Source organism: Dreissena polymorpha, chromosome 10 (genome assembly GCF_020536995.1).
Source record: "Dreissena polymorpha isolate Duluth1 chromosome 10, UMN_Dpol_1.0, whole genome shotgun sequence".
NCBI lineage: Eukaryota > Metazoa > Mollusca > Bivalvia > Myida > Dreissenidae > Dreissena > Dreissena polymorpha.
Window position 1 is genome coordinate 84,432,568 of NC_068364.1, and position 52,500 is coordinate 84,485,067.

Here is a 52,500-nt window from a genome sequence, read left to right on the forward strand (position 1 = left end):
TACTACTGCACTACTACTACACTACTACGACGGAATACTCATACTTCCCACTACTACTACTTCATACTTCTACTACTTCTACTACTACTACTACTACTACTACTACTACTACTACTACTACTACTACTACTACTACTACTACTACTACTTCTACTACTACTACTACTACTACTACTACTACTACTACAACTACTACTTCTACTTCTACTACTACTACTACTACTACTTCTTCTACTACTACTACTACTACTACTTCTACAACTACTACCAGAACTACTACGAATACGACAACAACAACAACAACTTCTACTACTACTAGCATTAGTAGTTATTGTACAACAACAACAAAAGTTTAATATGCTTCTATTGCCTTTATTCCTTCTGCTTTGTATTACTTACTTTTTCCAGCTTTTTCAGCTGGTCTGTAGCAGATACACTTTTGACAAGTATTGGTAACTGTAGAGCACGTCTTATATCGTCAATCAAATCTTGGAGATCTTGTTCGCATAAATTCATTTCTCCAGAATGAAATACCTTATTGCGAACTATTCGTATCTACAAGCGAGAGCATATAAGATCAAAACAATTACAATTGTCTTAGCAACACCAGTACGCAAAAATGCCATTTGCGTGTGTAGGCTGACATTCTTGTACTGAAAGAACTTTTCATAACCCATGAATAATCTTCAACGAAAGCTCCTGCGGTGAATCCCACTGATGTTAACACCTTTGTCTTCCGAAGGTTACCTTGTATAAAGGCGTGGGACGAAATGTATAAAATAACTCTCTACAACAAACATCAATGGACAGGAACGAAATGTAAACGTGATCTGTACACTCACACACTTAAGTCAGGTAAATATCAAAAAGCGTTTACGAAAAAAAACTCCGAAAACTACATTTTTGGCTTATAATTTTAAAGCTTTAAGATTAGAGTTATTAAAATTGTATTATTATAGCATAAAACTGTCTTGTCTGGGGATTTTACGATAACTTGTTATAAACTAAACACGTTTATACGCATTATCATGTATTATACAATTAAGCGCATACCTTATCAAGGTGAACACAATCTGTGTTGAAGACATTTTTCAATTTAGTATTGTTTTCACATATTTGTATAAGCGCTGTAATATCCGATAGGTCAATACTTTTCGTTTCCTTGTACCCATTTGTGAAAATGAAGCATTTCATCACTTCCCATGCACCAACTTGTTTGTCGGACCACAATTCGCATTTAGTGTTCGACCAGTTAGGGTTTTCATTAACATGCTCGTCTTTAATAAGATCATAAATCACTCCGCATGCTCCATTGTTTTTACAGCAAATCTGATAAGTGCTTTTGTTATTGCATTTGCATTTTACATGACTGCATTTATTGTTTTTCGCTACATGTTGTGGTTCCAATTTGTTGATGTCACAGCTGGTACATTGATAGGGAAAAGAGCATTCTGTCTCAACCACACTAATCTTATGATCGTTAAATTCATCACATTTCTTTGATACAAACGGAAGGATACCATCTTTAAAACATTTAAGAGCAAGACACGCTTTCACCAAATTTCTAAGTTCCGTATCTTCAACTTCGTTATCCATGTTTATGATACCTTTATATTAAGTACCATGCTTATAGATATATGATCAAACTTCTAGTGACTATTAATGGATAACAATCCTAACTAAGTTTGAACTATTCACTTACTTTGCTGTCCACATAAACGTCAGTATATTTGAATTTAAAATTTTAACGTCGTCAGGGATTTTAAAACGCGTAACAAATTTTAAACCAAAAGTCGTCGTGATTAACATGAATCTAAATTCGCCCTATACGCCTTTTATTCAATCAATACATATTCAAACTACCTGCTTTTGAATAAATTGTGGATAATTTATTGATAAATTATAGATTCAAACCGAACAAAAGACACGTTGAACCACACAAAGCCTACCCAAGGTTTTGGCTCGATAAAGCTACAGGTAAAGCTTGAATGTTACTTAGGAATCATCAAATTACACAAACATGAATGGTCTATAAGAACATTTATGAACAATTATTGCCGTTAACCGACAAGTATGATTATTCAAATTACAAAATAATATAATGTGAAGTCTATTTTCAATAGAGCCGATTGTTCGATAATATCGGAAATTATATGGCCTTAAAAACAACTACGTCTATCCCATTCACTAGACATTATGTAAAGTTAGTATTTAAACCAATGGCCTATACAATACAAGCCAATACACACATAACGACAATAGCCAACATGGTTAAAACTTTAGTCACTGCCTTTGAAGTACTATTAATATGCCCATGGTAGGCATATAGCAGTCGCTCTGTTCGTCCGTATGTCCGTCGATACGTCAAACATTCAGTTTCCGGAGTTTTATCCTAAACGACTCCATATATTTACCTGACTTAAGTGTGCGAGTGTACATATCACGCTCAATTATCGTTCCGGTCCATTGATTTTTGACGAAGTTACGGGCCACGGACTAGATATTTTATCTAGGTTAAATCTTTTCCGGAGATTTTTCCATAACGCTTGCAGATATATTGACCTGATTGTAAGTGCTAGTCTACCTTCATGACTTACAGATCAACACCGAAGTTCGTTCCGGTTGATTGACTTTTTTTTAAATCTACGGACCTTGGACTTTAAAGTAACTGCTTTCAGATACTTGCCTTATGTTTGGTGTGTGAGTCTGCCTGAATGATTTACATATCAAGTGCGAGTTTCGTTCAGGTCCATTTATATATAACTAAGTTACGGGCCTTGGAGTTTACATATTTCTATAAACTAATACTTTTACTGATTTTTTATAAGTTTCTTTTTACTTTGACTGTACATATACATATAAAATTAATTCACAATCGTTATATTGTTATTTCATTCAAATAGTGTTATCTTGAATGAAATTTAAAGCAAAGAAGTTTACGCCGATACCGACACGTTTACTCCTTGTTTTTGTTTTGTTTTTTTGGAATCCCAAAGTAATGTCTATGTGTCGTATGAATGAATTTGAACGGCCGAATGGGGATATCTGTACAGTGCAATGCCTCAGTCACGAATAATCCGGTCGCCGGCCGATGTGTCCGATCATCAGGCATCGGGAAGACTGGAAACGTCGGAGCCAGTCGCCGTCCGATGAGTGACACAAACTCGGTCCTTTGAGGGCGCCGGACGAGCATCGGCCGATGATCGATCGGCAATTGGACTGTTTAAGTAAAGCTGTTGGGTGGAGCGTCGGAATGTCAATCGAACGACAAGCCGAAAAGTTTTAATGAATCGAATGTTGTCCGGACGTCAATCTGGCGGGCAACGGCCGGGCTCTTTGCGCAACTCGGACCTACTCCGCAGGATAAGCGAGTCACGAGACTGAGGGAGAGGCAAGCAATAGCCAGACAACCACAACATTGTAGCTGCTGCTATGGTAATAGATGTGGATTTCGAAGAACCACAGCGACGTAAAAGACGATGGTGGGTCAAGCCTTGGACTTCGATTAAGAGATGATCCCTCTACGGGCAATACGAGACCCTTTTGCATGAACTGCGTCTCGAGAATCCTGCCGATTTTAGGGTTATTTGCGTCCAAAGACAGAGTTGCTTCAAGAACTATGTACAAGAGTCGCGCCTCGCATTAAAATCAATCAAGAGTGAGTATAAGTTGTTTAACACACTTATTGATGTATTTATATACTAATACCCTAGTCACACTAGAGACCGAATGATCGCGAATGTCATTCGAATTTAAATTCGAAGTGCATTCGGGATGATGTGAAATGCATTCGTAGTATTTCGAATCATTCGTATCAATTTCGTGCTTTTATCAATATCTGTTATTTTTGTCAAACTAAGGTAATCTATTTAGGCCCTACCGCATTAGGTTTGTTTGTTTACAAATACAGCGCCAAGTACCTAAACTGAAAAATTGTAATGTCGTGAGAATTCGGAATCACAAAGCGCGGATTTTAAGAGTGACTTTGACAATAATATTTAGACAGACTATTTCAAACGCCTTATACATTTTTGAGTTTGCGGTAGACGGCCTCCTCTGAGAACTGGCATAAAGCTGGCCATCACCTTGCGCTTCTTGGCCACTGGCAACTCTTACCATTCACTGGCGTTTGACTTTCGAGTTGCCCACAACGTGATATCCCGGTTTGTGCCTTCTGTGTGTTGTGCAATCATAGAAGAATTCAAGCACGAAGTCTTCAGAACACGGTCAACCCCTGACTAATGGCGCGAAGTGGAAGCGGTGTTCAGAGAACGGTGGAACTATCCACACTGCTGTGAAGCATGTGGCCATCAAGAAGCCGAAATACAATTATAAGGGGTTCTTTTCGATCGTGTTGTTGGCAGTGACAGACGCTCAGTACAAGTTCTTTTGTAACGAAGGTTGGTTCACCTGGCTCCAACTCAAACTGAGGTATTTTCAACGATTTTTGGCTGCCACAGGCCCTTCAACGCAATACAGTAGGTTTTCCAGAGCCGCATTCTTTGCCTCATGGCGACCGGAACATGCCCTACGTCTTTGTGGGTGACGACGCGTTTCCTCTTCGCACATACATGATGACACCCTATGCCAATCGGTATCTCAAAGTGGACGAACGTATATATAACTACAGGACATCAAGAGCGCGCAGGATCGACGAAAACGCATTTGGCATACTCGTCGTAATGAGGTTTGGCTGACTTTGGTACATTTTGCGTTGTTCCGGACACTGCCTTCTTGATCGCGCAAACCTGTCTGGTGCTCCACAGCCTTATGAGGATGAGGTATCCAAAACCTTCAAAACGTTGATGCTGATCAAGAGGATGATGACCATTAACTGATTCCGGGGGCTTGGATAAACAATGCCGTCATGCAAGAAGTAGAGGAAGAGGGCCGAGGTCCGAGGGAAAGAGCACTGGCAAAGGAGCAGCGGGCATATATCAAGCACTACTTTGCGAGCGATGCAGAAAGTGTGCCATGGCAGATGCATGCCATCGACAGATAGACTGGTTTTAGAATGTTGAACTTGTGCTTGAATTGTCGAACAATGTGTGTTTACAGGTGTATATTAAATGATGATGAAGTCGCTGTGGTGTACTGGATATGGTGTCCGCCTAGCGACCGGGAGGTCATGGGTTCGATCCCCACTGAGGGAGCGTTTTTTAGATCTCCCCCAAAGACACCAAGTACTGGTCCTAGGCCCAGGAAACGGACTCGAGAGCGTTTCAATAAGCATGAGGCTTTCGATGCAATCGAGCTAAAATAAATAGGTATAAACTAAATGATGATGAGTTAGAATAATGGTTTGTTATTAATTCGAAAACACTGTTTAATAATCAGGATAAACATCCGTTCAATTCCGCGTATTTTAGACGTTATGTTCTAGACGTTATGGCAAGCGAAGACATTCATGATAATTTTCAGCTAGATACGATACAGCAAAAAAAACAACAGAAACTTACTATTTTACAGTTTTATATTATAATATAATAGTGCACAAGTTGTTTCTGATCGAATATTTAGAATCGTACTTGTATGCTGAAAACATTCAATAGTATTCAATGACGAAAACCTTAAAATGCGAGTTTATCATTAGAAACATTCCAAAAAAATACTGAAACGGATATTATAATAATTACTTAACCAATTTTAAATCATGTCGGTTATTAACCTATCCTTATAAATACACTCTTACATTTTTTATGTTACGATTTTATCAAATCAATAAATCGATCTAATACATTTTCAATATTATTTATTAGCAGCAAAGTAATAAACAACAATCAAAGAAAATAAACTCTCTGGTCAGTCTTATTCCTTGTGGCAAGTAGAATTTCACGCCGTGCTGCGACCTTTTCGTTGGCATCTGGACTTGAAAATTGAGTTGTTTGGCGCTGAATCTACCAACGGGATCTGTCCGCGTGCATTAAATATAATCCTTCGGTCTCATTGCGAGCTCCGTCCGGTGTCCGTCAGTGAACGTGCGGAGGCCCTCCGACAATATGACGGTCGCCGGCCGATGTATATGTCCCTGAGAATTACCTTGATTTTTGCCGATACACGTACGATGAATCCGATGTCGTGCGTTGATCGTCTGATCTTTTTACGATCTCAATTCGATTCCTCCCTGGGCCCGACGTCGGGTAAAATTTTAAGAGTGACTTAAAATTAATCCGGACGCCGCCCGATGCTACAAGTTGACCCAATGTCCGTGCGATCATACGTCGTTCGCTGATCGAACGGCGATCGGTCTCTATTAGTGACTGAGGTATAAATATCTAGTGTGTGTACAGGAGTTTACACTGTAAACCTACATTTATTTGCAGTTGAATAAAAATCTACTTTAGCATGTGTGTCCTTATTATATATTTTAGGTCCTTTTTAGTGTGCAATAAAACGAGCTTTACTTAAACGATCTTTTAGGTGGATAAAATATTTTAAGGGGCAATGTGTTGCTTTCATGGTATGGTTTTCTGCACTATCATGCTGCAGTATTTCCTCATACGGTTGACGTATACCTAATTTCGTCCGTTAATCCTCCACTTATCTGTTTGGTCATGTGCGTACATACGGAAGCGTTTAGTGTCGCTAATACCATTGATACGGATGTATGTTCCAATAGAGCACGCACTTGAAAACGCACTCGTCATGATGCTTATTAGCTGTATTTAAATTTAGGGGAAGTAAAACACAAAACACAAATGGACCACCTTTTCCTGGAAGCTATGTATGAACAAATTATACCCCGTTTACACGATCGTAACCTTTTATTATCAACGTCATCCAATTTAGCAAATTTTTGCAAAATTTTCAAAAACTATACCTAGCAATGATGAAAATAAAATCCCATTAACCAACAACGCCTTTAGCAAAACATTTCAGCGTTAAATCAATGCATCTATCACTATCGCTCTTAAACCGGTGAATGAATACGAAATCAATCCCATCGTAGACATCATTGTTTGCATTGCTTTCACACTATATCACCTATCAGTAACGTATGTATTGCCTTTTTTCCAAATATTAACATATTGATTTGTTTTAACATGACTTTAAATTAAATTGAAGAAATAAAATTTCCAGAACAGTCGTCTGAACAACGCAAAGCTTGTAACCTGTACGAAGAGCACGTTTTGTTTACAGTATTGGTTGTGTTATTTACAGAATTAAATTACTGTTGAATATACTTTTTTGATAATGCGATATACTTTTTGATAAATATACACATAAACTCCCAACACATTTAACAAAGCAGTAAATCAATACATTTATTGATTTGAATAGTTTATTAAATCAAACGATCATACATGCTTAAATCCTAAATATTGGAATTTACGTACCATCTCTACATACATGTACTCTTAAATCCCAAATTATTGAAGAGTATAAATACTGTTAAAAAACATAATACATTTTTAATAGCACATGGTATTTATGTACACAGAAAAACATTAAATTATTATCATTATCAACTTGACGGAATAATACAATGACATCACAATTTTATACAATTTAATACAATATGCAATCACAATATTTTAACCATCTTCATAATATTAATTAGAGCTAAGTGTCACACTACTTCACATATCAAACATTTAAAGTTACAGTAAAAAAGATTAATTCAAAATATTGTCTATTCAAGAAATGCATATTACAGACAAATAAAACAATGATAGAAGAAAAAACTACCTTTATATTAAGATATACATCCCTCGAAATTATAGTTCGACTTCAGTGTCTATTTCTACAAGTGGAATCAATACAGAAAACCATAACATACCATCCTTTCATAAAGCGGAATTTTAGTTAAAGGGGCCTTTTCACGTTTTGGTAAATTGACAAAATTAAAAAAAGTTGTTTCAGATTCGCAAAGTTTCGTTTAAGATATGATATTTGTGACGAAACAGTAATACTGAACATTTACCATGCTCTAAAATAGCCAATTTTGCATCTTTTAATGATTTAAAAACCTGAAAATTATAAAGTGTTGCAACGCGAAACGATTGAATAATTTGAATTGTTCTGTTGATGTTATATTTTGTGAAACTACGAGGATTGCTTATATAAAGTATAAAATACATTCTTCATTGTATGAGCACGGATGGCCGAGTGGTCTAAGTGGTAGACTTTTACTTCAGGACTCTAGGGGTCAGTGGTTCGAGCCCTGTTGAGGTTTACTTTTTTTCTTATTTTTAGTTTTATTCTTGATTTTTTACTGGAGGTTTTTAGATCCAATGTTTGCATTTATCAATATAAAGCATTTAATGACAAACTTCAATACATGCCAAAATCTGTGAAAAATGTCCCTTTAAAACTAGCCCATTTTATATATACAAAGATTGTTTACACACAACAGATACGTCATTTTTATTTGAAAGAATCTGATTTTTTTAATTAATGTGTGTTAATCAAATAACATTTGGAAATATATATTTCTACTAGATACGCCAATCGGGAATACGCCTAATGCCCTGTTTGCCATATTTTGGTTTTGCAAAGTGTCCAACGTTTCGGAACTGACCTTACCCTTCCCTCTTTTGATAATAATCACTATGACAGCCGTAGCCAACATCGACGCAGCAGCAATAACCGTTTAGATAGACGCGACTGTCAATGTACAGTATGTACCTGGATCATAAAAACTCATTACGCGAAAATCATTTGAAACAACATCAAAGAGAATGTCTTCAATACATTATATAAAGTGTTTAAATTTAATTTAATGAAATTGAAGTGCACAAATTTATTTATTTTTTCCGAGAGTTTTATACAAATATTTCTACTTTACGAGCTAAGGTATAAAGTGTTAAAATACGGGGATTGTTATGGTAAATACACCTATGAATCATTTCACCACATTTCCTTCCTAAACTATACTTCATTTATGGTACAAACCTGTATGTGTATTCCTAGAAACCGTGCATGGTTACAACATCAACCTAACATTACATTAAAAACTACTAAAAAGTTTTGTTTTTAAAAATTACAATATCACATTGTATTCAAAGGTATAAGGTAACTATATCACACTTACATGTTGTGTATGGTCCTTTTTCATAGAAACTGATCCAAAAGTACAGGTGTTATTATCTCCAGCCTTTGATTTGATTTCCATTCGGTTTGAATAATTGTTTGTTGAATTATCCAAACCAGTCGTCGTATGAAATCCAGATGGAGAAGATATTAGCGAATTTCTAGAGGTTTCAAGAAATGTAACACCAATTCTAGTCGTTGAAACGATCTGACGTTAAGGCATATTATTGGTTTGAACTCCCTTTGCGCTTGAAATTATGTTCGCGGCTTTTGTTGATATCATTCCTGAAGGCCACGCTGTCAAATCGATGGTCGTAATCCGTGTGATCCATGCATGCGAACTGTCGAGAGACTGTTGTTGCGTTAAGATCGAGGCTGTTGATCGTACCGTCGCGTTTGTAGTAGCTTTTGTCGGACAGACATCTACACAATTACCGACCTCGTGATCCGTGCCGTTCAGTTGATGACATTCTTCGAGGCACGATGAAAACGTAGCCATGTTTACGACTGAGCAGCATAAGGCTCTTTTGCGCACGGTGGTCACGTGGTTACCATGGTTACCTTGGAGATTGTCGCCGCAATGGCCGCACCATGGCAACCAGCTGCTAAACTGGCAAAATGGAACATCTTCGTTAAGAACGGCCACGTTACATGATGGTAGGGCCCCATGGACTGACAAGGACAAAACAAGCATCGCCAAAACAGTCAGCTTAATAATGGTCATCATACTGATTGTTTTTTACGTTTTGTTTACCATGATTTATGCAATGTTTGAACGTTAATCAAATGTGGCGTTGATTTATATGGAAATCTCTTTTATATAGTATAAAGGTTTCATACAATTAGGCACGGTTTGTTATATATATCGTACTTTAATCCTCACGCTGATAACATGGTCAAAATATTTTTAAAAAGGAAGAGATCAACAATTGCTTAATCAAATCACACCCACGTTAGGGTCAGTTATGAAGAAACACGATCAGTACACAGTTCATGCTGAGTTGTTCGTGAAAGACATGCGTAGATATAGATTTTCGAGAAAGTAATGTGTAGGAATCATTCAATTTAATTGAATATTCATACAGTTAGGATAGTGTAGGACAGTAAAATGGTAAATCGAACAGTTGTTTCCTTAGAAAATAATTATGTTATCATTTTCTTAACTGTTATGCATACTAACAGATTGCAATTTGTATGGGTTTTATTCCTTAAACAGCAAAGTAAAATCAATAACTCTGGGTAGTGATACATTTTGAAGAAATATTATAGATCAATATGCAAAATAAGCATACTGTTTTTTTAAATAAACAAAAAAGGTTAATTGAATAAACGTACAGAACACTTGATTACAAGTTGAAATTGTGCAATTAAGGTTTGGGTTAATAAATTGTGAGTTTATGATAAATTTATAAAAAGAGTGAGTTTTCCTTATCAATTTCCTTGAAATAATAAATAACATTGACAACTGAAAGTCTGACACATTATACAATCGTTATTTAAATAATGTTCTGGAGCAGTTATACATTTAATTTGTTTTGTAAACACAGATTTGTAAACAAAAACTGTTTTTGGAAGTTACTGGATGCCTTATCAGTAGATTAATTGTACATGATTATCAACATTTAATAAAAAACCTATTGTAATACAAATATTTTTTCTCCTTAACATAAAAAGATCATATATGTGACTACTTTTACTTTTGACTGTTTCCATAGCAACTGTGAAAAAGGATTTCTTTATAAGGCTGTTGAAACAATAATCGCACCAGATAAAGAATCCCAAATTTAGAATCTTCACAGACTACTTCTGTAAGCTTTAAGACGTTACTATGCAAAGTTGTTATTGTTACAGAATAACGATGTTTCCTTACTACAAACGGATACAGCGTTCTTTAGCCAAGTTGCATTTACAATACTATTTTTTATCAAATAAAAAACCAAACACTGGTGACAGTAAAAAAGAACATTTTTAATAGCGTGTGAATGTAACATTACAAGAAAGGATGTGCGCGTGGTTTGTAAAAGCTTACCGGGTTCTTTTCTTGCAATATGATAACTGCCCTACTGAGGCAGCTTGAATTTTTCCGTTTAATGTCCAATCAATATGAAAATTGTAAACGTTTATTGAACTTTGAATAACGAAAACTTAATGGTAGTAAAGCAACAACTTAAATGGGTTGTACCATGATTTTCAAACAAGTTGAGTGTCGATTCGCCCATAAAAACATTAAACACTTGACTTTGATAAAAAAAATAGGCCCTTACTGTTCAATCACAAATTAAACATGCTTAACAGACATATGGGTAGATATAAGATTACAGTCGTCGATGATTATTCAGGCTTTCCGATTCTTGGAATGGTATGCTCTACATCAACATAAATAATGTATTCCCAATGGTTGACTCAATCTTTTAAATATGTGTGTTTTCAGATGGGCTTTGAACGTAATCACGTCCGCCACTAAAAGTTGTGCTTTTTTAGACTTCTCTGCAAATGGTGGTTTAAAGAAAATAGCACCATTTGGAAATATTCCACAAAAACCACAACTCATTTCTGAAAATACTGAACACGTAAATACTCAAGGAATATGGTTTCAAATAGGGATGTCAACGAATATCCGAATATTCGGTCCCGCTACGAATATTCGAATACTATTTTCCGAATCGAATATTCGGAAGAAAAAAAAAGCAATTTCAAAGACTTTTTATTCGTGAAATTTGCTTCAAACATAGTTAAAAAAAGTTGTTCCTCGTGTCATAGTGTTTATTCCGGTAGGCGCCATAATGCGTTGCTATGGTGATGACAGTATACCTGTCATAATTCCCGCTAATTGCCTACCTTTAGGAAACTTTAATTGAGCAAAGACATTCACTTTGTGTCAAAATTATGATAGGTGCAAATCGTGTCGGCAATAAAAACACCGACCCGCACTTGATATAATGACTCGAATTACATTTAAAATGATCAAAGATTAAATGAGTAAAGGAAAATCCGAATTGGTGTAAAAACAAATAAGAACTTATGCAAAAGATTTTTGATTGACGTAAATCGCGTTCTCCAATCGAAAATGTTTATTTTTTGTCTCTTATTAAATTGAGTAAATGCGTATCGGATGTTTACAATCACGTTATCCAATCAAAAAAGGATTTTAGATAATAATTTACTCAACCTCTAATGAGTATTTGCGTATCGTTTTGTCCAAACTTTAATTAATTACTCAATATTCAATCATGTACTTTACTAAAAGAAATGTTTTTGGTATTTCGCCCTCGTTTAATTGAAAAAATTATCATTACTACACGAATAAAGTAAATCTCTGTCAAATCAAAACGCTACCTACATTTCCGATGCTTGAAAATATTTCACGAGATCATCCGATAAGAAGTCGGCAACGTGTAACTTGTGTGGAGCTAATCTTACGTACATGGGCGGTACGTCTTATCTTCTCAATCATGTGAACAAACATCCATCTTCTGCATCTTCGAATGAGGCTGGGGACTTTAAGAAACAGTCGTAAATGTAATCGTTTGTGAGTACGCCTATGAAAGTGTCGGCTTCCGAAAATGAACGGATTACATGTGCCATTTCGGACATGATAGTGAAGGATTATGTGCCATTAATTATTGTTGAAGGTAAAGGTTTCCGTAACCTGATGCAAATTGTTGCACCGGATTATAAAGTGCCTTGTAGGAATACTGTGCACTCGCGTACGTGCAGTCAGCCTCAATCACAACTGACACTTGGACTTCCAACTCCACGGAAAGTTATATTACTGTACTGAACACCACATCTACAGTGATCGGGATATGAAATCAAATGTGCTGCTCACTAGGGCAATGCCAGAGCGTCAAACTGGTGAGAACCTCGCGAATAGTTTAACTGACTGTGTTTCCGAGTTCGGTCTAAGCGGGAAGGATTACGAGCGGGGAGTTGTTTCTGAACTTTCGGAGTGTCTAAGTGTGTTATCTGACGCGACCGCGTACATGTGCAGTGAAAGTGATGTGTCATGTTCTGTGATCTATCCTATGGTGAGTGGATTAATTATCGCGTGCTTAGTGGTTGAGGACACTGACAGTTCTCTGATCTCGCGCGTTAAGGAGACAATAAGTGCTGAACTTGATAAACGCTATCAGCCGACTTCAACGGAAACCGCGAAATAAATACCTGTGCTCGCATCTCTTCTAGATCCACGTTACAAGGGTCTCCCGTTCTTGTCACGTGATCAACCTTAGACCTTAGAGAGTCGTATGGACGAGGTACCGTTGAGATTGCCGTCTCATTCTCGCGATTCTGAGAGAGACTGTGCTGAAATGCCGCGCAAACGTAAGAAGTTAGACTTTCTAGTGTATAGTTCAACCGAGCAAGAGGATTCTGACTTCGGAGATATTTGCTAGCGAAAATGGAACCGAACGCTAAACCTCTTAACTGGTGAAAAAGTCACGTGAGCGAATTTCCAAAAGTCGCTCAAGTTGGTAGGAGTGTTTTTCTGTGCCTGCAACTTCTGTGCAATCTGAGCGCATATTCTCCAACACTGGATTGCTTTTCAATAAACTTAGAAATAGATTCGCCAGTGGTCTTGTAGACGCAATCGTGTTTCTGAATAAGAACAATGTTCATGCGCCCAGTGACGCCGATCCGAGTGACTTTTAAATGTGACAACGGTAAAAGACTGACTTTTAAACAGGTTCAAAGTATGTTGAGGCATCTTGGTTCAGTATATATCGTTGGTGTTTTGTCCGTATATAATACATTTGTTTTTGTTTGAATGTGTTCGCTATGTAAATAATACGTTTAAGTTCAGCTTTAATTATTTTTAGATCTAACTGTTTTGTAATGTAATTTTTTTGTCGTCATGTAAATATTATGTTTCTCGTTCTATTGTTGATGTACAATATTAAAAGTTTAAAAACAGTTTTTGTCATTCAATTTTAACAATTACATCTAGCTATAAACAGTCTCAATATCAAAATAAAAAGTCCGACTCCTTTGTTTGATCAAGCTTTTAAATAAATATTCACGAATATTTGATTACCATCTAATAAAAAATAATCAACAAAATCAACTTCGAATTAGCGACGGCAACGCTGTGTCAATATTTAGTCACTTCCGGTAAACTTCCGGTAAAAACGAAAGTAGAATTCATGGAGTAATGGAACGGTAAACAAAGTTGATTTTGTTGATTTTTTTCCAACAGATGTTGACCAAATATCCGAATATTTGTTCGAAAGGATAACCGAATATTCGAATACCAAAATCGGTATTCGTTGCCATCCATAGTTTCAACATCTTTTGCGAAAAACCACAATGTGCAATTATCTGTGCGCCTTGCGGTTTTCGAGGAATATTTATTTGTCAGCTGATTTGCTATGTAAAACCACCAGTTCGTGGATTTTTTTTCATGGCCAGTTATAACCCAATGGAAATTATCCAATCAAATTATGTGAATGCACAACACAGTATGTTACATATTAAATAGTTTTTGGTAATAGTGGTTTCAAATAAATAATATGTTTGGGTTATTGTGCTATAAAAGTCTGAAATATCATTATTATTAAAAGGGCACGGCCAGCATTTACCCCAGGTGCATAATTTGTGAAAACTGTGGAGAGTACTTATATATATGCTGCTGTATGCAAAATCGTACACATGTGGACATGATTTGTATTTTTAACGTTGGATGATAAAAAAAAACACATGAAATGAAATGGAATGATGGCAAGATGGACAGACAGACCTATGGATGGATCACCATTGCAGTACAGACAATCACCATGATAGTTGTATCGTCGAATTCATAAAGTAAAAACATTCACACGGCATAAACTAGCCGATGAAACAAAATAAATCACTTAAATGCACACTTTTTCAAAACAATTCCTAATAATTCTGTTCAAATTCAAAGACACAAACAGAAGAATTGTTCTTACAAACTGTCGTTTGTCGTGGTTTTGTTATAGTTTCTCTATTAAACCAGATAAACACAAACTATATTTATGATACATCTTAACAAACCAGTTACGTTTAAATTAGCAATGACAAGATAATAAAAATCAAGAAATCTATAATAACAAACCGATACTCAATGATAGGCTGCAAATTCCGACTAATACAACAAGGCTAACATAATCGTAATATTGTCATTGAAAGGCTTATAATTAAAAATGTATATATGTATTTGTTAATCTGTTTATAATACAGGTAGAGTTATAAACACGAAAACGATGCATCCATGCTTGGTTGTAAAATTGTCATTAACAGACTTCAAAAATAATAATATAAAATGGTCATATCAGCACATTATATCTATACACTTTATTGATCAATTGAAATTTACAGTGTTGAACGATTTATATTCGTTTTTCAGATTTTGACAATGCTGTCAGGCAAGTAAAATCGAGAATAATACAGATAGTGAAATCAGTTTACAAATACTTAGATCGACACAACAATTGACATGCCAGTTGTCTTATATAAACACCTATGCATAACGTGTATTTTTATATAAGTAATTATTTTTAGAAAATAGATGGGTTTTCTTACAACAACTAGAGAAACACTATTAGATAGAGTCTGTAAAATGGACTTTATTTAGAGTTAATGCTTAGGAATAATATATACTATTAGATGATGTATTTGTTAATTCGCATCAACAATATTAAACACGATATATTGTTAGGCTTTGAATGTGATTTAAAAATTTAACTTTTATTTATTTCATAAGAAACTTCCACTTTTTAAATTATCAAGTACTTTGAGTTGAGAAAAAAATATGTTTACGTACACCCGAGTACCTGCCGAAATATCATTCGCAAACCATAACAGTCGTTTTGTTGATTTATGTTTTAACCATGACAACATTTTTAATCTAACTGATCATATACAATCACTTCCCAAAGTAGAGCTTATCACATAGTTAAAACAACCTCCCCTATCCGACGCCTATTATCGAATTGTTAAGCAAGTTAATCTAAAAATGGATGTATTAATGTTGGTTGGGGCGAGTTTTGAACCTAGGAGTATGGTTTTAAAACACTTCGTGTAAGATAACTATACTGTGTTATGTAAAAATTGTACACAATGATTTAAGACATTTGTTTTATTTGGTTTGATAAATAGGTGTAAATAAATCATTAGACCAGAATAGCGGGGCAAGTAAAGTAAAGGGGTATGCTCTCAACACATTTTGTGGAGGACCACAATGAAGTGGTACATGTACGTCTAGTGGTTACCGAGAAAAAATACAGAATTCGGCTGTTTTGCTATATAAGACCCCATTGCATGGAACGTTTATATCACGGCAAGTTTCGACTTTTGAGGACCACAATTCAATGTAACATAACTATTAAATTTCACGTGGTTTCCGAGAAAAAATAATGTTTTAGATTTATTTATATTAGTCTTTACTTAGATTGTGTTACAGGGCGCGGCCAGTTTTCACCCCAGGGGCATTATTTGAGAAACCTGTGGAGAAGACTTATATATGTTGTCGCATGCAAAATTGTACACCTGTTGCCATGGTGGTGTCCGAAATTAATTTAGCTTATGGGGCATGCAAATACTCATGATGCTATAGATTGGCTCATTTGAAAAAGGTCATATCTTTTGTATGTTTAACAAAGGATGATAAAAAATCACACATGCATATCTTTATTTCATGAGCAACTATTTGCACATTTGAGGGTTGGACGTCAAAAAGTGTCGGGAACGCGTTTGGATCTACGGATACGCGGCAATATTGCCGTGCAGACGACTATCTTAATAGTTTCAATGTCTTCCTTGTAAAGTAAAGACGTCCACAAGGCACAAATAGTCAATAACAAAAAGATACAACAAATACATACCTAATCTCAATACAAAATTAACAATTCTAAGTATTTTGGGGGAATTTTAATACATAATGAGAAGCATTTCTGTTACAAATTAGACATACACTTGGTCGTGTTTTTTGTGTGCAAATAGTCTATCTAGTAAACCATATAAACACAAACTATATTGATGAGACATCTATACAAATCAGCTTAGTTAAATTATTATGCAGAGGCAATGTTATACAAAACACACTAGACATATTACAAATAAAGCGTTACAAATAATTAATAGTATGATGCAAAATCCAACTGATAGTACGAGGCTTATATAATCGTATAGTTGTCATTTAAAAGCTTTCTGAAAAATACATATACAGGTATTCATTTATCAAAAGGAACATTTGGGGAGTATCAAATCAAAGTACTGTACGCGTGTATATAAATGCAAACTTATATTGAAACGAGATATGAAATGGAGCTTGTAAGGACTTTTTATGCATACAATAAATAGTCATGAAAAATATATATTTACAACAAAACTGAAACACAAAAATAAAAACAACAAAAACTTGAATATGTAAAAATATTGCGAAATTAAATGTTCCAAATGTTCCCTGAATGCACACCTTTTTAAATATGTTTAAAAATGCACAATCCACAATACGTACTTTATCAACCAGATGGATATTTTCGAATCGAAATTCCCATGTAATGTTTGATGAATTGAACTTGTCATTGATGATTGAATTAAACAGACATGTGTCTTTGAATAATGAAAAATCAGCTGGACCGCTGTCTACCTAAATATTCTCTAGTTAAATCATGCTAGGTTTATCATTGTATTAAATAGTATTATACTTATGTCAAGAATTACCATACAGAACCGTTATGATCTTGACACAATGTATCAGTATATATTATGTACTCATGTGTTTACTCATAGTCATTTTTGCCCCGAAGTTTATGATAACACACTGTCTAAAACTGTATTCAAATACAAATATTGCAATTTATCACATGCCATACCCTTTTTCCAATGTAATAAAACCATTACATATTTTTTTTTTATTACACATGTGTTATACAACATTTCTAAGCGTTTTCATTGGCTTAGTTTTCGTTTATTGACCAATCGCATTTTGTTATTTTGCTGAAATGACGTTGCAACGTCATATGACGTCACGAAATGTAAACAATATTCGGGATTTATCATTATGTTCGCGTAAATATTTATTTAATTTGTTCATTTAAAAGCATGCGATAAAAAAGATCTGGCACGAGTTGTCATATCATACAATATTTTATTAAACTCGTCCAGGAAATTCGTTAGTAAGCTCGCCAAAGGCTCGCTTACTAACAACATTCCTGAACTCGTTTAATAAAATATGGTATGATATGACAACTCTTAGTGAACAAAAAAAGTTAAAAAGGCCACTTGTTAGATTAAGTAAAACAAACATGTTTATACCATTGAAGTCACTTTCATTGTGTAGTCTACATGAACATCGGTAAAAAACATTTTTTCTAACGATACCTCAGCCGAGTTAAAAAATAACCATGGGTCAAGAAATTAAATATTTATGTTTCATAAAGTACTTTGTTATTTTGGTCTATTTCTTGTGATACTAGTTTAGTTTCATAGGAGTTTAGGTAAGCGTGTTAGGGCCAATGGCCCTCTTAATGGGATACTAACAGTTAAACAAAAACATGGGATATTTTTAGATTTGAATACAGGTACTTTACACGTCTTAAACTTCAACTGTAATGTATCGCTGATTCAGAGATGTCTGTTTTGTTTCAAAGGTCATGTGAAAAATTAACTTACGGGATGTTTTTATATTATAATACCATATTAATATTGTCTAATTCTATATGTTGATAGGTTTAAAATTGCTAATTTTCCTCTTACATGCCCTTGTGTTTCCAGATAGAATACTTTCCTTCCCAGAGGAAAGAGGTCTGTGTTTGAATCCCAGTGGGGGCTTCATAGGATGATTTAGTTTTAGAAAAAATGATGATATTTGCTCAACTTTGTCCCTAACTTAACCAAATAACTCTGAAAATTTCTTTAAAAGAACGAGGTTTCTGAAAATTCTATTACGCAAGAAGCATGTATAATTTTAGGCTAGACTAAGACAGCAAACTGAGAATGGACATCTTAAATCGTAAATGATTACTTAAAATAATAGTTTTAGCACTGTTTGTTTCTGAGAGATTGGGGGATATGCCGTTTTGTACGAAATTGGGAATTCTTCTCATGGAACTAATTCAGTATGTGCTTTGGAACTGGAATCACATAGTGTTGGAAAGCTGGTGTTTCATGTCCAAACGGTCCTTGCTTCCGGAAAGCTGAAAAGTGTATATTAATTATCTCCCCACTCATTCCATCCCGCGAAACCCTTAAGGTGTCGCAACTCTAGTATATTATATAAACGCTAAAGTTTAAATACAATCACCATGATTGTTATCCTTTCTGGGAAATATCATTCAACTATGGGGCAGAAATTATAAGTAAATGCTACATGGTTTGTTCAATGTTAAAACGCATGGGCCTACACATGGGGATATCAAATCAGAACTTTTTTCCAGTTTTATCCATATTCTAACAATTATGTTTGATGTTGTCAATAGAAAAACGTTAAGATTTTTTTCACGCAATTACCAACATGCCGTATTTTGTTCTAAATAATTAACGGAAATGAAGACATAACAGCTTGGCAAAGGAAGTGCTTCCCAAAATATAAAACTGTCAATAGAAATAACAACGGGATTTTCTAGACCAAAATTCAATGTGATAGAGATATTATAATTACGTTGCGATTGAAATGTCAGTCTGTGTGTGACGTAAAGCTGATATATTCTGAAACAAATATTTGTGATGGGTCATTCGATATAATTACTTAAAATATCACATGTTGCATTAGCTTAAGCCTACGCAAAAGTAATTGTTTCATAAACATTCCCAACCAAGTGTACATTCACTTGTTACTTATTGAACTGCTGAAAAAAGCATTATTCTAACAGTTGTAATGATTTAATATATGTATCTATCAGTTAGATGCAGCTGGTAATGAATTCCAATATTTTGCTTATAATGATATTTAGTAACGTTTTATTGACCATTTGGTACATTTAGAATTGTGTTTAATAATAACGTATATATTTTTAAAACACATGCTGTTTTCAGATAAATTTTTTTAAAGATTTAATTTTAATTTCGTTTTCAAATTTTCCCTAAATTTTCTTATTCAGACTTAAGTTTCAGGAAGCATAAGTTTAATCCATATCGAAGCAAACGATTTCAAAAACCGAGATTTTTACTAGTTTCAACACAATTGAATGTTGTGTATTTAGAGCACGTTCACTGAGTAAAACAATATAAGTACCAACAGATGAGCTTTATAACAACATATAAATGCTACGACCTAGATTTCCACATTGTACATGTATCCAAGGTTGTGATAGTAACATATATTTTTTGGTGTTAATACAGGGTAAAAAAGATATTTTGTTTCTGGTTAGTCTTAATTTACGAATTTCAATAAAAACATTCCTGTACAATATAGGACAATACATACCGAACAGCATTTACTTTTTCAATAACTAAAGCTGGTTTCACATAATTTAGAGGAAAAACGGATCATTAACAATTATATTGGGATATGAGCATGTGTACGCGTACAATTTAATTTATACAAACTAAATGAAGTTTTCACAAAACTTGGTTAACTATATAGTATACAGTAATAGTTCGTTGCGGATTCACAGTCCACTGTAATTTCACAATATTATAAAATACATTAAAACATATATATGTCGATCTCTATAAGATATCATTTTCTGAACTGAATTAAACAATATCACATGCGCAAAACTTCCAATTGTCGATAGTGAAACTACTCCCTTGGAATGTCTGCGACCGGAACAAGACTCAAATGGACGAATGTGAAGTTATTTGGCAGGTCAAAGAACGATATTTCCAAACGATTTCCTTGTAACTGAAACAATTGCCATATATTGTGTATACGTTTCAAGTGTCAAATACAATCAGGAACATGATATCACCCGATAAAATACTAGTTTTTAGTGTGTGGTTTTCAATTTGAAATATTCCGAAACATGAGATGAGATTTATAGATGTTCTCAAAACACTGGTCGTGTTATTCTGAATTTATTGTATTCTTTAAACTTTAGATAATGCTCTGTTTTCAACGAATATCTTCCCAAATGCATTACTGGATGAAACACAAAAAAATGACTCAGGCCCTTTAACGCTCACCTGAGAAACTGGATACGTTTATAGTATAACAATTAAGAGCTCTGACTTTTGCTAATTTTGAAAACAGTGACAGAATTGGGACATATCTTACATATCTATATTTGGACATATCTTGCATATCCATATAAATCTATATTAAAAGGTTAAAATCATCACGCGGATGTGGCTAGTTTCGAATCGAGATGCATAATTTTTACAAACGTATCGTATAACCACTATCTGATTTACATACTAAATATTACACCCACGGGCCTTTCCTATTTAAGAAGAAAAATGTTAATGTCATTTTGCAAAAAAGGCTATATTAAAATTGTGACACCTGGGGCGTGGCAAGGTTTGAATCCAGGAATATAATGTGTTTTTTTAACTTTAATGAGGACCACTTACTGATGCTCCATACTCAATAACAAAGATATTAACTGTCTTGTCCCATAAATTTTACTAATATTGTTTAACCCTAGGGGCAGGGCCAGTGTCAACCTCATGGAAATTATTTGAACAAATTGTGTTGATTACCTCTTTATGATTCGTTATAAAAATAAGACTTTGGTTTTCAGCCTTCGGACAAGACAATTTGTAAAGGTATTCCCTACATAAGTAAATATACAACTGATGACCTCTTTGGCTGAGCCGGTTAAATGTGTTATCCCTTTGGCGGCACCCGTTTTGACCCCATTGGAACATTTTTACCAAATGTATAAGAGGACCACAATGCAATGCTTAATACCAAATATTAAACGTCTCGGCCTTTTGGTTTAAAAGGAACATACTTGTTTTTAATTTATTGGTTCAACCCATTTTTGGGCGCGGTGAACTAATTAATAAACGGACAGGAACACTTTAAGCAGTAATCATTAATGGCTAACTTTACATCTTGTATGTGTATTTCTCTTTTTAATGCTACGGAACTGAGTAATTAATCAACGCATAATGTATACGTACCTGTGTCGTATATATGATCATTTCTAGAATAAATACATATTCAGCATTTGTGTTCCTGTCAATCTGGTCTCTATACTTTCTTATGTCTGTCAATTGTCCGTCCTATAATATATATAAATGTTATTCATTGAATGGATCCATGCCAAGATAATAAGCAATATAAAGATGTTGATATGACACATTGAGATATTAATGCGTTAATTTGTATCAAAAAACACATTTAAAATTAACAGCAAAGTATCGATCATGTGCATCGTATTTATTATTGTACAATTGTTGTAGGACTAAACAAACCTTCATAGCGCACTTCTTTAGTGCAGCCTGGTGCACGTTCCTGATATCTGGGACACCCTTCAATAACCGACCGACAGGTTTATCCACGTTTATGTTGTGCAATTGACGAGCCTTGAATCTCAAAAACCGTTTCGATGCCCAGACTAATGACAGCTTCTCAATAGTGTCTATCTCTTGAAAGTCCTGTTTCCTTGGTCCGGTAAGGGTATCTATACTCAAGGTATCAGCAACTTTAGTTATGATGCTTCCTTTATCTGAGTTCATGTCACACACATGTTCTGAAAAGACAAACACCAACATGTTTATGTGTACAAGTTATATTCGCACGAGACACAACACCAATCTTTTAAGTATTCGTATAGAAAAAAAGCAAAAGCAGACATAATTAAAATGAATTGATTAATTTTCTATGCACGTTGTTAAACCAATGTACATATTTTACACCTAACATCTTTGGGCTGTGCAGAGAATAAAGGTTACACAAAAGCTAATTCGTACATGATTTGTTTAAATAAACCCTCAGCCAAAATATAGCAAATAATGTGAAAATAAACCAGTAAAAGTTACTAATAACTTCCTCAGCTCCGATCGATTTCAGTTGATCGAACGAGTCGTTGAAATCTGATAGAAGTACATGCATGTTCTTAATTTCATTCTTTCCGGGGTACTCTATTGTGAAGTCAAACTGCACTTTGAAATGACAATTATATGCCAGGATAGTGTCTTGCAATGAAATGTGTTCTGTATGCATAAATGGAATGTCAAATGTCGATGCTTCATGTTTAGTGTGTTCGTTTAGATACAACCACAAATCATTCAGAGTAATAAAGCTTCCTTGTAGAATATTGCTGCATTCACAATCTTCAAGTATGCAGCCTTTACCGTAAGCGGTCGCTGTGAATGCCTGCATAACATAATTTAACAACGGATTTCCGTGGATTTTGTCTACTTTTGTCTCCATTGAAGCAGTAGCATTGATCTGAATTAACTTGAGTCCTTTTAAATTCATTTTTTCTGGATAACAGCAGTCCAGAAAGGCTATCACTTTGTCAAAATGTGGCTTCTTCATCTTCCACTCATTAAATTTTTCACTTAATGCATTTAACGAATAAAACTCATCTTTGCCTACTTGAAGTCCGGAACCAGCAGTGTGTCCAATGTATACGAACATAACAGTTTCAATATCCTTTTCAGAAAGCTCAGCAATGGCCCGATCCAATTGTTCTTTATTTTCAGAGATAAAAACATTACTGGAACTAAAAATAAATCATATAATATTAGATTATATTTTCTTAAGTTAAATATACTACACAGTTTGACAGACCGATGTTTATTTTGTGTTTCATAGCAAAATCATACAATAACCTCACAAGTAAGACGTATAACCTAGTTTTGGTAAAGAAAATAGCTTGCATTATTTATTATGAATCAAAATTTCAATATCGTTGAAAATGCAATATACAATCAATTTCAACCAGAAAGCAAAGATTTTTAAATCAACTAAAATAATATTGGTATAAGGGATCAAACAACACTCTTACTTGTTAAAATGCCTAAAATTATATAATACTATATAACAGTCCTGTGGCAACACCGAAAAGTTTGAACGCGCAGTCAAACGACGTGCACAACATACAATAACTTATTTCGTTACACAACCAGACTATCTCAACTGTATATGGAGCAGCGTTTAAGTCCAGAGAGTGTGTTTGTTTTTCTAAATAATTACTTGGCTGTAAATGCACCTTGCAATGTGACTCCAGACATGTATTATGTAAATACATATCATATAATACCAATATGACAGATGGTCATATGAGTAATATGCACGTCATTAAAAACAAATCTCATATATTATTGTTGCTATGGTTACAGACATACCTGGGAATCAGAACCTATATCTTGCGCCAATTCAAAAAGTACATTAGCCTTGTTGATGGGACAAGGTTATTCCATTGAAGGCTATATTATAAATATTTAAGTTATTTCAGTTGGGTCGCGAGACCATTAGTGTATTTGCTATGGCTACATAAATAATTGAAAACTAAAATCTGCAAATACCTGTTTATACCATCGTGAACCAGTTTGTATTTGCGTAAGTAAAAAGACCTTATAAACGCAAGACCGTTCCAGAGCGGCCACATGCTTTGTAGTTAGTTAAACCATTAACCATAATGTTTTTTACACAAATTATCTAGTTTTAAGCTTATTTTTAGCTTAACCAAGATAACCTCAAAACTAGTTATCTTTGACATAGATTTTGCTAGATTTTTGAAAAATCCACTATTCCATGGGTTAACATTAAGCTCACTAATGTGAAAGTCTTTAAAATATGATATCATATCAACTATACTGAATTAAACTACCATTGATGTATACAATGGGTAAATTATGTTTACCTACGATTTATATGGGGGTTAAAAAAAGAGGTGATAATCCTGATTGAAACCTATTCATGCGGTTTAAAGTTTCCACAAGGTCCATGATGACAACGATTAAGATGATTGGTGAAAGAAAAAGTGTTATATACGCACGATGTGCTCAGATGAGCTATTACTAATCCAACACATGACAGCAATACGAATAAGATTCATAAATTGTATTGTGGTGTAAAATTTAAACTGTCATTTCCATGTCAGCAATATTTTGTTAGAAGTTTTATTTTAGTTCACATTCTTGTAATCACGACACAAATATGTGATAGTTACAACTATGTATTTTGCCATAATAAGTACCGCATTAGGGGCGTTATAAAAAGAGAGCGAGGGAGAAATACTTACCTCATGCACATTGCGGGCAGTACCTTTGATGTGATAACTTGTTCAAATTTCGTAATGTCCTTCTTGAAAAGTTCGTTTAATTCATCATCATACCCAGGTACTAATATGGCACCCCAGTCGTCGTCTATTAAATAAAAGTTGTGTTTTATAATCAATTTACGGCATTGATATATCTTTCCATCGTTTAATTTTACAATAATAAATATGTTATTCATTTAGAAATAATTTAGATTCTTACTTATTAAAGGTTTAATTGTCTCTCCACATGTATGACACTTTATTGGATTGATGTATGAATTCCTCATGCATGAGCAACACGTTCTGATTCTTCTAAGGCAATCCTTTTGCTCTTTGGACCCAATGTCATGCCCATCAAAACAAACTGAAACAATATAAATAATATACCTTTCACAAAACTATGTAACTATCCTTGGGTCACATTGGGTGCCCTGCTCAGTTCCGGTGAATGTAATTGCTTGTTAGACCTACTGATATAAATATAACTAAACATTCGAGCAAGCTTAAACATACGCAAGATTTCAGGTTGTTTAATGTCTCTTTGTCGTAAAAACGAAGTTATAGAAATTGATTTGGTTTAAGTCTTCCTATCAAATTGGGTATTACATTAATCTATTATGTGCTATGTATAAAGATTTACTACGTGGCTTAAATAGTATTCACTTAAACTTTTTATTAAAATGACTACACACTAGTTTGCAATTTTTCGCACGCTTTGGAATTTACAGATCTGGTAAGTTATATAAAAATTATTTCACTTGTATAACTAAAAACAAACATCAGGTAATAGACTTGTACGTTTAAAATTACATTGCATTGGTGTGGCGGATACGTTTTCAAATTGTTTAAGTCAATTGTTTCGACGCTGTAAAACAAAGAACAGTGAATGTTCACGTTCTTGTTTGGAGTAACAATTGAATAAATTTATTAGGATGTCGTTGCAGCAAAATTCGTAATCTATATATGTTTATGCAAACAGTGTACAGGACATTTATTACAGAAAACACTCTTCCAAAATTAGGATTTCTCAGCGCAAACATGAACTGTACCATTCGAATTTTATTTTATGTGTTGCTTTAAAAATAGTTAAATCTATTGCCATTCTTAATGCATTGTAAAGACAATGTATTTCTTGTACCGGGTCGGCTAGTTTACAGTGTAAAACGCTGGATTACACAACCGAGAATCGCGAGATTGATTTTTTGCCAGGCCACATAACACTGTATACGAAATCATTTCTAAGGCCATTCTCTTCCTACCTTTTATTCAATTGGGCCAGTTACTGGCATAACTATGTGCACTTACAGCTTTACACATAACTTTCTCATGAGTGCGTTTGTAAACTGACCGCCATGATATGAGTAAAATACTGCTGAAAACGGCGAAAATCAAACGTTAAAAAAAACGTTGTAAGAGCACTCTAATATAAAATGATTGGCCATTTGTTTGCTGAAACATCAACAATCACAAAAGAAAACAGTTCCTTTGATGTACTGTGGTTTGAGAAAGAAATATTACGTACAATTTATTAACTTTAGCTTCAGACAGATAATCAATAACCTTTCATGAAAACATGTGCCATATATGAAAAAAATGTTTCAGACAAAAGAAGTTACTTATCTTCATACCATTTTTTTACAATCACATGCACGGCATTATATTTCAAAATTGATTATATGGGTTATTTTATTGTATAACGTATCATCAATATACAAAAATGGCGTTCAACATTCAAATCCGTTTGTCGTTTGTATTAAGAGTTGCACACAACATGTTTTTCCAGATCACAGTCAAAAACTTAAAATGGATGGCAATCAAACGAAGTGTGGGTAATGAAGTTTTCGCAAAACCGGGTGGTAATTTCCAAATAGTTCACCTAGTCTTGGGAAAGGCCAATGCAAATTATTCTTTTTCTCGACAGTAGGCATGTTTAGCTGACAAATCGAGTTCATAACCATTAGCTAAATACTAATTATATGAACAAGAATTCAATTATAGACATTTTGGTAATAATTACATAGAATATTTAATCATCTGTGCATTATAAACTTGCTTATATAGTCATGTCTGGTTTCACATGTGAAATAATGTGTACCTGTTATGGGTTCATTTACCAAGCATATCTCGCACCTATCACGCCCCCGTGTCTTGTCCCATACAGTTACGGAGTGGTTTCGGCAGATTTTCTAAAAATATAATATATACCTGTTATAAAAGATCTATTCCAAATTAGAGATTTACTACTGTATATGTCCCTGGCATATTTTACTTTTGTGTGAGTATTGTTGGCAAGACAGGCAATTGACCAATTATCTGTACATTACAGGACAATGCATACAGCACGCTATTAAATATTTAATTATTGACGAAATCGACGATCTCTTACTAATTAAAGAGTAAGAGGCCATTCTGTTTTCAACACTCTGTAAATAGAGATCTTTATAGCAATATTCCTCGCTGGGGTAAAACGCGGATCAATATTCCGTCGATTCGAGTTATAAAAGATGATTAAATACAGGAACAGTCATTTTGCCGAAATGTTTCATATAAATGCCCATTATAGCATTTAGACATTTAATCAATAAATTATAAAAATTATCATATTTGCTATAAGGTAATGCTCTCGGACTGGGTTGGCTCCATTCGCAACAGGTTTATTTCGAGTTCGGCAATTATTGTGTTCGATACTTTTCATAACAAAAGATCTAAATAGAATCGGGACGCCCGAATTTCGTTTATAAAAACTTGTACAAGAAATCTGCTTTTGTATGATGACTGTTCTCAGCGCAAGAGAAAATACATCATTAAAAGAGTTATGACGCTGGCCGTTCGTCCACCTGTGCGTCCGTCCAAAATAACATGTTTTTTCTCTACTCAGTATTGCATACATTGTGAGAATTTCCTATATGTACATTATGCAATTTCTTGAAAGATCATGCAGAAAACTGCATAATGTTAGTTTTGATGAACTTCATTCTTGTAAATACTGTAAATGAATATTTAACACAATTAAGACTTTAAAACTCTTTGTTATTGTTTTAGGATTCATTTATTCACCTAAATAATCTGTCTGCATCCGAAAGGCCATTAATGACTGATTTCAGCATGTCTGTATGGATCGCAAAACACATTTGTTACTTGGGCTTTTTCCTGTAGGGCACCACGATGATTACAATGTTAAACTGTATTCTGCTATCTTAATTGCTTGAAAACAAATCGATTCCGAAAATTAAGAACCACAAAAATAATCCCAAAATAAAATGTCCGAAAATAAAGATACTACATGAAAATATATATATATATATATATATATATATATATATATATATATATATATATATATATATATATATATATATATATATATATATATATATACCTATTTCATCTACGTTAATATATGTGATGTTGTTTTATAGCAAAATACTCCGTTGTTGAACATTGACAACAAAATATAAAGGATAAAATTCGCGGTTTAGCATAATCGTCCATGTGTGGGACGTGCAGTCAATCTTCTGCAGAAGAGGTAAGTAATATTTCCGATATTGTATATTAGTCCATGAAACGTTAGTCAAGCTTCGCGATGTCAACATGATGACGGCAGGCAGGAACAACTAAATGCAGAGTTGTGTTGTTGATCCAGTAAATTTGAAGATCGGCACCCGCTTTTATCAGGATAAACTGTGCCTATTTTCGACTTATATTGATATAGTAATGTTTTGATAACCTGGTAAAAAAGGAGAAAGCTCTCTTAAATAGGGGGGGACAATCCATTATGATCTTTGATGGACAATTTTTTTAAGACAGGAAGGGGGTAAACCGGTCACATGCCGACCTAGCTATTTGCCTGTGTAGACGCTGCAATAAGGTAGAACTATGGAATAATTTCTCTGATGACGACGTCAACAATGCGGTTCCAGTTTTGCGGACGGATAGACATACGGATAGTTTCGGCGGGCCGGAAAAACCTATATTCTGCTTTGTGAAACCGGTATTGCACTAATAAATAATATAGATACTGCATGAATCGTATGTCATGTTCTATATCAAATGTATGATAGTATCATCGACATTGATATGAAGTTCACGCTTTGATTGCTGATTATATATCGAAGTATATTGTTTAAGTGTCAGTAAAATGTGATTTGAGACAACAATAGGTCATCAATAATGACAATACACTTGCAGTAAGAAATAAATAATCTGAAAAGCTGATATGTGTACTTATTTTACTTCATCGTGCCTCAAAAAATTTATATTACTGTTGCTCGGGTGTATGTTTATCTGCTCGGGTGTATTTAAATAATGGAGAAATCAAATAATAATTAACTCGAGTTATTCTCCTTAGTTGCTGTTTAATTTGAATGACAATGCTATGACGTTAGTGTGTATCTACACATGTTTGTTTTGTTACTTATTTTGGGCTAAGAGGGAGGGTTGGGATCCGTTCAACCGGTTTAAATCCCCAATGCTTGGCATTGACTTTTCTCAGGAGATGCCCCCATATTTAATAATTATGTATGTGTAATGACATATTTTATTTATTGTCGTGTATTGTATAGGCCATTGGTTATTTGCTTCAAATAAAAGACTAGCGGACAAGAATTTCTCTCCTGATAATATTTCATTATTCCCGTGTATGTGTAAGGTAACGATATGAAACATTGCATTATTTAATTGTTCCCTACCCAATAATTTCAAACATTTTACCATAAATCTTACCTTTAACTCGTTCTTTAAATTCGAAAAGATACAGCTCTCTTGTTCATTGTTAATACACCGGAATGCTATTGTAGCAACGTGTTCAACAATTTCTTTTTGCATCCAAACATTTTCCTGATAAGAAAAACATAAAGAATATTATTTCATATACTTGGTACAGATTTACAAATCGAATTCATATTCACATTCATTTCCGAACATATTATAGGAACATTTAAAGTGTTCAATTACTGACTTTATTCGTATATTAAACAAAATATGGTAAATTAATGATAAATTATGACGTTTTTCAATGTGTTCCTGAAACTATTTCAGTTATAACCAATTTAAGCTGATTTATTATTCTAATCTTACACACATATGGAAAAAAATAATGAAATAAAACAATACCTGACGTAATTTGACTATTTTATATTCGCTGCAGTTCCGCAGTTCCCATTTTGTGTACGGTGGAAGACCAGTAATCAACTCAATAAGAACTAAAAATTAATAACATTCCATATACATATTAATTTCGAACATTTCAGTTTCATTCCTAAACAACACACGAATATTTTTTCTATGAGTATATTATTATTTTCTTTTGAGCTTTTCATCTAGTCTGTCAGCCATGATTGTTGCTATCGTTGCTTTTGTTCAATAAAATAGCTTCATCGATCAGTCGTTTAATGCATTTCAATAAAAGCAAACATTAAGTTGATGTTTAAACGTGTTTGTTTCATACAGTAATCTTGAATTCGTTTGTCGACATACAAATAAAGATGGGCAAATCACGAAGTGTGTACAAAAGGAATTTTCCAAATGTTGTCGATGTCTTGTTGATGGACATATTACAAATAGAGGAATAATTTAAATCCAGAAATAATAAAACGAAACACTAAATGTGTAAATCTGCAGGATGAATTCCTTCCTTTTTACCAGATTAAGAACCCAGCACTATTTAGTATAAAGTCCATCATAATGCATCTGGGGACTGAGCCAACGATCAATAGATACGTCATGATAACTTATGTACTATCTTGAAAGTAACTAGAACGATTTTATAACATCAATTAAAGCATTTCTTTTATTTGGCGTAAATTAAGGTTTTGTAGAAACGGATTGTTGGTATAATCTTTTAGATCCTACACAAGAAACATAGAAATGCCACGAAACCATGATTTCAACGTTTCTCTTATTAATTTTCTTTTTATTTACTTAATTGTAAAGCTAGGTTTGCATGTAAGTTATATAAGATATTGATATTTAAGTTACTGATATATTGACTCTCATCAAATTGGCCCTTATTTGCAACGCTTATCAAAACTTAAGTTTAAAATTTAAACAAAATCAATGAAGTACCTCCAAACAAACTCAAGTTAATGAGCAGATACCTTTTTTTCATTTTCGCTAACAATGACCTTGGTCTTGATCCGATTCGCTCCACGTGCATTCATAAGCCTGGTCAATCGGCACGTTTTTTTATATATAAAGTTATATAAAGATTGATTGATGCACACTTAAAATTATTCGGGCACCATTTTTTGCCCTTTTCTATGTTTCTTCACGTGACCGACGGGCACTAAATGCATTCTCAAACTTAGTTCGCATATGAGAGATCTACATAGAAACTATCACTGCAATATCTCCATCAAAAAAAGGAATTATTAAGAGGAGCCGTCTTTCTATTTTTGGTAGAATTTAATTTTCATAAAACAACCTGTTTAACGACCAGCTCACCTGCTATTCCCAAACCCAATATCTAGGATGTTCTATTACGTTAACAACCTAGTTAATTAAGGTAACAATTAACGTTATTCGCAAAATGTTTGCAATTCTAACAAATCATTTTACTTGCATGAGTTGTATTGTAATGGTCAATATTCAAAGCCCGTATTATACGATATATTTTACTTTATATATTTATTGCATAGCGGCTTGAAGACAAAATACTTGCCCGATCCAAAGCTCCGATAGTCTATTTGTTTCGTAAACGTTAACTGATACGCAGGAAAAGATTCAACCTCTAAACAATCTTCGCCTTCTCTCAATTCTCGAGCGAAATCAAAATCGATCAACCGAGCATTGAAATGTGTATCCAAAACAATGCTTTTGGATTTTATGTCCAGGTGCAATATTGTTCCCCTGCATAAATAAACAAGTGGTTATGCGGGTTATACTAAAATCTTAATAATATATATGTTATTTGTTTGGCAATGCATTACACATCCATGAAAAACAAGACACGAATATCTGAGTTAACGTTTACAATCTTTGCCTCTAAGTCGACGCTTTCTATTTCATAACTATTAAAGAACAAAAGTGGATCTCGTCGCACAACTATAAGTAAAAAGGGCAGTCTAAAAGACAGCTAAATCAGCTGATATGAGTTAATTGAGAAACGTTTCATTAAAAATCGTTAAATTGTAAAATTAGGTACTCTTCAATGGACACGAACGAATGAATGTTTTTAATATAACCTTTTAGTGCGCACATCTTCGTAAGTACCTAACAATTGGAGTTATGTTTTGTTTGAAGACTTCTATAGCCAAAGAACGGATACGAAATAGATACTTAAATATTTCATTAATAGCATTCAAACGGCGAGTGAGATATGTAGCAAACATGAACTTAAGGTTTTATTAGATGACCTTCAGGTGTTGCCCTGAATTTCAGCCAGTGACATCAACATTTGAGAGTAGTATCATGACAATCTTTCGAAAATATAGGGCGAGTGGTAAGCAATAAAACCGATTATTTGACCATCGTTATCATGACCTTGAGCCATCATGGTTGACTTAATCTGTCTGTGCATTGTAAAAACATGCGCCTTTGCGAAAACCTTTGAAACACGTCACGTTTCTACAGACAGATGCATGAATGTCATTCTTATTTGGTTCGCGGGGGGTGATTACATAACAGGTGCATATTTTGAAAAGGAGAGTTTAATCATCGATTATGATTTGCAACGTAATTTTTATCATAAATTAATGTTAAGTAGTTTCCGGTGTAACTGTTCACCGGTAGTAAATTTCAAAAAACAGTCATCTTAAGCTCGCATAATGACATATTAATTGTTTTTCCTTGCAACGTTTCTTTGTTGAAGTTTGCGTATAATAGTCATCAAATTGTGCATGTATTTAATCAGCATACGCGTGGGATGTTGTTATTTTGCTTACAAACGGTTTTCCTTGTCAAAATTGGACTCACCGGAATATGTTGCCAGTATGCATGAAATCTATAGCACAGGAGACCTGGTACATTATTTTCAATCTGATATCCCAGCTCAGGAGGATTTGCGTAGTTTTATTAAGCATTCTGTCTTTTGATATGGCTTCAAATAAGTCTCCATTTTCAAAATATGGTGATAAAAAGTAGTACTTTCTGGAACAAAATATGGTTAAGATTTAAATGCATGATTAATCGATTATCTCCGGATTATTTATTATGAATTGAAATACCAGAATCGCAAATGTTATACCACAGTAGAATTAAGTACTATGATATTTTTGTCAGACTTCAATGAGTCGTTTCACTAACCATTAAATCATTTGACCACATTTCTGTGGTTACTACGGTCATTTATTTGTGTAAGTGTTTTAAAGCACAAAACGCGGCAATAATAAAAATTAATGAACTGATGTAACGTTTTAACAACAAACACAACAAAACACACGTGGACGTTCATTTTATCCCCTTTTCAACGAAATGTATCATTCCGCTGAACATTATTTAAATAACACTGACATTGACCCACCAACACCACGCTTAATCCAAATTGATGTAACATATAAGTTACATATGAATGGAGTTCCGTAAAATATCTGAAATTGATGTCCAGTTATTATGCAATAAAGTTTGTATATAACAAGTAACAGTTACCCCAAAACAACCCATCTGCAATCCACTAAAAGTTAGGCCCTGTATCAAGATTTTAATAACCTAGGTGAAGTAAAGATTTATCGCAATATGCCACTGTCAGTTAATCTTCTTAAGTTGGACTGCGGCGTTTAAGATTAATTTATTATGTTTTAGCATGGCCTAATGCGTCATCTTCAAAATATGAGTGAAATCTGGCTTGAAGGTCTCTCCATATAAAGCTAAATATAATAGTTTTATCCGATTTCAATTGTTATGACAACGCGGCAACCTTTTGGCATTTACGATTAAGTCACTTCCGACCCATCAAGTTATCTCATTAGCTATTACGACGCTCTGCCTATTTTTATATAATGGTGGCGAGTAAATTTGATTGAAATCTAGTAAGTGGTCAGTCCCAAATGAGGAGGCTGTTTGTGTAAGTAAGATATATATGCGTGAAGTAGCATCACATAAGCGGGAATAATTACTAATAATTTGCTTCATATATAAACAAAAGTCCTCATACCTGAATGCTACTAAGATAAATCATTAGCAAACCTTATGGAGGACTGACAGTAATATATATACATGATATCATTTTACTTTCTAATTTTTTCTTTGAGATAAATTGTTTCTGCAATTTTAATTAGAAGTGGCGCGGCAGAGACCGACGCGTATCCCCACGCCGCATAGATGTTATATTAAAAGGCAATTTTGGATGGGCAAGACCTATGTTGGTGGGGCCCCGGGGTGCGAAATGTGGACATGGATGGGGTCGATATAGACCGCGTTGTCATAAGAGATGTTCAGTATTAATTTGAAGTCAATTGGTGAATAAATGAAGAAGTTATGTTAAAACAACATTGTGGGTGGGCGTGGTCCATGTCGGCGGGGCGCCCCAGGGTTTGTAATGGGGCCATGCATTGTTGAAATTGACCGTATTGTCATACGAGAAGTTCAGTATCAATTAGAAGTGAATCGGTGTAGAAATTAAGAAGTTATTGTAAAAGGCAATTTGGGTGGATGTGGCCTATGTGGGCTGAGCCCTGTGGTGGGTAATGTTGACATGGATGGTCGAGATAGACCGTGTTGTCAGAAGAGATGTTCAGTATTAATTTGAAGTCAGTTGGTGAATAAATGAAGAAGTTATGTTAAAACAAAAGTTTGGGTGGGCGGGGTCTATGTTGGCGGGGCGCCCCAGGGTTGGTAATGGGGCCATGCATAGTTAAGATTGACCGTATGGTCATAAGAGATGTTCAGTATCAATTTGAAGTAAATCGGTAGAGAAATGAAGAAGTAAATGTAAAATAACCTTAAAAAATGAGTGAAAATCTCTGACCCGGCGCCATCCCAACCCCCATAACTTTTGACCCAGGGGTCAGATCAAAATTCCAAATAGTGCATTGTCGCACATATGCTCATAGCTACCGTGTGTTTTAAGTTTCAAGGTTCTAGTGCTAATAGTGTAGGAGGAGATTATGGCCAGGACGAACGGACGGACGGACAGACGGCGGAGATAACCACATAATCCCCCGCTCCAATTCGGAGCGTGGGGATAATCAATGACAAATGAGAATCAAAATACTGACGATGCTTTTGAAGAGGATGGATATAAAAGCATCAATTTAAGTTTATATACATAAGCACAAGTTTATGTGGGTACGAAAATTTTGAGTACGAAAACAAATTGGGTACGAAAAAAATTTGAGTACGAAAAAAAATGGGTACGAAAAAAATGTGGGTACGAAAAAAAATGTGGGTACAAAAAAATTGGATACAAAAAAAATGTGGATACGAGAAAAAAATTTGGTACGAAAAAAAGGTGGGTACGAAAAAAAATTTGTGTACGAAAAAAATTTAGGTACGGAAAAAAATTTGAGTACGAAAAACAATTGGGTACTAAAAAAGGGTGGTTACTAAAAAAAAATGTGTACGAAAAAAAATTGGGTACGAAAAACATTTGGGTGTACGGGGAAAGTGGGGTACGTAAAAAAATGTGAGTACCTGAAAAAATTTGGGAACAAAAAAAAAATGTGTACGAAAAAAAATTGGGTACGAACAATTTTGTGTACGAAAACAAAATTGGGGGTACGGGGAAGTTCAACCCTTGGACCTCTCGATAAATTTGAAAGAGGACGGGAACCAGGCTCCCTTTACCTTTATCAATGGCCCTCAGCTGGGTAATGTGGACAAGGATGGTCGAGATAGACCATGCTGTCATAAGAGATGTTCAGTATTAAGGTAGCGCATCTGTAATGATTTCCCGCGATTTTTTCGAAGATCGAGGAGTCTTTTTACCTGTTTACTTATTAATATCTAATTTAAGGACGTACTAATAAGAGGTTGTCGTGGCCGAGTTGTTAAGGCGATAGACTAGAAATCGTTTGGGATCTTCCCGCGCAGGTTCGAATTCTGCCGACAACGCATACATTTTGCGACGCGTTTTTTTTTTTCTTTTCTAACGTAATTTGATTTAGTATAGCATATAAGCTATGTTTATTGTTAAATAGTAGTCCGGGTTTCCAGCAATAACACAAAAATTGCAATATCTACCTGTATAAACCAAGCTTTGCATCGAAGTACAAAATGTTCATATTAATGTTTAATATTCACTCAAAACAAACACATATCCTTTATTTATCTAACATAAGGAAACTCCTTTATAAAATGTGCTATTAATAGAAGCTTTTGACATAGTAGATAATACATATATATTGGCTTGAATTGTGAAAATGTTTGTACTTCAGCGTCTGTCGATATAGCCTCTTCAGTTACAGTTAATAGAATCAGATATGTTTGTATGCTAAAAATAATTACTTTCGATAGATTAATAATACTGCTTTCATTCATACTCATTAGTTTAACATGAAATATATTGCAATTGTTATGCACATTCTTCAATTTTTTAATTAAAACAACGCTATGGCTAAATTGCGTGATTTACTGCTGAAAATACGAATCATGCATGTTGCATTTTTATTTTTATTTCAAAAAGTAAACGTTAAATATGTCTATTTCTTTGTAATTTTATGTATATAGTGTATATATAAAAACGAAGTTCAAAATATGACTTAAATGATACCATTTTGAATGTTATGACACTTTGTTTTTAACCAACCCAATATCTACTTGGCTGAAATCATTTACATTTCTTGGCGCTCTTCCATAGATAACAAGTCATAAAAAATAAATGTATGTAAAAGAATACTTATTTCATCTTATTTAAACTTTAAACACCTTAACCGCATATGTACACACCAACTGCATGCCCATATTTGGAAATCTGGATGAATTATGGAACTTTTATATACCTCAGGGATGCAAATAAACTAGAAAAAGCCGAGCGTTGGGATGTTTTGTTAAAAAATCAGTATATTTTTTTTAAAGCATGGAAAGCCTACCTAAGAATATGCATGTAGTTCAGTGAAATGATGCTTATTAAGAAAATAATACATAAAATTATGTTTGGAAAGGTGCCCATTACAGGTGCGCTATCTTAATTTGAAGTCAATTGGTGAATAAATGAAGAAGTTATGTTAAAACAAAATTTTTGGTGCGCGTGGTCGGCCACTATCTCCTCCTACACTATTAGAACTAGAACCTTGAAACTTACAAACATGGTAGCTATGAGCATATGTGCGACGGTACAGTATTTGGAATTTTGATCTGACCCCAGGGTCAAAAGTTAGTAGCATGTGAGTCGCATACTGTTAGTAAAATGTGTGAAAATTTCCTCCTTTTACCATATTATATACCCCCATTACTTTTGATCTAGGGATCAGATCAAAATTCCAAATATTGCACTGTAGCACATATGCTTATAGCTACCATGTGTGTAAGTTTCAAGGTTCTAGTGCTAATAGTGTAGGAGGAGATAGTGGCCAGGACAGAAGGACAGGCAGCGGAGATCAATACAATATCCCCACGCTTTTAAAGTGTGAACACAATAGAAGATATATGCACATTATTTATATCATAATATTTCCATGTGTTATAAAGTAATTGAATTTGTTTTTGGAAACCGAACAATTGACCATGACACTTTTCCCCTGACGAAATATCAATTGAATTGGCGAAACAGAATCATATATGTCAACGATAGCTTTGCGAGATTAACCCGAGAGACACAGAAAGATAAAACTTACTGATTGTAATGGTCATCGTGATAACCCAGCAGTGGAACAATACCGAAATGCTTTAATCGCGCCGCATTTTTTTCCTGCACGATAGTAAATGCATGCCACATGAAAACCATGGTGATTTAAGTACAACGTGATTCAAACATGATCATGTATCACAAATATATATTTAATGTTATGAAATGTTTATTTCATGAGGAAATCATGTGTAAATTAACGCAATACAATATTTGCTAGTAGAATGCAGTACCACCAATTTTGCAAATCAGACTTACGTTCGTGATTGTTTCGAGTATGCATTCCGTATCATAATATTGTTGCATCTGCTTCAAATTAATTTCTTTTAGTAAAACTCGTACATTAAATCCAGGCACCTCTTCTTTTGCTTAAAAAAATAAGGGGTCAAATCTGAGTTCCCATTAACGTAACCGATCATCTTGATCCTCTTTTAGTATACATACGGCATTAAAATGACATCTCAATAAAACAAATTTAACGCCGATTGTCTATTTAAACGACATTTCTCGATATACAATCGAAGGCGAAATTTGTGAAGGGTATATTTAAATCAAGCTGTCAGTCCGTCGGTCAGTCGTTTGTTATAAGATTGTAAAAAGAAATACTATCACAGTGATCCCCCGTGATGCCAATAGTTTAGAGTTATTTTTTTATCTCTACTTATATTATTTAATAGATGTATTGGTGAGGTATTCCATACTTACATATATACACTTTACCAAATGCTCCCCTAAGCCATTCCGGGTTGTCACTAAACCCCGGACTCTTCAACTCCTCAATCATGTCATTGGTAAGTTCGATGAGTCTCCCGTCATGCAGGTCCTTCCGTATGGTCTTGGTGACCACTTTATCACGCCTTAAAATTTCAAACGCACTTTTCCCAGGATCCTGTGCTCTAATTTAGAACACACATACTTCATTAATGATATAAGTGTATTTATTAATTTTAAAAGAGGACCAAGATGGCCATATATCGGTAAAGTTATTTATCTCATGAAAGTAAATGTGTTTTCAGAGAATAAAGTATATTGTTAACAACTTCGCACCTGTGCCACAATATAATAACATTTAAGAGGATTACAGTACGACGTTACATAGCAACTTTTACGCCACAAGTAAATATGTAAAGTAACAGGACTATAGAAGTGTAAACAAAATGTGATGCAGTGGATGGTCATTTTTAATTCCGGCGGCGAAATGTTAATACACTTTTTAGATTATCACTTTACCATGCTAAACATCAATAATTACAACGCTGTACAAATAGTTTAGTGTTGTAAACTTCGTGTTATAGCGCCTTATTTTGCACGTTTCCTTTACTAAGAACGGTCTTCGAGTATGTGAGTAAAATTACGATTATGTGGTCAAAATAAAAACAAGATATGTGTTCTAATATTAACCTCTCAAATGCAATTCATCTGTGGAGTAGAGGTAAAGCATCCGCTTTAACATTGGTTAGCGCCGGGTTCGACTTCCGGGGGGGGGGAATATTTTAATCAACTTTTTTGTTTGCTATCATACTTATTTAGGGCTATTTCAAATAGGATAGTGTTGTTAATGAATACATTTAATGACATTTTTGTATTCAAACCATGTGAACACGTCTATTTATTTCGAAAATCATAATTCTACCCGTCTTATACATTATAGAACACGTGTCTTGAATTCAAGCGTTTTTGTGGGTAATAACTTCCTGATATATGTAAATACCATGTACACAAATCGTTTGTTTCGATATAAGCTGACTATGAACTATCCATCATATTCACATATTTAAACATTCGTTTGCACAATTGAACTATTCACTATGGAAAATGTTCTTTTGAATAGTAATACGTAGGTGAGCAATGTGAACTGATCAACGTAACTATTTCAAGCAAGATTGATTTTGTTTACAAAATTATTCATGTGCTACATGTTACCTATACTTGTAAGCAGTTTATTATAGTTGTTTATAATAACGACATGTTAAATAAATTAAGCAACGTCTAATGCAACGTCTCAAATGCAACATGGTAATGAAATATTACTTGGTGCAAACGTGGGTACCGGTGCAGGTGAATCTACAATTTAACAATTGTGCGATGAAACCAAATTTTCTTCGATCAACGATGCAATTCAATACTGATGACATTTGCATGCCTTTATATATATGTTACTATGTTTTAAAGATATATACTCTTTTACTGAATGTATATTGTTTATTTAATCAACCTGAACTATCAGAGGACATGTCTATGCACACACTTTGTATTTTTCTTCTTTCTTTATTTCTATTTTTTTTAATGACTTACGACTGGATATTGGTATTTTTCTGATTTTCTGAGAGGAGATAAAAACATAAGTGTGCTTTAATTTTCTCATTCCTGTTGTTTCATCTATTTTCATATCATTATTGTATATAAAATGCATTTCAATATAACTGTGTACCTAATAAGTCTTACTTTTAGAATATTAAGGTTTCAGAGGAGCGGATTTCGCAATTAAATGGTTTTTAATAAATCGGGGAAAATAAATTTAGTGTTGGCTACTTGGAATGCCTGAGAATTCTTAATTTTCGGTATTTTGTTGTTGTTTTTTTCTTAGACTTTGGCTGCAATTTACCATGGGGATATTACATGTGAGATGAAAAACAGAAAATCAAATGCTGCATTTCAGATTTTCTAAAATATTACTACAAACGATTGTATCAGTTACCTTATATGCGGCTTATTCGAACCATTTTAAATAATGAAGCACACCTATTATTTCTGTAAAAGTTTCTTTAAAAAAAATATGCATTGTCGGCAAACGACAAACTTCTTAAAAGTCGATGTTAAAATGAAATGAAAGTGAAATTGCGTGATTCTTTTCCGATAATGGGAAAATGTATGGATTAATTTAAGGCATGGAAACAAGAAAATGGAAACATCGCTCGTTGATAGATCAACCGGACGCCAAGACCAGACAATATTCGCGTGTTCCTTTGGTCAGGAAACTGCATAAAATGTCCTTGCACTTCAACAAACATCACTTCACAAAATATCCATGACATCATTATTGGCGCGAAACGGCGGAGCAAAACTTTCGTATGATGATTTCACGAAAGGTTAAAGGCACATAAATACTGGTAAATGTTCGGATATCGTTGTGATAAAAAAAACACACTCAGTATTTGTATTGAAGCAGTAATTATTGTACAAACAATTGTTTTATGTAAATTAGAAATCACAGCGCTTCTTCTATTTAAAAACGTACTGAATAATTATAATTAACCTTTTTTATGCCTACCTTTTGTTTTCGCCTGTTTTCCGTCAGATATGAAAACATAAAAAATGAATTAATATAGTCAATTAACAAAAGTCAATCAAAAGGCAAAGTAGCTCCAATGTTATGATGCATTTAACAAATATATGTTCATTTATTTATAATCATCTTATGTTTATGATCATTTATCCTAATCGGAATTATTATAAAGCGTTTATAACTCTTTTTATCGTTGGTTAAAAAAGTGTATTACCGACAAAGACTTTAAACAACCATCCACATTTAAAGGACTGCTTAGATAAGCGATAGCGCCCTGGCTTTTCTTCAATGGGTCCTGGGTTTAAATCTCAGGTCAGGCCCTGTACCGTATTTAATCTTTTCAATCTTTAATCTTGTTTTAACACAATGTTACACACCGCCAACACAAATTTAAACATGGATAAAAGGACTATACTGTCTTTTCATCCCTTTTTCTACAATCCAGACAATTACATGTGTGAATATGCTACACGGTTCTAAACAAATCGATATCCAGTGCAATATCTGACATAATCCAATTGCACGCATATTTTATATGCAAATATGTATCTCTAGCAAACAGGTATGCTAATCAACACCCCGGCGATTATTGGTGTGTTAATCAATGTAGATAATCGAAGGCATAGACTAGAATTTAGTTCCATCGCTCATAAAAGCAATGCCCGACATGTTTCTTGCTAATACAATAATATTTAAAGTAAAGCAGTTAAGTCATCATCAATTAACTCTCACATTATAAATGGTTTGCTATAAAACCGGACGCAATAGTCAATGTTAATTTTTACTTTTACATTTTTTTTAATTACCATCAGTCTAAAAAAATGCTTCAATTCTAAGAAGCTTGGATGACTTAAAATTATTCTATTGAAATAACAATATCAAAGAAGTGTAAGCATTTTTATCAAATTAAAGTTATATTTATTCTGTAGGTTTATTTGGAAACATGCACTGGCTAATTATCATTACTGACGTAACCAAGCGAACTGGTTAAAACTGTAACTGTAAAATACTTTTCTATACGATCACTTATCATAACTGACAAACACAATAGAACTGGTTGAAACTGCGACGTTAAAATACAATTCTGTCAGATAACTTATCATTACTGACGTAACCGACCGAAATGGTAAAACAAACTGAAACTGTAAAATAGTATTGTATCTTATCACTTATCATTACTGGTGTAACCGAGCGAACTGGCTAAAACTGCAACGGTAGACTTCTAATATATCTCATCACATACCATTACTGCCGTAAACAATCAAAGTGGTTAAAACTGGTTACGGTAAAATACTTTTCCATAAGATCACTTTCACGCAACCTTTTTAATTGTGAGTGATTGGGCACTGATATTCTCATGAACAGATTAATATAATTGCGATATAAGATGTTATTTTTAATTATCCTTGCCCCTCTGATTTCACAATCATTGCTTGTACACCATAACACATACCAATGACATAATTTGATACACGTTATTTGTGAAAATGTTTAGCGATTTAAATCATAATTATTCCCAGACAATTCTTGAGTTTTTCGCCATCGCATATTTAATAGTATTGTTTTGTCCATACGCTGTAACGCGTGAAAACGTCGCACACATGCATTTATAACTCAACTTCCATCGATACATAAGCGCGACAATCACGCAAAAGAAAATTATTTTACTACGCTCTCGTCAATGAAACAATTATTTAATGACAGGCGCTCTTTGCATAATGATTTCTTCCGCGATAGTTTTTTAAGAGTTGATGGTGCATACGTTTGCTGAATCGTAGTTCGTTCACAACGACATTGTATTAAACTTCCGTATGTGCACGATTTTACTATTTTAGGTTTACACCTTTTTCGGCAAAGCTGTCTTGTCCAACCATTGATTTTTTTTTAATCTACGAAATGATCCAGACAATAAGCCCGAATGAATGATTTGACAAGCGCGAAAAAATTCCTCACCCTGTTCTCAGATCTTCTTGATTATACTGATGCTATTTACCAATTGTAAAGGTATAAATATCTTGTTAAACTACTGAGCAAGAGTATATGCAAATGGTGAATCGACAAACGTGTCCTAATCCACAAAAATGTCAAGGCTCTATAAATGTATCATCGTTACGTTAAAAGAGACTTTTGATGCATTTTAAAATGTTATCACCAACAATATGAACCGCTAGCATTTAAAATAATTTCTATACATAATGAACCTCCAGAACATTATAAAGAGAGACCTAAGGTCTAGTCGCTATCGCCTAGTCTTTTGTTAAAGGCATGTGACCACTTCCCGATACAATTCTGTTCAATGCATACAATATATAATGAAGCATTAAACTTATAAAAGTAGGCGGCATCGTATTTGAACGATCAGTGCTTTTTAAAAGGGTCTAACACCCATAAAGTACCTCAAGTACTAAATATTATCTTTTAATGATGATTGATTTAAATTGCAATGATATGGTGCTAATTTTGTTTAACATGAGATTGTTTTGTGACTACACCTGTCCTTAATGTGAGATTCGGTATGAACTTTAAATGGTTTAGGCCAGCAGTGCTTTGGGTGAAAAGTTCGAAGGTGTAAGCAGCTAGTTGTTGTTATTTTTATGTTGTTTGCTATGTTTACCTACATTTTATCGGCCATTGATATTTTGTCTTGCGTGAAAGACTAGCGCATAGTAAAACACGTTTTTCCTGTTTTATTCTAGTGTGTTTCAATCTTAATATAATTTTGAAGAGTGTATGTTGGATGAACATCTAAACTGGGTTTACGAAAACAAATGAAGGCTCGTATATTATGCGCATAACGTGAAATAACTATACCTTTAAATAACAACCTGACGATGAAGACATACGAATAGTTTGCACATGCATATTTTCATTATTCCCATTCGAATATTTCATTATAAGAATATTAATAAACTCAAACACACAGTTTTCGCGATGTCAAACCCCACTAATTTACTCTAAATACAATTAACCTATTAGATATATTGTTTTTAAAATTACAACGTTACTACCCACAATCATAATGTCTTGGAGACACGTCCAAATACTTGATAATGTGCGGATTCCAATTTTATAATCAATCGAACGGTTGCGTTATTACAAAAACATTAACATCAGAAAGGGTAAACATTTTGGAAACCTCTGTCGCAGAGGACCTAAAAATCTCATCCCGTCGTCTAGTAATGTGTTAAGTGCATGGCAGAAATTGTGCTTTGAAACTGATTGCACAAAATTATACACAACTTTAAAGGCAGACAGATACTTTCAAGTTGAATGGAAAAATGAAGAGTTATTACTTGATTTTTATAAAACTAAATTTTATAATAGAAATCCATTGTTCTGTACCATGTAGATTATAATTTTCTAAATGTGTATCAATATATCGCATCGACAACGTTTAATAAAATAGTAAACATATTTTTGTCAATTAATTATCCATCGCAAGTTACATTGGAAATTGAAATAGCAATAACATTTCATTCCATTTCATTAAATACGATTTCTCAACCTAATATAGTACGCTGCCGCACAGTCAAATTACAAATAAACGACGTGCGCTTATTAAAATAATGTGCAAGAGAAAAAATAAAGGCGGACACCATATCCGCTACGCCACGGTGGCCTTCATAACTAATAACCTTTATGACTTGATAATTTTAATTTTTAAATTGTTAACTTTCCTTTCTTTGACGCAAATATTCGTTAAATACATTTGTCAACATATTTTCAAGGTAGCTGAGCTAACACTTTTTAATGATTAAACCTTTTATATTTAGTAAACGGCCCTTAAGTAAGGTATCGTTAGATTTAAACAATCGCATGTTTGTATAAAATTCCGAAAACACACATTTTTCTGAAGAAGTTCTCTACAATTTTCATCGTACAGTATTCACACTTGCTTGGATTGTTCAGTATATTATAAAGTTGTGCATGTTTGAATTTTATCGGTACTTTAAAACAATTTTCAACTTAAAATGTGTGCAACATTGTTATTGTTAGAATACCTTTCGCAAAAATATATATCTCTGAGACTACAAGTTCCATATATGGTAAAATAGGTATGTAACACTGTGTATTGGTCATCTACTTAGTATTATTAAATCATGACCATATGTTAAAAAAGGGGGAGGGGGTCAAACAGTTAATATAAAATCATATAGCAAATGATTTGTAAATATTTTCTTCTTAAAACTGCGAGGTCAAATTTAACATTTGCTTTTTAAGATTGTATTGTGAGTTGTGCAAACTTTGTTCCCTAGGACCGAAACAGGGCGCGCCCCTGGGTCAATGTTGACACAAAGATTAACCATTTTGTTGTAGTTGGGAAATTGTGTGTGATTTCTTTGATGTTGAGTGTGTACCTTCCCTTTAAAGTGATTAATACCGGCCTATTGTTTTTGATGTATTTTTCAACTTGTTAATACCCTCAATGATTTGCATTGACCGTTACTATGACCTCAGTTTTAATCAGTGTAAAGTGTAATAATCTTGCGTTGATTGTGTTCTGTTTTGTACACTACACTACACTTTTATTAAAGACTAGCGGATGCCTTTATAAAAAGTATATTTAAGGACGTTCATATTTTTTAATATTTGATATCGATCAATTTTGTGCCTTTGTGTCAAAATTTTACCAGTGGTTTTATGAATGATTATATTATAATTTATTATGCGAAGAACATAAAAATAGGAGACGAAGCATCTACCCATGCATTTATTTATCGCACGGTTTAAGCAAAACAAATGTATGACACCCTATTAGTACGTATTAAGAAATTTCATGTCCTTTAAGAACAAAGACATCCACATAACTCCGATCAGAATGTTGTTATTGTACATTATTTAAATCGGATGCGAGTGGTGAAATGAAAACCACGTTAAATAAGTCACACCATTTTACTTACTTAGTGGTATGGTTTTGTTCATAAAATGTTTTCGCTTTTCTGGTATGAGCTTTTCACACTGGACACCCACTGCAACAGAAGTTATGTTTTGTTACATGATTAATTAAATAATATACTTACTTAACATACTTTTTACGATAATGGTTTAGTTCATTAAATCTACGTATGAAGTGTTAAGCATTGCGAAAATCTGTAGACGTCGGTCGTTATATTGTTAATTCTGTACAGTCATAAGCCATACCTCTACATTTATTTCCCAACCAACTTATGCGATACAATCTATTTGGTAGGGGTTGTAATTATTTCTTCAAATGTTAAATAAATGTTATTTCATAATGTGTGCTATCGTATTAAAATGTAAAAAAAAATATTAAAATGCCTCCAAATAGGATGTTGCCGCTAGTAAACGCTTGGCATGAGTTGGTGTTTACCAGCAAGTAAAGTTATACCATGTTCAGTATCAATTTTTAAATTGTTATATTGATATAACCCAACGGCAATTTAACACAAAATTTAAAAGTGTCAATCCAAAACCAACGGCATAGGGCCATCACTTAAAATGTCATTCCCGACACCAAGGGGTCACCATTTTAATTGTTCTGTAAATTACAATGAACTACTGTTAACGTTCTGATTTGTTTGCTGGGACGGCAGTATGTTCTGTGTCCGTACGCATTACAGCTTCGGAAAACAATTGAATTAAATACCTAAACATAAGGGCAGAAACATGTTTCTTCTTTTAATACCTAGTTATAATTGTTATTGATGCCAAATGAAGAATTTTAATCGTCGAGGTTTAATTTGAACGTCCATTTTAAGAACCTGTTGAGAAAAACATAAACTGATAAACTATCAACATTTTAATTTTTATCAAAGAACTTGAGCATTGTGACGGGTAAATAATAGTTTGCATTAGCACATAATTATTTCGTTCAGCAGTTTGGCAAGAGCGTTGAAGAAACTAATTAATGATGATGTTTTGTAAATAATAAGATACACGTTTTTAATTGTAACTAGTTTGAACAATAATCGATAATCGTCTGTCGGAGAGAGCATACTTTTCAATAAGTGTTAAGGCAGATTTTCTAACGCTAAATGACATGTAAGGAACTTATAATTGCTTTCAAACATGATAGGTAATAATCTGGAGATTCCAAGAAAAACTCTAAATACTTCATATTGTTTCATGTATAGTTATAGAAGTAAGCTTCAAAGTCTCCAAAGATACATGAAATGTCTTGTACTTGATAATTAAGCACGCTTTGGCTCGAATGTTGCCCCGGTCCCAATATATTTGCAGCCGCGGACCATAAAAAAATCATGTGAAACAAAATGAGGATTTTCAAAAATAGTGTATGCTGCACAAAATATCGGAGCCTCTTTCCCGCGCTTCTATTTAAAAACAAAATCTACAATAAGCTGCATCAGTCAAAAAATAATTAACTTAAATGATTTGATCAATATATTGTATCAATAATTGACATGTGCTAGTGATTGAGTTGGAGGATATTTTTAATTTATATTGAACAGAGCACGACGTTGTTCGAGTGCGAGTACGTACCTTTGCATCGCAATACACATTCTTTTAATTGTAATTTCATACCTATATTTTCTGTGGAAGTTGACATTTCCACAGTTTGGTCGCCTCTTTGGGACATGTGTGTTCCCTTAAATAGTTTATTTCCAGTTCTTTCTTTTATTTGATTTGCTACGTCAACCTCTTTTTGCCGTAACCCTATTACGGCTACAAAATAAGGTATATATACATAACTATAATTATAAAAAGGAATGTTTTGATTGTTTACAATTGCATGTAGGCATCATCTGAAATGAACGCTTTATTTCTGTGTGGCTTTAATCAATGAGCCAAAAGTGAATTTAACCCGTTTTATTATTACTTGTCTTATCTGATTAAACACATGTTATTTAATAAAGAATTACAAAACACACGTTAAGATATTTTCTTCACACGATAAATATTGTTATCAATCTTCTCTTTAAAAGTCATATAGTAAAGTAATTTTTCCTCAAAAAGTATAAGCCACAATTGTTCACAAAAGCATTCAATCCGATTTAGTGCAAGAGTAATCTAAAAATTGACTTCGGCTTGTTCCATGACGACAATAAACAAACTTACCATTTTCACAATGCTCAACTTTAACATCGCATTCATTAAATTCATTTTCCAAAATGTCAGCAATCACTTTTTTCATTTTAGCGATTTCTTTCAAGACTTTTGAGGGAAGAATGCCAATACGTTCAGTGTGTTCATGGTCGATCGCACACTCTTCGTCTTCTTCTTGAATAATATCCGACGATATGGTATGGCTAGCATCTTTCACTGAAAAACAATCGCATTTCATCAACGTGTAGACTGCATGTAATAATGGAAAATACTTTATCTTATGCGACTGCAATTTATCGCATCTGCTAGTATTATTGACATGTCAATCCCTGAAAAAAACACTTGAATATCAGACATACATGTAATTTGAAACATTTCCTCTACAATTACATAGAATGTTAATAATAAATAACGCTGTGTTGCTCAGTGAAGTACAAAATGAAAACAATATATAAAGGAAGGCATATTTGTACAATTGGTAAATACCTAAAATAAAACATTTATACTTCTGTCAGAAATTGGATACAATGTAAAAATATCTAAACGCTATACACCTTCATATGATAAAAAATGGAGCACAAACACTTTACATTTGAAAATGCTAAAGTGTTATTAACAAAAGATTTAACGCACGTGGTTTGTTCCATAATGTTTGAAAATTCTATTTAGATCAAGATAGTAAAAATGGAATAATCTGCGTTAGCTTCCAACAAAAACAAACTGACAAAACGGAAAGGGGCACATACCTGAGGCCTAGTAACTATTAGAATTGTTAACTATTCGTAAACTTAAGTGACTAAATCTGAACTAAATAATTTTGCAAAGTGTGTATATTGTAACGATATACGCTTGTTGTATAAGTCTTAGAAAGTTGTTTAAGAGTATTGTTCAACATATCACAATACGAAGCGAATGCAATAAACAACACTGATCGTAACACATAAACCAATCATGCTTCAGAAATACTTTCTACTCATATTAACTTAGTATGAAATACCAATTGCTTATACTGTTTACAATTAATATACCGTCTAATCATTTGTACTTAAGAAATCGCTAAAGGATAAATGTATTCATTCATTGTTTCAGTTGTATAAAAATAGTATACATAAGGCAAACAACCTAAGATAAAACATGGTCACTCTGACAACTATAATGCAAGGGGTCACTTTATAGAAAAGTGTATTTAAAACTGTGCCTTGTATAAATGCAATACTGACTTATTTACTTTTACACTATTTTATTCGTGTGTCTGTATTATATAATTCATGGACTGCATCGATCACTAATATACTAAAAGATGTAATATCAAGCAAGTTGAACAAATTATTAAAGGAACTCTATTACATACTTACACATTACCATGCATACAAACAATTTGTAATGTATGCAGGTGAAGAAAAGCTACATAACGAAAACACAATAGTAATACTTATTTGCGATTTTATAAAAAGGGAGGAATTTTGAACATTTCATGTTATGGATCGTGTTGTAAGCAGTAGAGCTATTGTTTTGTTATGTAGATGACACATATATACGATCTTTCTAACACGTAGTGTGGTTGACAATTTTTCTGTTGATGCATTGTTAAAGTGTAAGTTTACTATCTTTCATAGAAATTTCTTTGTATACTTATGATTGACGATGCTGGAACAGCGTCGTCTAAGGTTTGATAACCAGTAAAAAAATTCTTTACTATGGGGACCTATGTAAAAGACCGAGCCAGTCCGATTGAGATAACTCGATTTTTCAGTTACTTCCCTTGGAATTCGCCACTGCGTAGGTGATTTTCATTGATAACATTCTCCTAGCAGAGTTGTCGTTCGTGTTGATAAAGGTAAATATTAATAGAACAGCATATCCTGGGGAAACAGATTCAATAAGTGTATCAGAACGTTAATTTAAAATTAGTAATTTTACATCCATTTTATTTTTATGGACCAATGAAACAACTACATATTTTCTCTATTTTGTTTGATATTTGTTCTCGATTTAGTAAATAAATTGCGAATAAAAACATGTAATATTAACTTTTTACGTGATCACAAAACTAAAGTATGCGAACAATTTCGAACCTGCAAATTGTAAACGCTGCACTGCTATGATATATATAGATATAACAACATTTCTTTGCGTAATTGTTCGTCCCGCTAGCGCAGTGGTAAGGACGTACGCTTTTTCACCTTTACGACACCGGTTCGATTCCCGCTCCCGGCGCAATGTTATATTTTGTCTGTTTTGTGGTCACCATTCCGGACAGGTGTTTTTTTCCGGATAATCTCATCCCCCCCCCCTCCCCGCAGCATTACACCATATAAAAAATTAAAAAGTATTTCAGTACAAAACAAATAGCTGGAAATTGCAGCTATCATTCAAAATTCGTCCCAACTGTCGTCAATCTAATCTTATTAGGTATGAGTGCTGGACACACTCCGGGTCCCAACATTATGCAGCCTCAGCGCGGAGGTAACTCATTACCTTGGAAAAACACAAATACACACACTGGGTGCAGCCTAGGCGCGTATAGACTCAAACAAGGCAACAAACTCAAGTGCGGGCACAATCATTTAAAATTTACATATTGAATACGATATTCTAACAGAAATTACACAACCACCTAAGTGTACATACCATGTTTGATATTTCGTTCGATTGTTAGATTTCAGCATATACATGTATAAGGTAATTTCGCTATTAGTTAACGTATCCATATGTTCGTGGGCGAACTCGGATAGTCAAGTGCTCATACGATTGAGCTCACATGGTCCGGCTATGTGCTCATACCTACTTTCGAGAATCATCATGAAGATATTGCCATACTTAATGAACAAGAATGTGACCCGCCTCCCAGTTTCGCTCAATGGGTCAAGTTACCCACGGGTACTACTTCCCCGTACCCCTTAACTTTTTTTCGTACCAAAAATGTTTCGTACGCAAATTTTTTTCGTACCAAATTTTTTTTCGTACCCAAAATTTTCGTACCCAAATTTTTTATCGTACCCAAATGTTGATGTTTTATATCCATCCTCTTCAAAAGCATCGTCACACCAGTACTGTCAGTACTTTGATTTTAAAATTAACCTCCTAATCGTTTTAATGGAATTCCGATCGCTACAGCGCTAGTACACTAAACTTAATGTGCGCAGTATTTGATTCGCGCGTGACGTTTCGGCATTGATGTTTTAACATTTGATTGGGATTGGTTTAGAATGTATGCAGGTGAAATACAGTAAGGCAAAATAAAGAAATTCAACATAATAATACTTATTTGCTTGTTTATAAAAAGGTAGGAATTTTGAACAGTTCATGTAAGGGATCGTGCTGTAAGCAGTAGAGCCATTGTTTTGTTATGTGGATGACACATATATACGATCTTTCTAACACGTAGTTAGTTTGACAATTTTCGGTTGATGAATTGTTTAATTGTAAGTTTACTATCTTTCATAGTAATTTATTTGTATACTTATGATTTTAAAATTTACCATCTTATCGTTTTAATGGATTTCCGATCATTACAGCGCTAGTACACAAAACTTAATGTGCGCAGTATTTGATTCGCGCGTGACGTTCCGGCATTGAAGTTTTCACATTTGATTGGGATTGGTTTAGATGGACATTTTTGTGATTATTTCTTCTTATCAAATGTGACGGTATTTAATGTTATGTCATGTTCAAAATTCAGTCCTTACACGTCTATTTGTTAAATATGTGTGCCTGTCCCTAATCGTTAGCCTAATTTTTTTTAGTTTTACTAGAGCTTTGAAATGACATTATTCAAAGAACATTTTACATATATATTCAAAACACTTTTACCATAGATAACTGAATTATTTTGCCATAAAAGATATGGCATACCAACACAACTTTCATTTATCTTTGGCTAATTCTTCTTTGCCTTCGTCACCTTGATCGCCGCTGGAATTCGAGTCAGTAGGCAAGGATGAAACGGTGGTCTTAAGTAGAGCCTCACATACCAGTAAATATTCTCTTGTATTCTCATAGATTATGACCATACATTTTCAATCCTTGATTGGTAGTCCTTTCATTTCTGGAGCATGTGTTCGGCCAATTGGTCACGCGCTGGAAATTTGTGTTGGTTCAGTCAAGTGTGCCCAATTGTTTGCGGTCGAAAGATTACCACATGTTCTAGTCTGGACAGGCAATTGTAGCTGTCATGGGTATGTTTAGTGCTGAACAGGATCTTGACGATGGTTTTCATTTCTTTTAAATAATTCTTGTTTTTCTATTTAAATTGTTCCGCTTGCAACTTTGCCATTTTGTATGACGCCTCATTTCCGTGTATTCCTCATTGAGAG

The 52,500-nt window shown here is 33.9% G+C and overlaps 3 protein-coding genes across 3 annotated transcripts in view; all 3 read right to left on the reverse strand.

Moving 5' to 3' along the window:
- Nucleotides 1-16,951: 16,951 nt before the first annotated feature.
- LOC127848874 (uncharacterized) lies at nucleotides 16,952-31,338 on the reverse strand. The gene is made up of 9 exons (XM_052381536.1): nucleotides 30,267-31,338; nucleotides 29,877-29,990; nucleotides 27,250-27,340; nucleotides 25,375-25,518; nucleotides 25,137-25,260; nucleotides 22,924-23,612; nucleotides 22,357-22,634; nucleotides 22,063-22,164; nucleotides 16,952-20,839 (listed from the first exon to the last, which is right to left on the reverse strand). Exons 2-9 carry the CDS (start codon nucleotides 29,976-29,978, stop codon nucleotides 20,738-20,740), a joined length of 1,632 nt encoding a protein of 543 aa, XP_052237496.1. The 5' UTR covers nucleotides 29,979-29,990; nucleotides 30,267-31,338; the 3' UTR covers nucleotides 16,952-20,737.
- A 173-nt stretch (nucleotides 31,339-31,511) lies between these two features.
- On the reverse strand, nucleotides 31,512-43,790 carry LOC127849290 (uncharacterized). Its single transcript, XM_052382010.1, has 6 exons — nucleotides 43,777-43,790; nucleotides 38,578-38,768; nucleotides 38,131-38,240; nucleotides 37,862-37,935; nucleotides 33,066-33,239; nucleotides 31,512-32,000 (listed from the first exon to the last, which is right to left on the reverse strand). Exons 1-6 carry the CDS (start codon nucleotides 43,788-43,790, stop codon nucleotides 31,766-31,768), a joined length of 798 nt encoding a protein of 265 aa, XP_052237970.1. The 3' UTR covers nucleotides 31,512-31,765.
- Nucleotides 43,791-46,028: 2,238 nt separating this feature from the next.
- The window catches only part of LOC127848670 (uncharacterized), an 11,440-nt gene continuing 4,968 nt past the window's right edge, over nucleotides 46,029-52,500 (reverse strand). The window contains exons 7-9 of the mRNA XM_052381257.1: nucleotides 48,197-48,400; nucleotides 47,663-47,803; nucleotides 46,029-46,128 (exon numbers count right to left, since the gene is read on the reverse strand). Coding sequence (XP_052237217.1) covers nucleotides 46,052-46,128; nucleotides 47,663-47,803; nucleotides 48,197-48,400 — 422 coding nt within the window. The 3' untranslated portion in view covers nucleotides 46,029-46,051. The remainder of the gene's footprint in view (nucleotides 46,129-47,662; nucleotides 47,804-48,196; nucleotides 48,401-52,500) is intronic.

Bases quoted from the DNA above. Each gene is read 5' to 3' on its own strand.
- LOC127849290 (XM_052382010.1), bottom strand. The intron at 33,240-37,861 runs GTAAGTTTTATC...ATTTTGTTCCAG, and splicing joins CACGATGACCATTACAATCA to AAAGTACTACTTTTTATCAC. The intron at 32,001-33,065 runs GTGAGTCCAATT...TTATTTATGCAG, and splicing joins CATACTGGCAACATATTCCG to GGGAACAATATTGCACCTGG.
- LOC127848874 (XM_052381536.1), bottom strand. From the start codon at position 29,978: ATGCAAAAAGAAATTGTTGAACACGTTGCTACAATAGCATTCCGGTGT. The intron at 25,261-25,374 runs GTAAGAATCTAA...TTTATTTAATAG, and splicing joins GACAATTAAACCTTTAATAA to ACGACGACTGGGGTGCCATA. The intron at 22,165-22,356 runs GTTTGTTTAGTC...TATATATTATAG, and splicing joins TAAAGAAGTGCGCTATGAAG to GACGGACAATTGACAGACAT.